We start from the raw sequence: 72,089 nt of genomic DNA, 5'->3' as shown, positions 1-72,089 counted from the left end.
TGAGGTCTGCTGGAGATGCTGGCTTCCCCTTGTAACGCCTTTCTTGTTCTGCAAGCAAAGTTTAAGTTGGTCCAGGACATTTCTGTATAAGTGAAATGAAAATGACTTTCCTTTAAAACATTCAAAGCAGTTGCTAAATTTTCAACTCCAAGTAACAAAGGCTGGGGGCTGGGGAGGCAGGTCAGTGGTAAAGCATTTGCTTGGCAAATAAATAAATAGGTCCAAATAACGCCCAATAGCCAACTAATAAAATGGGCTTTTCCTTGCTAGAGCATTTCTGACACATACTGGGCATAATGCACATTTGCAGGGTGGGTGAGACACTCCTTGACTGCCCACCTGACAGAAGCCAGCAAGGACAGATGGATGGATGGACACCAGACAGATCCAACTTTGCAGGAGCCTGTACCAGGAGGTCCAGGCCTGATTATGTATGGCAGTTACAATACAGACTTCCTCCCGCTGCCTCAGCAGATGCAGCAAGAACTTCATCATTCTCCTCAGTCACGTGAATAGATGGGGGAAAAAAATCTGGAACATAAACAACCGCATTCAAAGGCCAAGCTCAGGGAGAGTTTGAGAGGGGTAAACCCAAGTTGACAACCAGGCTAAGAGGTGAGGAGGGGCAGGGGAGGGGGCCCTTCGGCAGCCAGGAGCCAGGGGGTTGCCCAGCTTTTTGTTCTGCAGTTGGTAAATATCAGGCCTTTATTTACATACAAGGCTAGTTTTGTGGTGGTCACTCTACATGGAAGGATATACACACATGTAAAAGTTAAAACAGATTTAACCCTAATTAAATCTGTGCTGCCCAGAGAATCTCAGGCCCCAGGTTCCTAGGGGACAGAAGCACTTGTTTAGCAGGTAAAAGCAATAAACATAAATGCTTTCTCTCTGAAATCTGAATTACTCCAAGCTGGCATTCATCCTTAACCCTGGGCTCAGAGAAATCCCATGGCTAAGAGTGGGTGGATTAAGAACTTAGAACTCTGTTTCAAAAAGGCATCTCTTCCCTTGGAACAGGCAAGCACCCTCAGCCCAACCTGGCAGGCCCACTCACATAGCCAGACTTCCAAAGTTCCAGTTTTCAAGCTCATAGTAGAGAAAATATCTCTGGTAATGAGTTCCCTGCCAGTGACAGAGTTCTGCATCTAATTTTCCTCCCTCCCTGCCCTGCCCAGTGAAATGGTTTACAAGTCTTGAGAGTCTGGGGGGAGGGGGATCTAAAGGAATTCTCTGGAGAAGGAATGAAGTGCTATCATTGAAATCTTTATTTATGTGAAGAGAACTAGCTAAAACATTACCTCAGAATGCAAGATTACAACATCAGTGGGATGTAAAGTAAATCTATTCTTAGTGGTGACACACCAGAAACCCATAATCCCTCCTCAAAGCCCTTTTGTTATTTTAATGTCCAACAAATTATCTTTTTTTTTTTTAAAGGAGAAAACCACTTAGATTTGAGAGGTTCCTTTGGCTCTGGTAAAAGTAGTTTTCAGCTAACATACATTAAGAGACTTCGGTAGTTCCTAGCTCCAGTAGAACTGGGCACAAAGTAACCACCAGGATTGGCCTCAGGTTACTATGGAAGCTATAGTCCTAAAAAGTGCTTAAGTTAAGCAGGGTATTTGGGGTGACCAATTTGAAACTCTGGCCATTCTGGTAGTTTTCAGGTGGATGTACATGGATGAGTAAGTGCAGGACAAGCTGTAGTCCTGCCTTTTTATGTCAGTCCTATCTGGACTAATTACCCCACAAATGACTTCAGTAAGTATCCACTACGAATCTAGGAACTGCCCAAGAGATTGGGTTATCTATCTACCTATCTGTCTGTCTGTCTATCTATCTGTCTCTGTCTGTTTATATATATGCATATATGTGTGTATACATGTGTATACATGTATATACATACATGTATGTGTATACATACATATATACATATATATCATCTATCATCTATCTGTATTTATATATATAACCCATCATCTATCTATCATCTATCTACAAAGTTAACATTGTTTTTCTTCCTTTTGTATGTGTGTGGTGTGTTTGCATGTATGTATACATGTTCACATGGTGGGGCACATATATGCAGATATACATGTATGTGTGTATGCGGCTGGAGGTTTGTGGCAGGTGTCTTCCTGAGGCAGTGCTTCTCACTTGAATTGACTTGTCCAGCTAGCCAGCTTGCTCCAAACTGCTTGCTCCTCTATCTAGCTCCCAAGCACTGAGACTATAAATGGGCTATTAAGTGGGTCCTAGGAACAGTTCTAGTGGCTGAACCTCCAGAATTCACTGGCACAGCAAGCACTTCGCCCACTACCCAGACCCCCAGTTCCTAAGCCTGCTTTCCCGTAGAAGCTCCTTTTGTGAGACACTGTCTTGGGATCTGCAGGAATAGCCTCAGCTAGGCAGGCCTCTAGGTGCCAATCCTGGCATGTCACAGAGACCTAAGGATGACTGAGTTCGGGTCCTGGGAATGGAAGTCTGTGCAAACAGACACAAGTGACAGATGACAAGACTGGAAGTACCATGAAGCAGTCTAGTTTCAAGGACAGTGACTACAACTTGACTTGTCTGTGCTTCAGGACAGGGTGGCCACGGCAGGCCTTCTTGAGAGTTAGAGTCATTTGAGCAGAGGTTAGAAGCTGGTGAGCAGTTACAGGAAGGACACAGAAGAGTAAGTGCAAAACCTTCATTATGAAATCTAGTTCCCATTAGCATATGCTCAAAACCATGGAGCCTCAGCACCTGTAAAGCTTTTAGGCTCTGGTGCAAATTTTGTGCTGCTCCAACATGGCTCCTGATGTCCCTTGCACACATCCTAGACTCACGGTTGTCACCTTCATCAAGGCACTTTTGCTCTGACCCAGAAACATTTGCTCCCTCCCTGTTGGGTTTGGTTGCGAGTGGAACTGATGCTCTGTGGGAGAGCACGCAGCTGTAAAGCACTTTCTCTGTCCTTTACACATGAAGTCCTTTGTGCTGGAGGCCACGTGGTTTTTGTAGTTGGACTTCTTCATGTCCGGTTAGCACCTCACATGACACTGTGGGCGAGTGAATGTCCCATCAAGGCATGAGGCAGCCTGGAGAGTTTTGCTGGGTTGACTCAAGTGGCTCCCAAGCACTCTCCTCACGGTTCTTACCGCTCACAGATGCCAGAGACGTAAGTGCAAGAGTGGAAACAAGCTTGCATATCCGGCTGGACCTTCTCACCGGAGCACTCTCAGATCCGTTATCTCACTTGCCTTATAAAGGTGATCCCCTAAGCATCACAGAAAACACACTCACCCCCATTTACAGAGACATTGGCAGGTCAAAATAAGTCAAAACACACCATCTTGAGGAAAAGCAAACCCCAGTAGATCTAGGGGTCCTGAGTCTTAGCTCAGCATCCATCACACATGGCAAGGGTTCCGTTCACTGTGGACAATACCAGCTCGGACAGCCGAGGCTTGGAGCTATCACAGAAATCTGCTGGCCATGGGAAAGACCCAGTGGTAGGCCGTATTTGAGAGGTAAGTTCCAAGAACCTGCCAAGTAATTGGAAGATGTGCCTGGAAATGGAGATGGGCCGTGATGCTTGGGAGCCCGGGGCCCTGGGTGCCCACCTTCATATGGAGGGGCGACCACCACGTTCTTGAGCACAGCTTCTCTCTCTGAGCTTCTGTTTCCTCCATAGTAATACACTGACTCTCTCAGAGTATAGGAAGCAGGCAAAACTGAGAAGCTAAAAACACAAAACAGCAGAGAGGAACTCCCCAGTCGGTTCTCCCTCCTGTGTGCTCCACTTGAGGTGCCTGGGGCTCCGAGGCTTGAATGGGCAGCAGCGCTCAGCAGAAAGGTAGTAGCACTGCTTCTGAGGAATTTATTTTGTATTTGTAGTAAATATTTGCTATTTGTAGTAAATGTTTTTTTCATATCAAGACTCCTTTGAAGATAAATAGACTAAAGTAAGTACAGTCGATGGTTGAAAAGGAAAAGTTAACATTATGTAGGTGACCCAGGAGGAACACTTGGGAAACACTGGGTCAGAAGACCTCAAGGGGCTTTAGTGTTCTGAACAGTATTGTTCTGGATGTGAGCTCAGGTCTACAGCCCTGGACACACACTTACACATACGGATGAACTCAGAGAGGCTGGCCTCTCAGCGCATCAGACTTATACACGCTTATCAAGAGGATGCTGAGGGTTGCTCTGAGGATAAACCTAGCTCTGTTCAGTTCTGCGTGACCTGTATCTGACCTTCAAGGACTCCTCGGTCAGAACATGGTCAGAGGGTTTGAGAATCAAGAGAGGAGCGGTTCCCATGGCTACGAGCATTCACTTATCAGAGCACCCTTGCCGAGAGACACTGCTTCCTGTCTCTGAACACAGCCCCAGAGTTCCCTCCTCTCTCCCTCTTTTCTCCTCTCACTGGAAAGTGAGTGGATGGGGGGATGGGGTGGGGGTGGAGGAGCCAGGCCATCTGGCCCATTCCCTATCCACACAGAATTGGAAAAAGGTGCCCAGGTGTCACCTGTCCTCTCATCGTTTATCTAAGGCCCTGAAGAAGTCAGCTGTGAGCCACATGTTCAGTCATCTCCTGAGCCAAAAAAGCAAAGAAAAAAAAGGGGGGGCTGGGAAGCCAGAGCAGCAAAAATGGCAGCTTGCCCACTACCCACTCTCTCCCAGGCTCCTCTACTCCCACGCCCACATCCTGCTCCGTGTCACACTTTATATTTCTCTGTCACAAACCCGGTGCTTCTTCCCTTGAAGGCTGGCATGCTGCCTCTTCTGAGTCAACCAAGGTCCCAGAAAGAGGTGGGTTGAGCCTGCAGGTAGCCACACGTAGACCCTCAACCATGTCCAGCCCAGCTCTACCTCAGGGGCCACAGAAGTAAGCACAACTCAGAAAGAAATCCAGCTGTTTTTTTTCTGGTGCCACGTTAGTTCCTCCTGACCCAAACACATGGGCAGAGGCCTTCTAAGCAGGCTGTATTTCCACCTCCAATCTCCTACCCAGCACTCAGCAAACAAAAGTAGTGAAACAGTCCCGCCTGTCTGCTGCACTCCCTAGTGGCAGAGCACAAGAACCTGCCAATAGACTGGTTTGTTCAAAAGGAATGGCGAATCGCCTTCTTTTCCAGGAAGTGGATGGTCAGAAGCCATCTCGAGGGTGTTCCTGGCATCAGTGGGAAAGCCGTTCTCTGAAGAAGAGCGCTCGCTACACGCTCCATGCACATTGTGATCTCTAGCACAGCAAGCCACCCCAGACTCTGGAACACACTATTCTTAGCAGCAAACAAACCATCTCTACTGCGCTGCGCCGCCACCTTTTTATCTTTGCTATTTCCTTTCTTACTCCCACAAACAACTGCACAGCAGCCACAGAAGCAGAACGTATTATGACTTAAAGGCAGAACAATATCGTCCTGACAAGTACACCTTCTAAAGATGGACTGACTGAAGCTCAGGGATGGGTCTCCGCCCACAGACTGAACGACAATCGATTAGCCTCTTGTTATCTCATCCATAGAGTCGGGACCATGGTGCCCACATCACAGAGTGGTTGGAAAGCTTGAATGGATGGATACATTGTGAGTACTTTCAGTAGTACCTATAAGATTAGCAAAGACAGGGGGGGAAATGCTAGCAACTGTTGTTTGCTGGAAAATGTCCTCCATTAGACAAGTTTCTCTCATATGTGTCAAAGAGCCAGCTTCCAGAAAGGCCACAAGTGAGTCTTATTCCCTGTCACAGCATCTTCCATTTGACCAATAGGACACTGAGGGATTAATGGAGTGTGACATCTGGGAACAACTAGAAGAAAAAAAAAACTCTACTAAAACTGCAGAAGAGGAAAACAAGATCCTGAGGCTTCGTCCTTGCCCGGGAAAGTGCGTGCTTTTGCAGCCAGCCTGTGAGTTAGGCAGAACTGCAAGCTGCCACGTGCACGACTGTGCACCACCCATCCCTCCATCACACTGAGCACGTGGCCACAAAGCACTCCTTAGGTGCTCTGCCCTGGATTCGGGGCTGTGTACCAGCACAGCCAGGGGAATGGTGTAGGCCGGCCCTTCTGGAGTTTGAGGTCTACCAAGGGAGACAGACATAAAGGAAGGAATTAATTACCAGGAAGTGGGTAAGGTTTTTGGATCAGGTATGACATTATGTGGCTGCATGGGAGAGGGACACCCAGGCAGGTTGTAGGAACAGGGAGGGCATCTGGAGGAGGGAGAGGCATCTACTTAGAGGATGTCTGAGATTTAGATGCACAGATGCACAGCACTGTGACTACCTGGATAAGAGGAGAGCAAAGTAAGGGTGTCCAGTAGGCAATTGGATAATGGCCTGAGCAGGGGAAGTGAGGTCTGGGATAATAACAGTGATCCAGGCATTAAAACCCAGAGTGGGGGGATTAGGGAGAGCTCCCTAGGCAGGAATTTCCCAGGGGAGATTTCATCCTTGGCTTCTCAACCTGCATAGACTTAAGCCTGGGTCTGGAAGCCAGGATTCCTCTCTCAGGGGTCCATAGGCAGGATCATGATTCAGAAGGCTAACTGGTATACCTCTATTGTCTACACACTCTGACCCAGGCTGTGAGTGTTAATATTGAGCACAAGCTTGTTTTATTTGGAATCAACTAAGACACATGCCTCTGGGCAAGTCCTTTAAAGAAGGGTTAATTGGAAGCAGAAGATCCTCTCCTAGAGTGTTTGACACCTTCTGGTAGCAGCACAGATATAAGAACATCCAAGGGTAAAAAGCTGTACTTCGTGGCACGCCTACCTTCATTTCTTGTTGATGAGTGTGTGTCTGTCTGCCCAGTTGCTGCCGCCAACTTTAGCTGATGTCAGAGTGTAGATTTTGCTGTCCCAATGTGGGCTGAAGATCAGTGGCCCTCCAGGAGTCCTGCAGGCTGGCACCATATCGAGACTACAGAGGATCTAGTCTCACAAACCGAGCAGTTATGGGGTTCTCAGCTTTTCCCCTGTGCAGATGGCTATTGCTGGGATACCCACTTGTGGTGGTTTGAATAGGTATGGCCCCGTAGACTCCCTGGTGCATGCTTGTTTGAATGTTTGATGCACATGGAGTGGCACTATTAGGAGGTGTGGCCTTGTTGGAGGAAGTGTGTCACTGTGAAGGTGAGCTTTGAGGTCTCATATATCCGCAGCGGGATAGTCTCTCTCCTTGCTGCCTGCAAGTCAAGATGTAGAACTCTCAGCTCCTTCTTCAGCACTATGTCTGCCTGCATGGTGCCATGCTCTCTGCCATGACAATAATGAACTAAACCTCTGAGCCTGTAAGCCAGCCCCAATCAGATGTTTTCGTTTGTAAGTGGTCATGGCGTCTCTTCATAGCAATGAAGCCCTAAGACAGCATTCCTTCTCTAATAAACCCCTTTTCACACCCTAACGCAAATCTATTCATTCTACCAGTCCTGTTCTTCTAGAGAATCCTAATACAACAGGGGTGTGGCTGGGCGCCCTGCACCCATCCCACCAGCAACCCTGGGTGGTCAAGAGCTGTGTGGTTAGTGGGCGGAGCCATTCTTAGAGGCTCACATAGCAAGAGAGCAACCCTGGAGACTCCAGATACTCAGGGAGTGCTAGTGAGGATGAGGACAGGCAGCTGACACTCGGTGTTGATTTTGCAAGGACCCACTGCAATGCTGAGACCCAAACAGTTATGAGCCCAAGAGGCCTTGGTGGAGAAAGCCTGTTCCCTCGCAGGCACAGAGCCAAGCCAGATCTGATCAGCTTTCAGGGGCCTACCCACTCTTGAAAGACTCTTTTCTTGCTTCTTGGCCAGAAACTTCCTTTTAGAGAGCTCGTGCCTCGGAGCTGGGCAGTAGAGCCCTGTGGCTGTGCAGACAGCTTAGCTAGAAAGGAACACTGTCAGCCACACTTGAGTGAAAATGGGCACAGCCACTCCCACCTGCTCCTTGGGGTGAGTCCAGTCTCAGGAGAGCAGAACCGAGGTGAGAGCAGATGGGAAAATCTGGCGCGGCATGAAAAGAGTAGATGTGCTTTGTTGAACTAATTCTAGAAAATGTACATCCATTGGATGTAAATCCAATGGGAAAAATCAGCCCATGATCAAAATAGAAGCACCCTTAATAGAATGAATTTTCCACAAGCAGTGTTGTGGCTCTGCCCTTAGACCACACTCTGGCAATTCTACTTTTAAGTTAGGCTTTGGGCCGAGGGGAGATGCTCAGTCAGTAAAGTGCTTCATTTGCACACGTAGAGGTCTGAGCTTGATCTCCAAAATACAGACGCTGCCTCAACAAGGCGGAAGATGAGAACTGACTCCCATAAGCTGCCCTCAAGGACCAGAACAGAGCTCTATCTTCCTGTTTTACCCATTTAACATGAGACTCAACCATATTGTCACAAGACGGTCATAGCAATTTCTACATTGGTCCAAACACTCAAGAGAAGACATATGAAGGGCAGAAGCCTTCTTTCTAGGAGCACTTCCCTTCTCAGCATTATATTTGGGGGAATACTTTAAACATGTACTAAAATCAAAATTGTTTGGAAGGGAATAGGAGTATTCCTGACACCTAGATTCTGCAATTACCATTTTCCTATACATGTTATATCAGTCTGTCCATCCATTTTGCTAGCTGTCAACCTTATCCTTTTTTTTGTTTTGTTTTTTTGTTTGTTTGTTTGGTTGGTTGGTTTGGTTTGGTTTTTTGAGACAAGGTTTCTCTGTGTAACCTTGATTGTTCTGGACTCACTTTGTAGACTAGGCTGGCCTCCAACTCACAACGATCCACCTGCCTCTGCCTCCCTGACTGCTGGGATTAAAGGCATGCGCCACCATGACCAGCTGCCAATCCATTTTGTTGACTTCAAAAGCATTTCGAAATAAACTGCAAACATCCCAATATTCCAACACTCTGGTGAATTTTGTCCTGCCCAGCATTTTATATCTCACTGGACAGAAATGTATCCAAAAGTCATAAAAGTCATTAGCTGGGAGATTATATTTTTTAAGTTGTCTTTGCATTCTGAATAAAATCAGATCTGCGGAAGAAAGAAAGAAATGGTGACATATCGTCCTAACATTTTGTCAGCATGACATTGGACTGGTCACACACGAGGAACAATTTTTACAAGTCCAGCTCTTACTGGTAGCTGTATTGCTAAAGACCTGAAAATGTGCCCAGAGCTTATTCTCTGACACTTTCAGTATCTGGCTACAAGAGGAGTGCAGACAGACAGGGAGCCGTTCATTTCTCCCTTTGCCAACTCTATTATACTTTTCAATGTCACTGTCCCAAGAACATCATCATTAGACGAGACCCACCAATGCAGATATGTGCATAGCAAAACATTTGAGCATGCCTCCCAAAACCCAGATACCCAAAAGGTAGATATACACCAAGTTAAATTCTGTATCCTCACTCCAGACAGGAACCTGTGAGGGGAGGTGAAGAGAGGTGCTGGTCTCCCTGGTCAAAGGCTTCCTTCTGCGTCTTCTCTGTGTCTGGCACATAACCTACAGAACTAACAAATAGCTCTTTTGAAGCATTTCTTCAGTGTGCCCACAACTGCATGAAAAATGACATGACCCCCGACCTTGAAGAATTATGTGTGCCTGTGTGGTTGAACATAATTGTCTTTACTCTGCTGACCGTGACACCATTGTTCATGAAAAAGGCAGGATCTGGGTACCTTGCAGCAGGAACTCACAGCCTAAGGGAGAACTGAAACAAAGTCCTGTTGAAACAAAGTGCAGCTGTGTGGGGGCCGTAGAGAGAAAGAAGAGGCAACTCCCTGTATCAGCCAATGATTACAGTAAAGACCTACAAATCATTGTAGTGATTATCCTGACACAACAAAAGATTCAAATTATATCCATTTCACTCTGACTAAGAAGGCACAAGGCATTAATAACCTCACTCTAGAACCACGTCTATACCAATGGCTTAACTTACTTTAAATGCTATTGCACTTAACTTCTCTAAACTGTTCAGTGTTCCATGTCATGTCTCAGAGGCACAGGCTAAAACGCATTCGTGTGTGTGTGTGTGTGTGTGTGTGTGTGTGTGTGTGTGTGTGTGTGTGCCATGCCCAGAATCAGGAATGTACCATATGTTGATTTGGAAGTAGAAAGAGGGCCACCTCCCTGCAAAGTACCAAGACTACCACAGACACAAAGGAAACACGGAAATAAAGAGTGACACGTGGATAAACTGAAGTACAAGCAAGAAGTGACCTTTCGTCCATACCAGTCACGGTCGCCGGGCACGTGACGTACAACAAACGCCTTTCTGGAATAACAAGACGGGCCAACTGTAGAGGGCAGTCAGAGGAGAGCAAGGTTTGTATAGGTAAGTACAGGAGGTGGGTATTATAAGTGGTGTAGAAAAATGTACATGTCCCTGACAGTAAGGAATTTTGACATTACAGGCTATGAAACACCGCTGAAGGGGCAGGAATCTCAGAGGTTTATCTTTGGAAGGATGAGTTGAAAGTGACATGGAAGTTGTGTTGGTGCAGGAATAAACCAGAGACACCCAGGTTTAGGAAAAGGCTATGGAAATCATTTGGTTGAAAAGTAATGAATGGGTTTCTGTTCTATGGATGCTCATAACAGCTTGTTGTGATCTAATCTTTTATGCCCTCAAAGGCCAAGTGCTAAAGGCTTCAGCACCATAGAACAGAGCTCTCAGGACGAGGCAGGAACTTCCTGACATGAAGTCTACGTCATGCAGGAAGTGGGTGACAGGAAGCACGTGATTACAGGCACATCCCTGAAGGACATGTTAGGGTCTTCTATTTACCCTTCTGGTATGACCATCTGTGCTCTGCCTCATCAGAGATCGAAAGGACCCATACGGGCATCAACCAAATGTTCTGAAACTAAGTCCAAATAAATCTTGCTTCCTTTTTCCCCCCTCAGGTATCGTCACTGAACAGAAAACGACTAACACAGTGTTAGCCATGACAGTATAAAACTGCAAACACCATTCTTCCAAAGGACAATGCATAAGCAATGTGGTACAGAACACAACACATACTAGGGACACTTAAGAGGCATGATGAAGCAGGTGCATTGGCGCACACCTTCAATCCCAGCACTCAGGGAGGCAGAGGCAGGTGAATCTCTGTGAGTTCGAGGCCAGCCTGCTCTACAAATCGAGTCCAAGACAACAAAGGCTACACAGAGAAACCCTGTGTCAAAACAAACAAACCATCAAACAACAACAACAAAAACCAAACAAGGTGGGGGTGGGTGGGTGATGGTGATGAAATAAACCATCAGTACATCTAACAAAATAGATTAAGCTCAAAGTTAGGCTGAGTGGAAAAAGCAAGAAACACCTCCCTCCGCTCCCCATCCTGTTGCAGAATCAGGCATTGGCTCCTGTAAGACCCCAGCTGATTTCAGCCCCCCTTCCCAGCATCCTTTGGTTGCTTCCTGTGATTTCCCAACTGGGTCTCCCTCTATAACTTTATATATGGACCTTCCATTCCTTCATCCCAGTTTTCCTGGTTCTACCAAGCTTGACTTCCTCTACTGGGCCTTATCCTCAGGGAGCCCTGTGGATTGTTTTGTGAGTTCTTAGGGGCCTGACAGCCTGTTTGGTCTTTGAGTGGTCTAACTTTGCTTTCCTGAGCTAATAGTGGATTCTTGGAGGCTTCCTCTGGTCTCAGATGCCTGACTGCTTTCCCCAGTACAGATGTTGACAATGTTCATGAATTAAAATTGGTGACGTTTTCACCAACTGCTACATGATTTGGCTGTCAAGAGGCTTCACCCATCTTCTTGTTTTTAATGTGACTTGTTAAAACCTGAAGACTGCACTGTCATCACCTCCAGCTTGTGGTTTTCATTGTTTAATGGGTAACACTGAGAGCAAGTAGTGTAGGCAAATAGCAGATACAGATAGAAATTGCAGGATAAACATAATAAACAAATCTGCTGATTCTCCAAGAGTATGGCAGCAATGGAAAACGGTAGCTCCCTAAAAACTTGTGTGTTCATTTGAGAACTTTGATGGACACCTGGGTGTTTGATTTTGATTTTAAATTATTCCTTTTATTTTTTGGGATTATAATTACATCCTTTTCCCCCATTCCCTTTCCTCTCTCCAAACTTCACATATACTCTTTGCTCTCTTTCAAATTCATGACTTCTTAAAATTGAAAACCTGGTCTTTGAAAAACCGAGGCTCCATGACTACTCTGCCAGTCCCTATCCCACCCTCATCTTCCCTTTGTGTCACGTGCCTATTCCCTTTAGAGTGGTGTTTCTCAACCTAGCTAATGCTGGGACACTTTAATACAGTGCTTCATGTTGTGGTGACCCCCAGCCATAAAATTATTTCATTGCTACTTCATAACTGTAGTTTTACCGTTATGAGTCATAACATAAATATCTGATATATAACCCCCAACGGGATCTCGGTCCACCAGTTGAGAATCTCTGCTTTAAAGAGTATGGGAACACCATCCCCCAATCCAGAGTGACATCCACCATGCACATTTTACATAAAGCTCAAGAACTACGAATGAGACAAAAAATGCTGAGCTGTTTTAGCTCACTGTCATTTTAAATTCATCAATTAACTTTACCAAACAGAGGAACATAGACCAGGAGATCGTACATCATCTGTCCTCTTAAATGATAGTTATAAATATATATAAATGAAGATAATCATAGAGGTAATTATCTATTCAGCTACCTCCACGACTCCCAAAGGATACCTAAAGGGCACTGAAGGTGCAGGAATCCCTTTTTACAAAACGCTGGTAAGTATGCACTCTGAGAAGGAAATGGGGCATCTTTGGGCCCAGCATCCTGCCTGCTGTTCCTTGAGCCCAATTTCCCATCCTGCTTCAGCTCTTTCCAGATGCCATTGTCCCAACAGATAGAAAAGCTCCAAGTGAAAATTCCTCAACAACAGAAGGAAACGAAGACTGTGACTCATCCACAAATGTACAGAGAGGCAGCAGGCAATGCCACTAGCGGTGTCTCCGGAGGCTGATGACACGGCAAAGCTGACCATCACCAAGAGCAGACACGTGGATCTAGATGTTAGACCATTTCTGAGAGAAATCTTGGGACCTCTGAGCCTCAGTGCCGTGGAGCCTTTAGAGACGTAACACAGAAGGCCTGGGGTTGGTACACAGCACAGCCACCCGCTCCTCTCACCACAAGTCCTTTCCTCGGCACGGATTCCTCTTCTTCATGCTCACTTCTCTCCACTTTCTTTGTTTTTTTTGTTGTTTTTGTTTTTGTTTTTGCTTTTTTGAGACATGGTTTCTCTGTGTAGACCTGGCTGTCCTGGAACTCATTCTGTAGACCAGGCCTCGAGCTCACAGAGATCCACCTGCCTCTGCCTCCCTGAGTGCACCACCACTGCCTTGCTTCCTCAGCGCTTTCTAGTCAAATTCCAGTCTCATCTCCCCAGTGAAGCCACAGGCCCTTGCCCATCAGGAAGCATCTCTGTTGTAACCCTTTCCGGAAGCACCAACGCCTTTATAACATTTATCGCAGGTATATTTTCTAGTCTCTGTGGGTGATGAGTGATCCTTTGGTGACCTTCTGCACTGTAAGCTATGAAAGGAAAATGACTGCCAGAAGACTGCACTCCATCCTGTAACAGATTGGTGCTTAGAAAACTGGTAGGTAGGACTAACTAAGGATGCACCGAATGAAGAGATCATTAAACATTTCTCCAATTTTGCTCAATCAAGACACCCAAATCCTTTGCTTCTGATTGTTCTGCTTCTCTGGACCACTCCACACCAACCAACACTCGGCCCCAGCCTCCAGCCGCCTACAGGGTTTCAAATGCACATCTCCTACAGATGTCTCTACAGAGGTCACACTGCGAACTGGTGAGCTAGTAACCTGAGCTGGTCGCATGGGAAGGATGGAAATCTAATCACATACGACTCTGGTGCCATTCATCACTGCTTCACTGGGTGGGATCGTCCAGTCTTATGCCTCATTGGCACACTGGGAGACGACAAGACCCTTAACCTTAATGCAGATATGTGACTCATATAGGACCTTTTCCTCATTCCCAGATGGCCTAGTTGGCCAAGGCTGGGGTACGACAGTAATGCAGCCCTGCTGTGCCACTTACATGAGTTGAGTTTTGAAAAGTTCTACAACTTCCCTTCCAGGGAAGTTTCTTTATGTGTAAAATGAGGATTACTGTAGCTACCCCACTATTCACAGACTTTTAAGATTAAGGAAGATAATGCATATGAAGAATTAACACTGTGTCGACCACTTTAAAAAGAGAAAGAGGAAAGAAGAAGAAACAATGGCAGTGGCGGCGGTGACAGCGGGGGCGGTGGTGGTGGTGGTGGTTGTGATGGTGATGGTAGCGGTGGCAGTGGCAGTGGTGGCAGTGGCGATGGCGGTGGCGGCGGTGGCAGCTGTCTCAGCACATGGGTGAGCCTGGTCCACAATGCTGTCACCTGTTCTGACAGGGCCTTGGACCTTTGTAGGCACTAACACACTGACCCACCACTGTCTGAAGGACACAAATTACTCCACAGGACAGGGTCCCCTTCTGTTAAAGAGCACTTCAAGAATGGCACATACCCCAATCTCCCTATTCAGATGGCATTTTAGGATGAGATACCGGAAATGGCAACAGAATGCTAATCAGACATGGAAACAGCAACAACCAGCCCAGCCGGTAATTACATGATTATTAATAGTGATCACCATCTATGTCTATTGCTATATTCTCAGTACAGCCCCGACAAAGTAGTCATTATTCTCACATATAGATAAAGAACAAAAACAAAAACAAAAAATCCTTGCCCAAGGTCAAAGGAGTAGGAAAACCAGACTCAGAACCCAGTTGTTCACACACCCTTCTCAGCTCTCACACATAATCATTTGGTGTGTGTTGTAACAGCCAAGGAGCTAACTTCAAGTGTGTAGCAAGTAATGTGTTAGCATCCATGGACCTTCCAAAAAAAAAGGTCCCATAGGCAAAACATCGGCTATGAGAAAGGTACATGACAAACCTGCAGAAAATCTTTCCTAATTCTGATTGTATATACATTTTTGCTGGGCACAACAGTTACCCTTTATATAGGTGGCTAATATCTTTCTAAAACCTTGGAATGTAAATAGGTTCCTAAATAACAATGCTTCTTTTTCTAACTGGTATTTTTCCTCTTTGTGTAACTGAAAACTTTCCTTATACAGACAGGTGTTATTTCCACATTCTTCTCAGACCTATGGATGTTGTGGTTTCAGGTGTCTGCGGAGCCGAGGGCTACCTACTGTTAACCCCACTGTACTGAAGGAAGCACTGCTTGGGACAAGCTGTAGTGAGGAGCAAAGCATAGCAGAGGACAGAGATTATTCAACTGCATCTCGGCTGAGTTTTACAATATCAGAGACTACAATTATTTCTCGTGTGTGTGTGTGTGTGTGTGTGTGTGTGTGTGTGTGTGTGTGTCATGACGTATGAGAACAGGTGATAAAATGCCTTAAGATTTCAACCAACTGTCACTATCATCACCAACTATCCCCACCAAGAGTGATCTAACCTTTACAAAATCTTCACATTTTCATTGTTAGTATCACTGGTAATCACGCCACATTACCTTTCCTGCTTTAAAGTAAATTAAAACAATCTAAGAAGGCAGATAATGTTTAATGGGAAAGGGCAGCAATGGGCTAATGGTTGCTTAGCAACCATTAGACACTGTTTGCCGGTTCCCTCCACAGAAGACACAATGGTGGCTGCAATCCTTGTGCAGCCCCCTGGACAATTCCCTCTGGCCCAAATACTTGAGAGAACTCACTGCTTAACTCCTGACTTTATTTATTTATTTATTTCCTTTTAAGGCAGGGTTTCTCTGGGTAGCCATGGCCGTCCTGGACTTGTCCTGTAGACTAGGCTGGCCTCGAATTCACAGAGAGCCACCTGCCTCTGCCTCCTGGGGTGCTGGAATCAAAGGCCTGAGCCACCAAGCTGGGCAATTCCTGAATATTGCAATGCTTGTGTGTTTCCAGAACTCTAGCTGAACTTCAGATCTTCCTCTGGTGACATTACTTAAGGGTTTGCGCTCTTCTTCCCTCCCCGTTGGCTTCCCCTTCCTGCAGACCAGTCCTGGCTCAGTACTTTGGAGGTCAAGCGAGGTACTTGATATGGTCCTTTGCCTTCTCTTCCTTCCTGCTCCCAGGAAAGGTCTTGAATACTCAGTTCCTTAAGGGTAAATGAAAATCATAATTCTCTTGATAGCTGCCTTTTCTCACAACCAGAGAATGAAGAAAAGGAAAAAAAAATGGAAAGAAATAACACCCTGAGAATGATGCGGACTGTAAACACAGACAGTAAGGAATGAAACACATTTCTTGTAACATTTACATTAGTTTGTCCTGATGATCATAAGGAGCCTCAAAATACCCCAACTACGGTTACCTTTGTTGTCCTTAGGTTCCAGTGTGACTGGATGTGGGTCTTAAGTAGCCTCAACTAGAACACAGTTGCAAATGTGACTGTCCATGATGCCTTGCTGAGCAAAAGCAAGTAAGTACATAGGAGCCAGCTACAGTCTGGCTAGATAACCCCGGAGAAGAGTGTTTCCACGGATGTGAGAAACTCAGATGGTATGTGTGGACTAACACTGTACAAAGTAGTGTTAACTTGTGCTTGGTTTCAGGAATCCCAGTCCCTACCTGCTGCTGGGTGTGACTGCCATGTCCTGCCTTCTACAGTCCAGGCCAGGAGCAGGACCTTCCCTTCACTATATAATCCAGACATTTTGGTTCCCACTCTGTCCTCTGCTCGCCTCTCTCTGTATGTCTCCTCGTCTCCCTCTTTTACTTCTTCTCTCCTTTCTCTGTGCATGTCCCTCCTCCCTCCCTCCCTCCTCTCTCCTTCCCCTCCTTTTGCATGGTGGCCAAGAGCTGCTCCGATAAACCCGCATTTACAGATTATAACTTTCTCTTTGCAATTAGCTCATTCTGTTGTTTCAATCATCCGGTGACCAGGACTCCGGGAAAGTTGAGCCCCACCCAGCCTGGCGGGCCCCAAGACGAATATGTGGGCCACTCCCTTTACTTCAACTTTCTCCACCTGGAAACTCACAAGGGTTGAGTACCCACTGCCATCTTTATTGAGGGCTACCAGGTACATTCAGTACCTTACTGACCGCCAAATGGGACTTCTGTCTTTAAAGCTTTGGCTGTGTGGATACACTGGGACATGCAGAAAACTTCAATGGTTTTAGTGATGCAATGTGGTAGGGCAGGGTCTCATGCATCCCAGGCAGCTAGTTTTGAGCTCATTACACAGCAAAGGATAAACTTGAATTTAAAGTCCTCTTGTCTCCACCTCATGAATGCTAGGATTCTATCCACAGCCCACCATGTCTAGTGGTGCCAAGGATCGAACCCGGGGTTCCATACGTGCATTGCAAGCACTCTACCAATTGAGCTACATTCCCAACCTCTTTCAATGTCAATTTTATTCATGAGTTCTACTTTTGGCTCATCTGGGAATTCTTAGGAAATAGAAAAGCTACACCCACTATTGTTTCTTCCAGAAAATCTGCAGTGTGGAGTAAAAACTAATTATGCTACCAAACACTTGAACACAGTTTTGTCAGGAAGCAGGGTCTTGAATCTGATCCCACTTTTGAGTTAGCAAGTCAGTCTGTTCTCAGGTGTCAATAAGACACTAGACTCTTGGTTTAAAAAGAAACAACAAAAAAGTTTATGACAGCAGTGCTACTGATAGTGTTGGCAGTTCTGATTGCTAGTGTGACTCTAACAGAGTGGGACGGGGTGTGTAGTGTGTGGTTTCCCTCAAGGACAGCCACTTTTGAGTTTAGGGAATGGAATGGCTGGCTGTTCATTGAGTGACTGTCTCCCAGGTCGCCTACCCTTGTAGACACAGAACAAAGGGGTATAATGAATAAGCTTCCCACTAGCATGTGGCTGCTCTGAAGTGCTTCTGTATTGGTTTTCATCCTCAGCAGCACCTCCTTTGGGTGCTACTCCCACCCATCCCCCTCATCTTTTTCAGAAGAAACCAACACGAGAAGGATTGCTGATGTGTAGGTTACACATCCGTAAGTGGCAGAGCTGGGGAATCTAGTTGCATTGCTTCAGTATCACCAGCAACATGGCCCTTTTTGTCTATAGGTCACTGGCTTATTGTGATCTTTGCATGTGCATCAGAACCCCAACAAGTGTTGTTTGAGTGGTGTGTGATTTAGATCCCACATTAGGTATTGCTGGCCAGGGCTGCTTGGCACCACTGTGGTCTTGCAGAGCTTCTCTCTTTTCCTTACTAGAAGAGAAGCTTTATGAAGTCTGTGGTTGTTTTGTTCAGCACGGTTTCCATTACATATCTACTGAATAAAGAACACTGGGTAAGGGTGTTCTTCCAGAGCCTGTTATTTGACCTTAACCTTGAAATATCCTTTGTACCCTCAATGTTAAAACCCTCGGGTGGTCCACTCTGACTCAAGGTAAAGGGACTGGACAAGGATCGTGCAGGTGACAGCAGGCACATTGCTTCTAATGGACCCAAATAATTTACCAGGCTTCTGTCGCAAGAATGGTTGCTGCCACTTCTGGTAATCTATTCATTTCATATAAATGCCTTCCAAGGTGCAGACACATCTGAGGACTTTAAGCTGTTCACCATTGGGAACAGAATTCTTATGCATGTGTACTTTGGATTTTTCTTTTCCTGTTTCCTTTGGGAGCACTGCTGGCAAGGAAGCAAGTGTCAAGAGAGGATTCCGGTTGAGTCCTTGACATGGATGGAGCCTTTCTTTGCTTTCTTTTCTCTGCTTTAGTAGACTTCCTATTTGCATTATATAGTACACTTCTTTCCAAGTGTTTTTGGTAATATGTTCAAGTTTGGCTGGTTTGTCTTTATTTCCTATTCCAGTTTCTCCATGTAGGAAAAGGAGCCTGTCTTCGTTAGGATACACTAGCCACACTTAGTATATTCACATGTGCACCTGTGTGGAGGCCGGAGGACTTGAGGTGCTGCTCTTTGTGCCATCCGCCTTTTGTGTTTTGAAACAGGCCTGGGGGGTGTCAATTACTCTACCCCAAAAAGAGGCACTGACATTTACATTTTAACATGTGATTCTCTAACAGGCAAGTGGCGAAGACACCAAGGACCAACTCTCACCACCTCAACTAACCCTAATTAACTACCACAGGCTCTTTCTCCAAACGCCAGACACAAACTTAATCAGGGGACACACAGAACTGGGAAGAGGCCAGAGGGCTGGCCTAGGCTCTACCCACAGTTCCATCCTGTTAGTCATATTGTCTTAGAGCTCTTAATCCTCTTAACACCTCAACTTCCTCATCTACAGAACAAGATGCTTCCTTAGAAGGGTGGTACAAAGGCTCTGTATGCAGGGTTGCTAACCTGCTGCTTCTACAGTATTTGTAGAGCTTCTTTAAGCTAAAAATGCCAAGGCAATAAACTGATTTGGTGGGCCTGTCTAGACTGGGATCAAAGGATGTGAGCACCATGCTAAATGCCAAGCAAAATCTAGAGGACTCAGGGTACTTCAGATAAGAGGCAGTTTCATGTACTCTCAGTCAAGTCACAATTTAGTTTCAGAACCAGCAGGCTTCCATCGAGCCCAGTGTCTAGTCCTCTTAATCCTAGCCACCAGGTGGACCACACATTATCTACAGCCTTTTGATTTCAAGTTCACCACTGCACATTGCTTTGTCTACACAGATCTCCCGTGGCAGATGCTGACCCACAACCCACGTCCGGAATGCTTGTCCAAATGCTTGCTGCACACATGAGCATTTCCCTCTTAGGGTAGCTATCCTCAGCACACACCAGATAGCGACCTCAGTGGGTGCATCTCCTGGTGCTGTCCTGCTTGCTAAGCTCACCAGCGCCTAGCCTAAAGGACGGGTCTTCCACTGAGGAAGAGCTCTAGACCAGAAGCTGCCTTTCCCTCGGCACTGATGATCTATCTGGCTTTAATGTGCAGTGACACATGCAGGATTTGTGTTGAGCTCTGCCTCTGGGTACCAGTGTTGCTCTGTTCAGCCTCTTCCAACTTGTCAGCTCTGCATCCTTTTCTTGAGACTTTTTAAGTACATACCTGAATATATCACTTTCAGAAGTGATTTGAAGCGACACTCTGAGGAAACCGACCTAAGGTACCATGCACTTCCACCTCAGCCTGAGGTTTCTTGTGACCACAACTCCCTCCATCTGGTTTAAACAACAGCCACCTCTTTCCTGTCTTCTTGCTGGAAAGCTCAGTGGCATCTGTTGATGACAATGCCATCTCCTCAACTTGTCTTCTGCAGCAGCGTTTTTTGACTGCCGTATCTCTGTACCTATCCACTTGACATTTCTAGCATGTTCCTTAGGAAACTGACATTCCTTTGACATTACTTAGAATCCGAAGCCTGCTGTCCTTCTTTGTCACACATCAAGATCCTTAGAAAAACCTGACTCCAACTGGTAATGAATCCAAACTCCCTGCATCACCTACACAGCAGGGGGCTGGTTCTGGCCAACTCTGCAGCTTCCCGGCCCCCTGCTCATCTTCCTGTGCTAAGTCTCTCATTGTTCCTCAGGTGCGTCTCCTCCTCCTGCCTGGAACCCAGGCTCTTTCATGAGATTTGACCATCAAACTGCCTGCCTCTGCCTCACACACTGAGCATATGGTTGTCCCTTCAGCATCTGTTCTACCCTGCCACCACACTCTGCATTGTCACAAGTGGCTACTTAACTCAGCTTTGACAACACAGCCAAGTGAACATGACTGCATCAAATGACAATGTGCAGTCTGTTTCATATAAGAAGGCGTACTTTTACCACAGCATGGCCGTGTGTGAGTGGGGCAGTGCCGCAGTGCTGCTGGCTCCTTCTGCGTGGCACATCGTGAAGCTGTACCCAGGGGAGAGTGAGCAGGTCTTTAAGTTCCAAATAATTACACTGGTGACACTTAGGTTTCCTAAGCAAAGGTGGAGAGTTGCTGGTGGCCTGGATCTTTCAATGATTGCCTGGAGCACAGGCTCCTGGTTGCAGATCAGTCTTTGTCTCTCAGGTGAAGAAACCAACTGCTACTGCTGCTGAGTCACTGTACTTTGGATGGCACATTCACAGCAGTGCCTAACAGGGACAGGCACTGAGAGCCTTTCTAACACACGGGGCATGCTGATACCATCGAGAGGTGCATTTATTCCTCAGTCATATACCACCAACACTGACCATAAGAGAGAACATAGGACACTGGAAAAGTAAGGGTGTCAACACACCCGATCTTCATGAGCACTAAGTCCTTAAGCTAGAGAGCAGCTACAGCCACTTGCTGAGTGAGGAACAGGAACATGTGACAGACAACCAGTGACAACAATTGGTAGGCAGGTCTGGGTTACTTAAGTTACATGTGGGTTATTTCTCATTAGTAACTATGCAGATGCCACACTGTCTCAGACTTAGTCTACAGTATTTTTCTATTAGACTGCGTTTACTTATCTTTGCATGCACCAGAGCCACTTCAGAGCCAATAGAGAGGAGGCGTTCAGAAAACACGTCTCGGGTGTTACTGGGTAGGAACTCAAAAGAACTCAAAGCCTTACTGCTTTCCTCTCCCTGTAACAGTCATAATTACTTCTACTATCATCCACTTTACAAATAAATACTTTTCTTTTCTGGGCAGTCATACTTGTATGGTACCCATCAAATAATGAGACCTCCCTCGAGAGCTGAGATATTTAGCCTGAAGATGAAGTGATACATTAACTTCTTGACCAAACGCCAGAGCTTACAGACAAAAATGAAACGGACACCAGTAAGTACAGCTTGTACTGTAGTTGGTTTCTAAAGCTCCAGGCTCAATGAACAAGTACTAACTGGACAGACACACCCTTCAGAAGTGCGGTGGGAAAGGGTTACCTCACTCGCCCTCATACCTGTAACTGAGCAAGCCCCTGACAGCAACTGAACAGACGGAGGCCCGCAGACTCAGGTGGTGGCAGGCAGCAATTGCTCAAGTGGTACAGACACAGGGAGAAACCTGCACAGAAGCATCTGGGAGTGGACGCACTGCCCCCCACCCCACCCCCTCACTGCTGTTCCCTTTTCATTCCTATATTTTATCACCCTAAGAAGTCTGATCTGAATGTACAAGACATATACTAAACACTTAAATTTGCCATTTCACTTGGAAAATTTTATTGCTTTTTCTTGAATTTAAAAAGGGATTACTAATACCAATAAAACGTGATTATGTCTCACTTAATTCTCAATTTTACAAGCAGATCTCAAAACAAGGTACTTTGTGGCATTTTCCAAACTGTCCCACCAGAGCCTGTAGCTGGGTTCCAGAGTTCAGATTCACCAAAGCCAGCAGTCAAGAAGCTACTCAGAGGGCACTGATACAGTTGAAGACACCCTAGAGACAACTGCCTGCAGAAAACTCACTAGTGAGCAGAAGAGAGATGGCAAAGAGGCACCATATCTCATTACAACCCCAGAGCAAAGAGCAGGGGCTCCTACGTTTCCTTATGGCCACTACACACTGCCACACTGTCTTGTTCTTCACTGAGGTCAATGATTTCTCCACAGTCAGCCTGTGGATTACAGCCACAACACCAACATGTATGTGAGGAATTGTTCCTTTCAAGGTGGGCAATACAGAGAGGAAATAAAACACTATGCACTAAGAATGCAACTCTGCACATCTACCAGAACCTATGGAATACCAGTCACCAAGATGAAAAATGGTGGTGTTTACTCTAGTGTCTTATAAAGCTCAGGAACATATACGCCCAAAGCACAATAAACCCTGTAGAAGAGGGAACTGAAACAGAGCGAGCCTGGGGATGGGGAGGAGTGCTGCACATGAACCCAGGAGGCCTGCGCAAGATCAGGACAGTCAACAGTCCAGCATGTATGGGAAGGAATGCATGTGGCCCCACCCCCAGCTGAAGAGCTATCTGCAGGTGAAGGCTACCGGATGAGGACATTTCTTTGGAGTAGTGATCATTTGTAGGCTACCAAAGCTCTGGTGGAAGGACTCATGCCCCTTTGTATGTAAGCAGCACTAAAACTCAGTAGGTTCATCACCAACCACCACTACCACCACCTCCGTCTCCACCACCACCACCTCCATCACCTCGTCCTCCTCCTCTTCTTCCACCACCTCCTCCTCCTCCATCACCTTGTCCTCCTCCTCCACCACCATCTCCACCACCACCTCCTCCTCCTCCATCACCTTGTCCTCCTCCTCCACCACCATCTCCACCACCACCTCCTCCTCCTCCATCACCTTGTCCTCCTCCTCCACCACCACCACCTCCTCCTCCTCCATCACCTTGTCCTCCTCCTCCTCCACCACCTCTACCACCACCTCCTCCACCACCTCCACCACCACCTCCTCCTCCACCACCTCCACCACCACCTCCTCCACCACCTCCACCTCCACCACAATCTTTAAGTACATCAAGGTGAGGGGGACATGTTGAGAATGGGAGGGACAGTTGGGGTAGATATGATCAAGATTAATTGTATATACATATGAAACTGTCAAAGAACAAAAATATTCTTTAAACCGCTAAATATTTTTTAAAGCACACATATGCATTAATAAAATGCCTCATGACATCACTGAAACTTAAGAGCACATTGTGCTTGGAAGGATAAAGTACATCAAGTGGCTTGAGGAAGTAGCTTAGTGCTGCAAGTCAGAGGCCTGGAGCTCAGATCCCCAGAATGCACGTAGAAGGCCTTCTGTAACCCTAGCAGTTAGGAGGTAAACACAGGATCCTCAGTCAAGTTGACCAGCTGAGCTGACATAAACACACACACAAACAAATGCACACTACACACATATACATAGTGTGTGGGGAAAAGCACATAAAATGTACTTGCTGCCTGGAGTTTGTAAAGGCCCCAGCTTTACAAAGCAGTTTCAGGTCTGTTGCCAGGTTAGAAGGCACTGATGCCACAAACACCATCTATATTTGCTTCTGGAAAAAGATTTTCGTGTGAACATTTTATCTAAATATTGCTATTTATTTCATCAGAGTCAAAGCTAAGACTTTAGTAGAGTGTAAATTTTAAGCCAATGAATGAACAGTTGGCTTTAAAAAAATATTAAATTGACATGCAAAGTGTTTTTACTCCTGCCAGAGACTAAAAATATAGGCAACTTCTGCCAACATAAAAATACTTGAATTGTACCAGTTGGTTCTGAATTTGATGACCATGTTTCAAAAAGGGACCTGACACAACATCAATTTACTGCCTTGTATATTTAGTTATTAAGATGTGCATTCCCCACAGCATAGCATTAATTTCCCCCTAACGAGGTGAATGTAGACGTTTTGAAAGTAATACATTCATGTTTTAGTAATTTTCCTCCTTGGCTGGAGAGACGACTCGGTGGGTGAACAGCACTTGCTGCACAAGCACAAGGACCTGAGCTTGATCCCCAGAACCTAGGCCTGTCGGCCGTGCTCCATAGTCCCAGCTGCATTCTAGGTTCAGGGAGAGCCCATCTCCAGTGAGGTGGAGAGCGCTGGAGAAGGCCCAGGAATGCAGCTGCACATATGAGCATGCACACACTGCACACACACAGCAAGGATCCAAAGTTCTCATCAGTTGTTGATAACCTAAGTTACTAAAGTACTTCAAAGAGAGTTTAGACAAAAGGTGTAAGCAGTATCAGGGTTTAAGTGTGAGGTTTGCAGATGTTGCCTAACATTCAAATGGCATTTTACTCCTGTCTGAGGCCTGCCCTCCTTCATCTGCCTGTCCCCCAAATAAGTGTTTACAGTGCAGTGCCTGAGATTTATGACCAGCGCAGAAGTCAGAACTTAACTGCTGATTTACAGTCTTGGCTGAGGTATTTAACTGTCATCAGAACTAATTATAGCAAGCTTGAGATTACATATTCAAAGTCTCCTTTTGGTGAAAGAAATAGAATGTTCTGCTGAAATCAGAAACACCCTGAGGGCTCCTAAACAAGAATGCACTACCAACTTCACTTCTCAAAACCAACGCAGTAAAGCTCAAAATTACTGCTCTTCAGTAAGCTGTTCTGGCCTCAAGTACTCAGACAATAAATCATGTTACATTAATGCCATACCAATGGCCTAAAACATACTAGTCTCACTCAACAGTGACTAACAATCACGTCACTAATGTAATTCAAGTGTTCCAGAGGTAGTAAATGCACCAGTTAAAGTTCGGGGACCAAAGTTATTATTGACCCACGAAGAACCCTGATTTCAATGTGGCTAGAGAAGGACAAACGACTGTGGGCAACACCGACGCTTGAGGAGTGACGCCACCATTTTATTGCTCCAGTAAATGAAGTATCCAAGTTTTATTAAAGCTCATCCCAAATAAAACCAATACCGAATAATAAGAGACCAGCAGACAGAAGCAGAAGTGCCGCACCCCTTCCTCACCCAATTCTCTCTTCCTTTCTTTCTGGCCACAGCAGTATATTTTAAGACTCTCTAAATCCATGTATACAAGAGTAGGGAGTTGGGAGATGAGGTTTCTCCTGCCAACCGAGTCCCCTCCGCTGGTTGACCACCCTCCATTCGTTAAAATGCCCCCACAGACATAAACGCTCAGAATCGGGGACTGGGGTGAAAAGTATGCTGTCAAAGGTCACTAGAGCCACGCAAGTGAATGCAAGGACACAGACATTTAAGGCAGAGGCACAAGGAGAATGCATGTTCCAAGGATTTACATACGAAAATATCTTTCTCAAAGATAATAAATAAAACATCCTGGTTTAGATAAAACCTGGGCATTGTATAGTGGGTAGGAAAAAATTCCTATACTGTTAACAAAACATACATGTTGAACAGCATGTTTAACATACCATTAAGCATTCAGTCACTAGGACTCCAGAGTAGGCTGCTGTAAGTAAACAGTACTCAGGGGCATCTATGAATGGATGCGCTTTCATGAAGACAAGTCAGGGATACCCAACCTCCTACATCCTGCTTTTTGTGCACTGGTTTCTCTAAACCAAATGAAGTTAAATTTGATAGTTCAGACTCTTAAAGGGCGACAAATTACCCACTTATTCTTCATATAGAGAAAATTTGCATATCACCCAAAGTTAATAATAATATTGTTACTATTTTAAGTATAAAAATAATATAATCATCACCATGACTCATTTTTTACAGTATCCACTAAAGGTCTCAGTAGTTATCAATTGACTTTTCAAAGCCTCTTTCCAGTAGGACTGTAAAACACATACCTAAGGACAATGATTTCCCAGGTATCGGTTCTCTCTTTAGTCTCATGAATTCCCTCCATCATTTAAGGAGCAGCTGGGAGAAGGGCAAATGCGAATGAGCTGTTGACAATCCAACCTTACATCATCTTGAATTACAACTGTTGTTGAGCAGAATTTGCTTTTCAAAGAACAATCAAAGCTAAACAACAACATGGTGGAGAGATATTCAGAAAGGTGTTTCCTAGGCAAAGCTGGGTTTAAATCGCTCTTTATACTACATTATGTCTACTTTTTACTATAGTTCTACTGACATTACACAAAAATAAATTAACTGCTTTTATTATATGACTTTGATGTATTAATTCTGTCTGTAAAAATAATCAATAATTATTTTTTATAGCACTAGTTAAGTCATTTGTAAAGTCAGTAACAATTGAGAATTTTTCTATTCATGACTAATCCATTATAAACAAAAGCCAATCATAAAAACCTAATTCTAGAAAAAGTGCAGTCATGCTAAGAACAGATAAGGAAGTCCAGGACCTCACAGGCTACGCTAGACGAAACAGATCAAACACAAAATTGATTTTTACTTATACAAGTAAATAAATAAAATCCTTTTTTCTTGTACATACGCTTAAAATTTCTTACACAAATACAAAAATGTTCATTTCCATTACAAGCTTCTTAGAAAAAAGACTGAAAAGAGTTGATAATCAGCTCCCAAGTTTTATGCTTATCTTTGTAACTTTTATCAATCCCCGGACATATTTAACCTAAGCAGGAAAATCTTTTCGTCCAATAAAGCATGATAGTCTATAAATAAATGTCTTGAAGAACTCTGCCAAGTTACATATATCCCATGTTGCTTTTGGTTTCCCATCTCTTCTTTGCTTCAAACCTAAAATAAAGAGCATACAAATCTCATTTATTTCTAAAATAAAATACTCTACTAAACTAACATGTTTAGTAAGTGACCAAAGTGCTGAAACTTCCACAAACACCACAGGCTGAGGAAATGGCTCCACATTTATAATCTTACAGCCATTTCACTGAGACATAAACCATGAGATTAAACGGCCTACACACTGGAGTCAATGCATGAGCAGACTTTCTACAGTTCCTACCAAGTCAACAGAACCATGATTCTTTTTTTTTCCAAATTTTTAAAAATTTTTATTATTTTATAATAGTGTCTGGCTATTTTGCCTGCATGTATGTCTGTTTACAATATGCATGCCTGGTCCCCAAAGAAACCAGAAGAGGGCATCGCATTCTCTGAAATTATACTATTGTGAGACACCACATGTGTGCTTGGAATTGAACCCCAGTCTTCTTAGGACCCCAGGAGAAAAGTCTTAAGTGAACTTACCCCCACGCCAGTTTCTTCTTCTTTCGAGCAGCCTGTGAGTTTTCAGCCTCCTTTTTGGCTTTAACAAACTTGTGGCAGGCAATTGCTTTGGCAATTTTTACACCGAGCTAAGAATTATGAAAGAAAAAAGGGAAAATATGTGAAAAGAAATATTCTAGCTAGTGCAAGAATTGTAACAGTACAAAAAATTGGGAGCACATGGTTCAGAAGCTCTATTGAAAAATAAGAAATCCTGCACTCAGGCCTCTCGACCGAAGCGTAACAAGTGTAGATATGGCCTGTATTTCCCTCCACTACCCACACATCCTCTATCCCACTTGCACCTTCTCCTGGGTAGAAATCCTTCCCGAACTCAGACCTTTGGATGGTCCACAAAGGTAGTAATGAGGCCCTTCAAGCTATCTCAGCCGTCTGCGGGCTGAACAGGACTCTGCCCTGATAAGACTGCAAGCAGACTGACAGAGACATCAACCTTCTTTGCTCCAGGCTAGAATTACAGCAACTCAGTATGGTCCACCAGTTATCTCATGCTGATCAGAAGCGCTGATTGGCAGTCACAGATGGGATTAATGAAACACGGGGAAGCTAATTACTACTTCATAAATGCACTCTGCATGATGGGCAACAGCTTTTAAGTCTCTGAGAGAGAAAAGAATGTAAGGGGACTCAGAACGTGAAGACAGGGACTCTGGGACCCGGCTGTTCCCGGGCAGCAGGGCCTGCTCATGCTTCCCTGCCCGGAACTGCTGCCCTCCAAGACTCACTTAACCTGAACCCCAACCCTAATGTCTTCCCTAGCTCAGCCTGTGAGCCCTGGCTTCTGCACTTCTCCAGCACTCGCCGTGTTTCCTGGAAAGTATCCCTCGAGCAGCAAACCTGGTACAGAAGTTAAAGCAAACTGTCCATCCATGTGTGTGACTCAGACCCACCAAGCACTGCAGTGAAGCCAGGTCAGAGGCTGGGAACATCTGGAACCCCAGAAAAGAGATGCTACAGTGAGGCAGCTGTGCTGCATAAAGAGCACCAGGCCACGCAGGGCTGCAGAGCTGGACTCCATCTCAAAACAAAGAAAGCTTTAAATCAACAAAGGCTTTCAATCTTCCTCATGTTTCCTAGCTTTTCTAGTCCTTCATTCAACTAAGCACACATTAGAAGACAGGCAGGCTCATGGAAGACAGGAAGCCCAGGCAGCCACTCAGATCAGCCTATCACAACATGAGTTGTAGAGATCTGCTTGGCAGCTTAGGAAGGCATGGTAGGAGCTGACGAGTGCAGTGTGTAACGCATCTCTCAGCTGACCTTGGCTGACACCTCCTCTAGAGCAAAACAGACAAGTGGTAATCAAGAACTGTCTGGAATTTATAAATCTGAGAAAAAACAGACCTGGTTTTGCAGTTCAGGAAAGGGCACGTGCACATGCATGTATACAGGTGTACACACGTACACATACACACACACACACACACACTCTCTCTCTCTCTCTCTCTCTCTCTCTCTCTCTCTCTCTCTCTCTCTCTCCAGCAGAAGAAAGGTAACACCCATACCAAACCAAGATGCTGACGTTGTTAAGAGCAGCAAAGCCACTGACAGGGCCAAGAAGAATCTGAAAATCTACTTGAGAAAGCAGAACAACCTCAGTATCTTCTCCAAATGCAAACCAACGCTGGCCGTACAACTCACAGGAATATTTGCAAAGATACTTGCTTCTGCCAGCCACTGGAGCAGCACTGAGCCATACAGGGCATCCTTTCATACAATGGGTGAGAGAAAACTATGGCTGCCTCCATGTTGGCTTTGTTGTGTCAACTCTCTTCTTTTCCAGTTCTTTATCACAGAAAAGTTCACCTAAAGTTAATCTCCCCTACTACCACCCAAAGAAACCACTAAGAATTAGGCGAGGAGATGGCGCCACATCTAAAACACTTGCCATACAAGTGTGACGACCTGAGTTCAAATCTCTGGACTCGATATAACTATGAACATGGCAGCAAATGCATCTGTAATTCCAGTGTTCCTATGGAGAACATGGGAGGCAGAGGCAGGAGAATCCCTACAAGTTTGCAGGGCAGGGAAAGTTAGGTGGCCATCACACAACAGGTCCTATTTCAAGTGAGATGGAAAGTGAGAACCAACATTCAAGGTTGTTCTCTCTTTACACCCAAAAATGTGTGTGTGCGTGTACACACACACACACACACACACACACACACACACACACACACACACACACACTTAAAAATGTTAAAGGCCACTCAAGAGGCCGGGCATCAGTGCACCTAGGAGAAAAGGAAGCTCAGAGAAGGTGCTATATGACGTCTCATGTTCAAAAGATGGAGCTCCCACGCACTTGTCATACATGAAAAACAGACTTAAGTCAGTACCTGCTGCTCCGGTTAGTGCAGTGTCAAATGAAGCCAAGTACCAATGGCTTAACTTTCACTTGTCTCACTAAAGCCTCTGAGGACAGGCAGAGCCAGTGTGAGGCAGAGCGAGGCTCCTACGTGATACAGATAATGTTTCTGATCAGAGTTAATCACAAAGCTGCAGGAAATTGCAAGGGGACTGGGAAGTATGGGAGTAACCTGGACACCTGGGGAGCACTAAGTGAGCCTAAGAAGTCGTCTTCTCACACACACACAAAAAACCAGCTTGTGACCTAGGCTTAAGATGCACAGCAAGATGCCAACAATCATGTGGATGACTTCATCTTTTCCCAGCCCCGTTCCCTAAATATCTGTATTTCTCTGTTAATTTCACTCCCGTGCACAACAAACCACACACGATGCTCCAGCGGCATAATCAGTTAACATTTGGTACTTAAACAAGAAACCAACTATATCAGTGATGTATGATACAATTTACCTCTCAGCCTTTGTGTTATAACTAAACTCAGCAACTTCTTAGGTGAGAAGCATATGACGCGAACCTTATTTGCTGTATACCACTACCACAAACTGTTGTAAAACCAAGCTACATCTCTGTATTATTAATTTACTGAAGTTCCTAGTCTGAGTCCCAGACATAAGACAAACAAGCCAAGGTGCTCCAATGGACTGACTCTCCATCTGACCACCGCCAAATGGAAATGTGTCAGTGTTCCTGCAAAGCTAAAAATAAAGCCAAGCCCAGAACCACCAGCACCATGGTAAAGTTAGGGACCACAGTCAAGGCACTTATACTTTATACTGCACAGTGGGCTCTATCAGTTGGTAAAGTATGTTAATAAACTGCCAAGGTCCTGAGAGCACTTTCAGACAATGCTCCTGTAAGGGTGTGCTTTCTACCTGCTTTAGACTACGGACTAGGCTGAACGGAATACTCTTCATTCAGCCAATAAACATTAAAACAAGGCTGCTCTATATATTGTGTGTTGGGTTTTTCTTTTTTTTAATAGAAACAAAAACCAAAAAACCTTTCGGGTTGTAATGATGGTGAAAATCCACAGCAGTTTTTGACCTTCACATGCTTAAATGAATGTGTTTCACTTATTTCTGTAGAGAAAGTAATGGAACAAAGATGTCTGGAAATACAACAGATAATAAGGCCTTCAAAGAAGAGACAGGAAGAAATGTAGTTTTTTTAGTCAAGATGACAAACCTGAATTTCAGAATACAAAAGAATAGTGTGCTGAACTTCTCTATGACAAACAAATAAAATAGGTGGACAAGAATCAACCTTTCACTTCTATAAAGGGGGAGAGAAAAAAAAAACCCCACATCTTCCTGGCCAATGTAAACATCCCAAAAGCTTGGCCAATGGGTCTTATATTAAATAAAAATAAATAGTTTGGGGTCATCAGATAACTATAGTAACACAATGTGAGAAGACTTTTTTAATGAATTAAAAAAATACAAAATTTCTTGTATGTGTAGCCAAAGTATCAGCATTTTCCATATAGAACATCCAATATTTTGCTGCATTTTAATTAAGGTGTCTAAACATTATCACAAAGAACTGCAAATTGGTCAGAGCATGCAGTAAGGAGAATTAAGCTCTAACGGCTTTTTATCACCGTATTTCAGGAACCAAGGGTGTAAAATGTTCTAATTTGGGATATATTAAAAGCCATAAAAGGTCTTTCAAAAAGATTAATGGTACTTTGCTTGGATTTAAGATAAGGGCTTTAGCTGGTTGGAAAAGCAGGGCCCTGGCTGGACCCTTGAGGCATTCATCTTTACAGCCACTTGGAAGATTTGTAAAAGCGTCTGCACAACCTCAAGCAAATGCACCGCGACTTTTTTTTTTTTAATTCCTTTCAATTTTACAGGTTCAGTGTGTGTAAATCATATTGGGTCATAAAATAGATATAATGACACATCCTTATAAACATAGTACAGATAAAAAAAACCTTCAAAATAAAGTTAGTACCTCTTGCAAATGTTGTCATAAAGTTTCCTGATAGTCATTTGAAGCATCTGATTCCGACAGCTTAATCTAAACTGCTTATCCATTTTATAAAATATTTTAGTCATCTCAAAATTACTAGCATGTAACAGAGTTGTGAAGTTTTCCTTCCTTTTGAACACTTTCAAGGCACTTAATTTAAAATGCCAATTATCATGCCTTAGCTTTTCATAGAATAATAATAATAGGTCTCCATGAAAAATATTTATGCCATTCTCTTTTGTTCTTTAATTAAATGAAAACAGATGTTTTCTGAAGTAAAGCGGAACCATTACTGGAGTACTTAAAGTGTTAAGGTCTTTAATTTTTATATCAGTTTGGTCGACAATTCCTGATTGTCTTTACTCAAGCTCAACATTAATGTCAAGCAAGTTACCTAGGAGACGAAAGAGATCAAAGAGACAAAAAAACCCTCCAATGTCTGATTAATCAAGCCTGCAAACAGCTTATTTCTTTTAGCCTGCATGCAAGTATGAAAATGAGATTCTGGGAGCCGAACATTGTGCAGATTTGTTCATTCTTATCAGAACAAAGCCAGCGGCAGCTTATTTCATGGATCATTGGCACTGTCATCAGCGCTGCACAGAGCGGGTGACAGCTCCTCATTCTGAAGCTTCAACAAAATTAGCAAAAAGTCGGCACAAATTAGCCTCTCATCTTTTTAGTAATATGACATTATTCATTTACTTTTTATCCAATTTTTAATTTTTTCCTTGTCAGCTATCCCTTTCTAGTGTCTCTCGCATGCCATCATAAAATGCCTTCTGAAAAACAAGCGAAGAAACAGTCAAAGTTAAAATAACACACAAAGTTCAAGAGCAAAGCCAAGAATTTCCAGTAGCCGGTTCTGCTGCATTTTAAAATTAAGTTTCAAAACTTTGCAATAATTGGTTTTTAAAAACAGCTCAGGATGCCAGTGTACTTCAAGAATGTAACAAGGCTAACAGGTTTCAAGTACTCCCCAGCTTAGGTGGTGTCTGCCACAGTAAACTCTAGATGCCTGTGTTCCACTGGCCTTTGTCTCCCGGGTCACACCTGAGATGCCGCGCTCTGACAAGAGCCCAAGCTACGGAGCAGCTCATCATCTGACCGACTTTTCAATCAAGTTCTTTTCTTTGGACTATTGCATCCTGCTTTACTGTCATCATGAAGTGTGTGTGCACACACTGGTTGACATGCTCACCTGTGTCTGTATATCACATTCGTGTCTAGATGTACAGCCAGATATACACTTACTTACTTTTATACCTATAATCTCCTGCCAGTTTATTTCAAAGCATAACCAACAGATCTCATTTTAAAACACATTAGGAAAAGAGTTGCACATATACATATACATATGATATGACCCATATACTTAATTTTTACTTATTAGTAAAATAGTTTGCATAATGCCTGTTCTAATAACTTCAAATTATATGTAGATTACAATATTCCAAACATAAGGGAAAGATGTTCCACTGTTGAAATTACTCCTGGATCTTGACATTTATATTCAAGCAACTCATTCCATTCATAAATGGGAAAAAGGCATTAAAAAATTAACCATAAGCTGTTAGATGCTTTACACAGCCCCCATAAGAAAGGCAGTTTTTTGAAAGAACTGTAGTACTGTTTTCAGCAATTTCTTTATCTCTGTTCTTCTAAGTAAGAAAGCCTATTAACAAGCTTTGAACTTAAAATCACATTTACAATAATGTGCCATCAACAGTTTTATAAGCTAATTAGAAAAAGATTAATTAATGACTGGCTGCTAATAAAATGGCAATCATGAAGAAAGAAACCAAGGGTGCTAAGCTTCAACTACCACCAATTAAGAGCTAATTACAAACAAATTATATATGTGTTTTGCTGTGGGCTTTAATTTACTAAAATGGTTTTAATTAAAAGAGAAAACATGCTGATTAATTGAACTGCAGAAAAAAATCTACAGTATAAACTGTGCTTTGTCTGTCTCTTTAATTAGACTTGTAACATCTGAAATCTTTTTTAAGGTTAGTTAAAGCCACAGATAAACATAATTAAGACGGCGCATAAGGAATGCCATGTGAGGTGAACACCACCCGACCCCAGAGGTTAAAAGAAAGCATCACAATGCACTGAGATGTGAGTGAGCCCACCTGGAAAACACGGAGATGCCCCTGCTAAGCGCCAGTCTCACTTGTCTGAGGCCAGCACGTTGTCTTCAAAGCTGCAAGGTTTTTATGGAAAGGAAACATCTTTAAACTAGATGTAAAGGAATTCACCCAGTCCTTCCCTCGCAGGGTCAGGCAACACTTACTCCATGCGCTGTGCTAAGCTCCTTTACCTGTAACCCTGACTTACTTGTTAGAGTTAAGGAAAATAAGGCTTTAAAAATTTAAAACTACCGCTTCAGAGCCCCAGGAGCGTGTGCGACCACATGACGACACCGAGGAGCAGAGTCAGGGTTAAAGCACACTGAGAGGTGACCGAAGTCAATGTCAGCAGATGCATGCCAACCCCAGAGACACAGCTCCCAGCTCCACGGGGGGCTGGCAGATGCCAGAAACCACAACATTTATAACTACAGACAAGATCTGTCCTTCTTCAGCAAGGCTGAATGCTCCAGCAATAAATTTTTATAATGGTTAATTGGAATGTACTGTTCAGCATTGTATCTGACAGTTTTAACTAGATATTTGGTTTCAAGATACTTCTTCCCAAAAGAGTACTCATGAAAACAGGAACAGGGCCTTGTTTTGCTCCTAAGTGAAGTTGGTTTTTATTTCCATGAGCTAACAGAAAGATGCACAGAGCAAAGTCCTTTTTACACAATGTAACACTCACCCCAAGTACTGCCGGCTAAATTAACTCCAGGCTTTAGCACTGGATGTCCAAGGACGTGTTTCTACAGGTCTCTGTAGTGTGCCTTATGATCAAGACAATGCGTCAGAAAAGCCAGCTGAGGACGAAGGGTGAAAGACGGTATTTTCACGGATCAGTCAGTGAGCAGACTGCCCTGCCAAGTCAGAGGTCGGTTCAGCCAGACATGGCCCAAACAACAGTTTAAAGGAAAAAATTTTAGTTTTCCCCAAGTTGGAACAGTTTCACTAGTGTAACACAAGGCCAAGTACATGTATCTATTCCTCCTTAGAAACTGTGAACTGTGGAATGGCAGATGGGCAGCAGGGGCTTTCTCAGAGCAGTCGGCAGCTGCACAGCAAACCCTGAACTGAGCTTAGCTTAGACACAGACTTTAAGTCACCCTCTCCCATCAAAGCCAACCACACGTAAACTCAGTCACCACAAACTTGAGGGAACGTTTCTGGGAAATTATGTGCTTGCTGCTGCATCACAAGAGCACACCAACAGCCTAGTTTTGACACACTCTCTTTGTGAGAGCACACCAACAGCCTGGTTTTGACACACTCTGTTTGCGAGAGCACACCAACAGCCTGGTTTTGACACATGCTCTGTGAGGGCAGTTTTCAAGGTCTATTCACAGACATGGTTCTACTTTTAACCTCATTTTTTTTTTTAAATTGATGCTGCCCCACTCTCTGCACAGGAAGAGCTTCGCCTATGGCTGGAAAGGGCTCTAAGGACTCTGGGGTCTGTGCCTCTGAGCAAAGGCTTTATCAGCAGGTCCCAGTCACTCCTTCTTGAGAAAAGTGAATGGTGCTGTTATTAAAAACCAAACTACCTGAATTTCAAAAGGATACCCATGATGCACACACACACTCTTTTCAAACCCACACTGATCTAAATTCCCATCTCATCATCACAGTGACTGGACTCGGGGTGAAGACGAGCATCTGAGGTTTGCACCATGCCCGCCATGCTCTTCTTGACTGGACATCACCTCACGGGTCCTCAAGGGTGGGCACGGCACTGGCGCCTTTCTGAATCTTCATCAGAATAGCAACCACCATAACTTACTGATTTTTCTCTTAATCAGAATCCATTACACTCACAATAAGTAACTTGAATTTACCAGAACACAGCTTTACATATGTATCAAAGTAAAAGGACAATTGAGAAAAATGTTATCTCCACATATGCTGAAAACAGTATTTCTAAAGCAATCTCATTTGTCACAGAGTATGATAGCAAAGAGCAAACCTTGAAATAAAATGCCTAGTCAGAATTAAAATTTTCCATCTTCAAAAATAGCAAGAAGAGAGAAGACACTAAACTACAATCCCAGTGTCCTCAAAGAAATCCTTATTTCTAAAACCCTAAAGGTACAGCTCTGAATGATTTTCCAGGCAGTTAACGCATACGTAGCAAGGCAGCTCCCCAGGGCCAGGGTGGAATCACCACACACAGCTGGCACAGAATATTATAGGCAACTCCTTCCCAACCCAGCATTTAGTTTCCATTTAGGAAACTGCCCAGGTTCATTAGATTTTATATAGATTCAGAAAAGAATCTATAATCTAATACCCCACTCTTAAGCTAAAGTTATAAAAGCACTGTCAAGTGGGGCAAGAGGGACGGCTCAGAGGCCCTGGTGCTCAGGTGAGGACTGGAATGCTGTTCCTAGCGCCCACGTCAGGCAGCTACTACAACGTGTAACTCCAGCTCTAGGAGATCTGGCACCTCTTCCGGCCTCCTTGGGCACCTACACTCACATGTGTGTCAGTGAATGAACATACACAAAACAATTAAAACCTAAATAAAAAGTAAAATCAAATGTTGTTTTAAAGATCTAAAGTCATTTGGCAATCACTGTAAAACTTAAAAGAAAAACACAAGAAAAGACCCAGCAATAGATGCTGAAATAGATGAAAGTATTAACAAGGGATTATGGGTAACCTCAAACTAGTTCTTCATAAGGTACTTATTCATTACAAAGGGGAAAATAGTAATAGTACAGAGGAGAAACTCGGAGGTATCACCCTCATCAAAGGAAAAAGAAAAAAAAAGGCACAAACAGATAGCATGTGCCTTTGGGGAGTCTGAGAAGGCCCATGGTCACTGCTGTGACTCCTCATGAGGAAATACTAAGACTAAATAAAACTGGCTTCTCCTCAAAAAACAAGGTCTTGAAAATTAGGGACAGAGCAGCTATTCTAGATTAAAGAAACACTACAACAGAGTACAACGTTAGGGAACAACGAAATGTTTAAATAAAGTGTATGGATTAAAGAAAAACCTTTTACAAATTTTGCAATTTTCTTTAAGGAATTTTAAATTTCTTTTTGAATGTATGTACACACACCTAGGTCAGTCCTCTGCTTCTACCATGTTGGTGCCAGGGAGCTAACTCAGGTCCTCAAATGAAGCAGGTCATGGGCACACTTTTTTTGGTTAGCTTTTTATGAGAGTGTATGGTGTGGGTGTGTGGTGTGGGTGTGTGGTGTGTGGTGTGGGTGTGTGGTGTGGGTGTGTGGGTGTGTGGTGTGGGTGTGTGGTGTGGGTGTGTGGGTGTGGTGTATGGTGTGTGGTGTGGGTGTGTGGTGTGGTTCTATGGTGTGGGTGTGTGGTGTGGGTGTGTGGTGTGGGTGTGTGGTGTGTGGTGTGGGTGTGTGGTGTGTGGTGTGGGTGTGTGGTGTGGTTCTATGGTGTGGGTGTGTGGTGTGGGTGTGTGGTGTGTGGTGTGGGTGTATGGTGTGGGTGTGTGGTGTGGGTGTGTGGTGTGGGTGTGTGGTGTGGGTGTGTGGTGTGGCTGTGTGGTGTGGATGTGTGGTGTGGCTGTGTGGTGTGTGGTGTGGGTGTGTGGTGTGTGGTGTGTGGTGTGGTGTGTGGTGTGGTGTGGTGTGTGGTGTGGTGTGGTGTGTAGTGTGTGGTGTGGTGTGGTGTGGTGTGGTGTGGTGTGTGGTGTGGCTGTGTGGTGTGGGTGTGTGGTGTGGTGTGTGGTGTGGTGTGGTGTGTGGTGTGGTGTGGTGTGTGGTGTGTGGTGTGGGTGTGTGGTGTGGGTGTGTGGTGTGGGTGTGTGGTGTGTGGTGTGGGTGTGTGGTGTATGGTGTGGTGTGTGGTGTGGTGTGTGGTGTGGTGTGTGGTGTGGTGTGGTGTGTGGTGTGGCTGTGTGGTGTGGTGTGTGGTGTGTGGTGTGGGTGTGTGGTGTGGGTGTGTGGTGTGGGTGTGTGGTGTGGCTGTGTGGTGTGGGTGTGTGGTGTGTGGTGTGGGTGTGTGGTGTATGGTGTGGTGTGTGGTGTGGGTGTGTGGTGTGGGTGTGTGGTGTGTGGTGTGGGTGTGTGGTGTGGGTGTGTGGTGTGTGGTGTGGGTGTGTGGTGTATGGTGTGGTGTGGTGTGGTGTGGTGTGGTGTGTGGTGTGGTGTGGTGTGTGGTGTGGTGTGGTGTGTGGTGTGCGCGTGTGGGCATCCACTGTGTGTGAAGGTAGAGGACAGCTCTGAGAGTTAGTTCTCTCCACCTCCTTTCCATGGTTCTGTGACTAAGCGCAGGCTGCTATGCCTGTGCAGTGAGCACCTTTAGCCACAGTTATCTCCATGGCCTCAAATTGCACAACTTCCTTAACATCAAATAAAATAATTAGCTCTGCTAAAAGGAACTCAGAACCTGCACCAAAACAGATGCCTCTCTGCAAATTTCCCAGAGAGTTCAGGGAGAGTGGCTAATAAACCATCCTCCACCCTTGCCTTTTCTTCCACCACCAAGCCAACAAGTCAGAGACAATTGACTGATGATGGAGGGGTCTGCTGTGGCAGCTTTGTAGTTGGAAGAGATCACACAGTATGTAACTCTTGGGTCTCCAAAAGAAGGATGGATGAAAAAAGCAAGAGAGCACCGGGTTGCATCCTGTAATCCTGAAAAGTGCAATGAAGACAGACACATAGTGTTTCTAAAAACCAGCAAGCAACCACACACGACAGTCCTGCTGGTTTTTCTTAGGTTGTGTCTTGGGCTTTACTAGAACTATCCAGCAAGCCCAGACCAGCATCCAAAACAACATTCAACAGTCCTGGAACCTTGAAAGCCATTCAAGAGGCATCTGTTCAACAAGCAGTACAGGGTGTGACACGTCCTCAGTAGAGATACAGTTAAGTACCAGCTTCCTCAAAGGTTTCATCCCAACCCACGCAAAGCTGCCAGCAGCTTCTGTCTAAATCCACAACTTGTCGGGTCGCAGCCCTTGGGGAAAAATTGAATCAGGCTTCACCTGAGAGAGGGAGTGGGGACTGAAAGTAGGATACAGAGACGGGAGAAATAACGAATCAAGTCAGGAAATTTCTGATCAAGATTCACTTTATTGCCGACTAGCAGGAACATATATAGGGCAAGGTCAATAGGATCTATTTTTATCTCACTCACCCTAGCCCCTGGGCAAGAATACAATAGTTTAAATCTCTCCCTGTAGAACTTCCTAGTTCTCTGAGTAGTTCCTAGTTGAGACTTCTCTACTTCTTTAAAAGGTAAATAGTCCAAGGATAGCCTAGAACACAAGACCTCGTGAGGTAAAGGTCAGCAACTCAAAGGTCACAGCATACAGCCTAAGCCCAGGATTTCTGACACACATCAAATACCTGGCATGCATTTTTCCCCCTAAATGAATTTTTCTGGGTACCCACACAAAGGAAGTTCAAATAGGAATTCACACAGATGCTAGCATACTCATGCTGACAGGAGCATGGTTCGCAATAGTCAAACAGTAAGCACCATCTCTACCAGCAACTAAAGACGACACAAACAGTGCAACAGATGCCCAGATGTGACAGAGTAACAATCAGCCTTGAGGTGAAAGAAAATTCTGACATACAGTACCACACGATGATCTCTAAAGGTGAAATACACCAGACCCGGAAGCATAAGACTTACATGAGACACCCACAGAAACAAAGCGGCATGTTGCCAAAGCAGGTGGACAGGAAACCCAGAGTGAGGGTGTCAGTTCTGTAAGATGAAGAGCTCTGGAGACAAGCAGTGGGAGAATCTGCACAACAGTGTGAGCATGTTCGATACTACCCAGTGACACACTCAAAGTGGCTACAAGCATAAACTATACTGTACTTTACCACAATAGAACAATTCACAAAATGTCAGTTTGCTTTGTTTAAAATAGGGTTTTACTCTGTAACCCAACAGAGTAATCTTCTTGCCTCAACTTCCCAAGGGCTGTGATTACAAGCATGAACCACCACATCTAGATTAAAATGTCAACTTATTTTGTTTTCAAAGCTACATGATTGTCATTCATACTATTTCTAGCCAATGCCTTTAACACTCATGGCTCTATAACTTCTTTTATACTAGCCACTAATAAACATGTATAAACCCTATATACAGAAATATTTTATGTGACCAATTATTTCTAAAAACTTAAAAAAGACAAATTTGAAATCCCTAAGTCTCTCAGATGATTTTGAAAACATCCTTCAGCGTTTCTTTTAAATTTGTTATTTCATACAATAAAAATCCATAAGAATTTTAAGGCCTGTAGCCAAAAATAGGCCAAAATTCACACACACACACACACAAAACACACAATGGCAATAAATGGTGGGTTTTAGACAACTGATGATGGGGAATGCAACAGTATTTCCAGAGAACGATCTACTAAAATAGAACTTTGTAATTTTAGATTGAAAAAAAGAAAAACAAACAAATGCCTCTAAGTGAGTTAGAAGACTGAGGACCAATAATTTTCATGAATGACCCTTGAAGTTTTTTATGTTGACTAAACACCAAGGAGTGCTACAAGCTAAGGAGACAGGGAATCAAGTACTACAAATAAAAACTAGGGTATGAATTTTTCATGTTTTTTAGTCTATAATGAAAAAGGAACAATAGAACAAGAAAATAAGTTAAGTATGAGTGATAGGTCTAAAGGACTCCCACCTCCAAGGATGCGAATCAGAAGCATCTTGTGACCTTCTGCAGTTGGAAATATATTAAATAAATGTACAGTAAGAGACTGAAAGCAAGGACTAAGAAAAGGCTGCAAGGTGTGACAACCACCCTCAATGAGGATAAACTGAGCTAGGCACAAAGGAAAAAATGAAGGCACCCTTTGAAGCACACCGAAAAACACCAACCTCAAAAACAAATAAAGCAAAAAGCCTGCTGTAGGCCAGGTAAAAATAGGGCCAAACATTAATTTGGCATAGTTTTCAGCCTGAGTTTTAAACCAGAATCAATTTAAAGCATTAAAGTCAACACAAAACCCAGAACTTCAAAATAAACAGCAGAATGAGAGAGAAGTAGGTGGGCAAAAGGAAAGCCCGCCGTCAGTCTGACTTACCTCTCGAGTGGCTAGCTGGTTGCTGAGCTCCTCAGCCTTCTCAACATCCCACTCATCCACTGCCTGGTCTATCCTCTTTTCAAGGCCTGACTAGAGAGAAAACAAAACAAAAAACAAATTATGGGCAGGAAAGAAAGTAAATCACTCGCTAGCCAAGATGATGTCATGGGACTGTAGCAAAGGCCACATCCACTCAACCCCTACACAGGTCACATCAATTCCTGTTTATGGATAAGACATTTAGGAAACATGCAGTGGCTACTCAACATCCCAGAACTTCTTAAGCTAACAGTAAAGAGGAGATGCAGCGGGTAGAACCAGAGACTGTTATTCCCCATTAACAGCAATGCTAATGACAGCAATGGTTCAAAACTATGGAGTGCTCACCACATGACAGAACTGGGGCTCACTCTACTAAAGCTGTCACTTGCATCCTCACAGCTCTGTGAAATGTTAGCTTGTTTACAAGATTGCTCAACTTAGCTGACATAAGTCTGTGAGTTGTAAAGCCATCCGACACCCAAGTTTGCACAAACTCTGAATTCTTAACCATGGCCCATTCCCACAGCTCAACACTATTACTCAACAGCCTTTCACCATCTTCAATTAGGGCTATTACGCTGACTACTACACAGAGAAGAAAGCGACAAATAACAATTACTTTACTTCTTACAGAAATGTTTTAATTTACTAAAATACTTCAATAAGACTTCCAGAGGTCATCTCTGTTGGGCTGGTGCCCAGTTATCAGTGAGTATATGCCATATGTGTCTTCCTGGGTCTGGGTTAACTCACTCAGGATGATCATTTCTAGTTCCATCCATTTGCCTGCAAATTTCAGGATTTCCTTGTTTTTAATATCTGAGTAGTATGCCATAGTGTAAATGTACCACAGTTTCTTTATCCATTCTTCAACTGAGGGACATCTAGGTTGTTTCCAGGTTCTGGCTATTATAAATAAGGTTGCTATGAACATGGTTGAGCATATTTCCTTGTTGTGTGGTGGAGCATCTCTTGGGTATATTCCAAGAAGTGGAATAGTCTTCCCTTAGCCAAAGATTAGGATAGATACTGGGACTTCCTATTGGGACTCTAGGTGAGAGAGGTAAGGAAGAATGGGGAAATAGAAGGATCCAGAGGGTCCTAGAAACCTACAAGAAGACCATTAAGGCTGGCAACTCTGGACCCAGGCAGGTCAGCTCAAACTACTGTACCAACCAAGGACAATGCATGCAGTAAACCTAGAACCCCTATCCAGATCTAGCCAATGGATACCACATTTTCCACAATTGTGTGGAGAGCAGGGACTAACTCGGACTTGAACTCTTGTGTCCCCTGATTGACCACTTCCCCTTGGTAGGGATCCTGGTGGTACTCTGAGGAAGAGTAAGCAGGCTACAAGGAAGAGATCTGATAGGCTGTGATCCTATAGTGGGAGACAAGGTCCCCTTCTGCCACAGACCTAGGGGAGGGGAATAGGATGAAAGAGGGAGAGAGGAACGGGAAGATACAAGTGAGGGGATAACAATTGAGATGTCATCTGAATAAATTACTTAAATAAAAATTTTAAAAATACTTCAAGAAATCAAAAATTTAAATGTCATGGAATTTAATAAACTAGGTAGGGCTTATCATACACGTATCAAAAGACACCTGGTATAAACAAGGTCTAGCCCTGAATGGTTACTCAGAGCATAAAGTTTTAAGTGGTGTAACACATGCTTGCTGGAAGTCACTCTTATTCTGATAACTGGCTCCTATCCTTTAATTTCAACACAGTGAGTCGTGGACCTCATATAAACTTCCTCTTCCTAATGTAACAGCAAAAGCACTAAGCAAATCTCTTTTGCCAGTACACTGCTTGACCATAGCAGTCAACAACGGGAGAATTTGTTCCTGTACTGTTGTTGGAATGAACATTTTAAAAACTGCAACATAACCTACCTAAAAAGACCGGAAGCAGAGGCCACTGAGCACCTCGTTTGACCCCTGGCATGAGAAGGCTCCTTTATCACAACCCTTCTAAGGACTGGGCTAGTCAACTAGTTTCCCACAACAGCTGGAGACCTTCCCTCAACTAACTGCCTTTCCTTATCTCTGACTCTAGGTCACATGGTTCTAACGTACTCTACTCTTGTAAAATTTCCAGGATTTTCCTTGTCTTGTACGTCTGCGGAGTTCTTAGGCTGCTGTAAATACCGTGGCGCCTCTGTCCCAATACCTCTCCTTTCCTGGAGGCCCTAACTCTGTCGACGCCATCCCTGTGCCACTCCAGCTCTCACCTGGCAACAGTGCAAATCTACAAACTGTTTATTTGGGTCCGTGCAAAGCTCAGCTAAGGATCTTGTATCAAAATGCAGATGAATTACCTGGGTAACAAGTTTACTTAGATACCTCTTTCTCAGCCTCATCTTTAGCAATATTATACTTACTTCCTCATCTCTGGCCACATGGGCCATCTTGGTAAAGTTCCCAGTGCCTCTGACATATTTCCCTTTAAAAAAAAATCTTTCCGGTCTTTTCAGGGTCCTATCAGATGTTACACACCTACACACCCACACACACACACACACACCTGCTACTATACCCATCAACCTTGGCATCTCTCCTAATGTCCTACACCAAGATTGCTCTCCTATCTGCATCAATACAATTTTTATCTCTCCTTTAGCACATGGTCTTCTAACACATTTTCCCCTTTCTTGGGTTTTACGCTCAATAAAGGAAAATTCTGTATACAGTAACTAAGTGGCTCAGAGTGCCCAGTTCCTTCCCCACAGGAGCGCCCGCTCAGCCTCCTCTTCTGCACTGGAAGCTGCAGTCAGTAATCCATGTATTGGAAGGAACCACCTATACTGGCAGCCCCCGAAAAGAATTCCACAATAACAACATTGAGGTAATGATGCTCTTTCAGTCAAAAAGGACCACACACTGTCATGTTCATTGTACAAATTTATCTGCAACAAATAAAGAATGTGTTTCTTGAGGCTGGACCCATGGCTCAGCAGTTAAGAAACACTTGCTACACTTCCAATGGACCCAAGTTCAGATCCCAGCACCAGTGTCAGGTGGCTCACAGCCACCTGGAACCTGAGCTGCAGAGGGTCTGACACTTCTTCTGGCCTCTGTACTCTTCAGGGCTCAGGGGTATCTTTATCTTGGGCTCTCAGAGTGTAGTACAAGTAGAAGTTTGCAGAGTCTCCATTTAGAACTTCATATTTAATCTATAATGGAATGAAGTTATTTATTTACAAAATGCTAATACAACAGCATTTACTCCCTTTGAAGAACAGAGATTTCCTCAAATGCCTCTGAGACAGATGAAGTAAACATTAGTATCAAATTCAATTTTCTTGTATCACAAAGTCTGAGGTAGCCGGATACCTCAATTCAGTGTTTACTCAGGCAACTGCCCAGACTAGCTCCACTCTTTCACCTTCATAACCTGTCCACTAATCCTCTCCCAAGGCTGCCACACATGCTATGCACAGCAGCTGCGCTCCCTTCCAATTACCTAGGCCAGAGAGACCCACAGATCCCGGGACCTGGGTAAGTCCACATGTTGGACCATTCTACTGAATCAACTTGTCGACGTCCCTCTGGTACACAGAGCTATAGCTCAGCACTGAATGTCACAAACAGAGGGGACATCTCTGTCCCGCAACCTCCTATGAATTGCTGAGCTTAAATAAAGGTGAAGTTTCACACTGAACTGAAATCAGGCTGGGGAACGTCTCTTAGCAGTATCACCTAAAATACCTGAGCCCTGGGTTTGATCCCTAGCACTGCGTTTAGTCTAGGCTGGTGGTGGCACACACTTGTAATCCCAGCATCTGGGAGGTGGATAGAGGAGGATCAGAAATTCAAGGCCCTTGAAGGGCATAGTGGTTCATGCCTAACCCAGCAAAGGGAGGCAGAGACAGGCAAATCTCTGTGAGTTCAAGGCCAGCCTGGTCTACACAGCGAGCTCCTGGACAGCCAAAGGGCTAGTAGTGAGATCTTGCCTAGAACAAGCACACAAAAGGTTCCTATAAAACAACAGCGGCCTCTCATCAGTAAAGCTGTCTTACAGACGTCAGGGCGGCACGACAACAGACAGGCACCGGGCTTCACAGGCACTAGGCTTAACGACAGAGACTCAGCCCACACGTGCACACAGGCAGAGTCTTTTAATATGTGACTAAAGCTCTTTAAGTCCAGATGCATCACAATGTGTCTCTACACCAATCTCACGCTAAATGTTTATTTGGACAATATATTCAATCCTTAAAAATAAATTATCTGTTGAAATTTTCTTAATTATGACTGAATTTAAATATCTAGGAGCAAAATGAGACAATTTCTCCACAAAGAAGAGAAAGGAGCAACATTTAAATACAAATATAAGTTATATATTAATAAATTATATATATATATAAATCATATAAAATTTAAGTTAGCTAAAAGCTAAACTTCCTTATTACTTTAGAAAATTCAGACTGGCGACCAAATAAATGACTTGAGTTTCAAGTCTTACATCTTATCTGCTGTTTGTTTTTTAAGGCAAGTCATCCTAAGTACTACTTCATGTAGTCTGTGAGGTTAACACTGGCCCTCACCACAGAGATCATGGTGGGGAGTACAGGAAAACACCGTGACCGGTCTCAGGAGGCCTTCGTGGCACCACACGAAGCTCCCCCCTAGCCTGCGCCTCCCTCTAGTGCACTCAGGCAGTCAGGATTTGATCTGCTCTATGTACTAGAGTTCCACAGACAGGTCTAAGTGGAAAAAGTACTCTGAAACACAAAAGGAAAAATCTGAAAAAAAAAAACTAATCTATACAACAGCAGTCTCCTCTCATGGACAACTTTAAACAAAGATCAAAGACAGTAATTCTTAAAAAATAAAGCACCTGTAGTTTTCATGGCAAGTGCCCATCTGACATACCCAGGTCTAGTTCAGTGAGACGGCAACTAATAAAACTGAGTCAGCTATGGAATACTTGATATATATATATATATATATATATATATATATATATCGAAATTAATGAGTAAAATTTATTCTACAGAAATTCCCGCACAGATTTAAAAGAATTACGTTTTGATTACAAAATTATTGATATTTATTACAGCTGCACGTAATATAAAGAACAGTTTAACACAGCGATGGATATTAGGAAGACTATATTTTAAAAGCACGCAAGGCTCTCTGTATTGTCTGGCAAGCAGGTGACAGCAGTGTCACAGTACACATTCTGGGCTGGGCAACAGCTCTGCTTGGCTGGACTCTGAGGGGGTGTGTATGACAGACATGAAATTAAGAAGTTTTGTTTTGCTTTACTGTTCTTGACTTTCTGGTAACAGATCAGCCTCTGCTCAGAGCATAAGACACTAGACTGGAAACCCTATTTGTTTACACTGCACCACGTGTCTGTCGTCCTCACCAGATCCCTAACTATCTGCTGGGCTGACGATGTGGACATTCTGCTTTTACATTTTGTTTGTTCATTTACTTTGCTGAACTCACAGGGCAGCAAAAGCAGCATCATGTAGAGGCCATGATCCCCACTGAAGAGGGAGTGCAGATGCTGGCACGCCATGCACTGCACGCCCAAGAAAAGCTGAAGTAACTCCGCCGCCCCGCAGCCTTCCTGTGCCTCACGCTTGTGTTTCCTTGTGGAGGAGTCAGCGCTGGCAAACACACGCCTGGCTAACAAGGCTCCCTCCTTACAAGGCCTGTAACTTTCCTCACCATCACTTAAGCAGAGGGACATCTGTAGAAAAAGAGCCCAAGCTTACAAAATGGGTGCACTGCAGACTCCACAAGTTCTCTTAGACTTTACGCTTTTAACCGCTGTTCTGACTTCTCTGGAATACATGTAAGGCATGTGAGACAAAGTGTTAGGGGTTAAGATGGAGTTCTTCAAACGATATTACGAAGAATCCTTGTAACTCCATGTAAACTCTAGATTCTACATGAATAAAAGCTAGCTATAGCTAGCCAGTACTGAGATTGTATAATTTCAAATGTAGGGTAACAACTGACTTCAACAGGTTGTGAAAACTTATTCTCTAATTTCTGCTTTCAAAGCTCATTTTATGCCTCTTATCAACTAGACACTCTGAAATCAATACTGTTATAATAAATACTGCAAATAACTGAAAATCAAAGTTCATTTAACTCACATGTCTAAAAAGGTTGTTACCCATTCACACTCTGAAGGATCAAGGAGCACAGCGCTCTCAGGCGCCCTAACACTGTGACCGTGTAATACAGCCCCTCATGTTGTGCTGACCCCAACCACATCATCATTTTTATTGCTACTTCATAACTGTAATTTTGCTACTGTTATGAATTGTAACATAAATTTTTACATTTTCTGATGGTCTCAGGTGAAGCCTGTGAAAGGGTCGTTTGACCCTAAAGGAGGTTTCAACCCACGGGCTGAGAACCACCAATCCAGTCAGTGGCTGGGACTCCCATGGCCCAAGGCAGCCAACAAGATCTCCCTCTTGCTTCAGGACAGGTTTGGCAGCCAGGAGCAGCCTCAGTCAAAGTCATATGACCTTCTCTCAGCACACATGAATTACAAGGATCAAGATCATGACAAAACATGTTCAGCAGTGCACTACCCTTCCACAGAGAGCTCAGGGAACTTCAGCATGGTGTCTTAGGACTCAAGATTTTACTTGCAACTCTATCACTGATCTTTGTATAAAATCGATTATTTCTATATCTGCCTAAAGGTTATTGCTCAGTAATAGGAGTTTCAGAAAATGAACTTAGTTAGTGCCAAGTACTTAGTGTTATGACTATAGGGGCTATTTTGGAATTAAGAATCATCTGCAAAACCAGAGGAAAAAGCCACTGAAGTATGTTGTTACTATAATCCCCAACTACTCCTAGGCTGAATCAAGAAGGTCACCTGATTAAGATCAGATGTTCTGTACTAGCCTGGGCAATACAACAAGACCTCATCTCAAACAGAATAAAACTCCAAATATATCACTAACAAAGTTCTGTTGTGATAGGTCCTTTTCTGTCAAGAAACTCTGCTGCTAAGGTCGCAGCCTGCCATTTAGCAGAAAGTCCTGAGCTTGGTGCAAAGTGGAGGGCTCCATCTGCCAGCGAGGCTTCCTCTTCTCTGCCTGGGGGATCCCAGGCCCCACCCCCTCTCCCCGACCTTAGGGAAATTACAGGCCCCACTCCCTTCCTCCAGACAGAACCTGGTCCACAAGCACCTGGGATTACTGGAATGAGGTATCTAGACCCCTGGCCCTTCAGCCAATGACATTTGCCCTCCCTGGGCGTTCCCCAGCCCCCTCCCCGAAGGTCTACATAACCCTCCTCGCTCGCCTGAACAAAACTGATCTGCCTCCCCACAGCTGGTCCCAGGAGGTCATTTCCATTCCCACTCACAGACCACCAAACGCCCAGTTTATCGCTTCTTCTCCCTCGTTCCGAGGGACTAGTGGCCAGTGACCCCAGGAAGTAGAGAGAACAACACTTTTCTAATTTCTAGAGATCAAAAGCCACAAGTACACACCTAAAGTTCAGACAGCGCTCTGAGCCCGACCCCAGTACAGTATTCACTCTGTTCTTGTTTTCTGGTGAACACTGCTGCATCCAAGTGGATTCTGAGTGGGTTCTAGTCTAACTACCTTCAGTTCTGCTGTCACATTAGCCCCAGAGCACCCACACTGCCCTCCACCTTCAACAGCACTGCCGAGCTCTACCTGGTGCTTGCTCATTTGCACTCACTAGTCACCATCTGCCTACTCTCCACACAACAGCCCGGCACCTCTACAACACGGCTTAGATCATGCTGCTCTCTTAAAGGCCCAGTGCCCTGTAAATTCAGCCCACTTATGATCTAGACTACCTAGAGCCGTGAGCTGCTGACTCCACTCCAGCCTATCCAACCTTCTCACCAACCCCAGAAGGTCTCGCACTAACCCTTCCTTTAGAGTCTTCACTGTGCCTCGGGAGCCTCCCAGAGACCAAGTCTCAGTGAGATGGCCTCTTAGAAGAATAGCCTTCTTTTACCACCCAAGGCAAAAAGAGTGAGACTCTCACTATAGTATTTTCACAACTTCTTCTTCTGAATAGTTTAGAGCTACATACCTACTTGTTTATTTAGCATCTTTTGGTACACAACAGGACATCTTAAGTTTCTAATTATATGAATTAATGAACTAGTATCTTAGGTAAGGCTAATCAAAATATATCATGTTAGCTAAGATGGAATGATATAACAAATATTATGAGAAAGCTCTTACCTTCTCAACTTTTTTCTGTTTAACTGGGGGTTCAAATCTATCATTGGCTCCAAAATACTGAGTAAGCTCCTTCCACTGGCCTTCACTCGAAGACTGCTCACTGCAAGAAGAGCAATTAAGTCTGTGCACACAAATTACACCTCTTTTTACTCTGACTGCTTTTAAATGGTTGCAATAATTACACTTCAGTGACTACTTCTCATGTCTGATCATTACAAAAGTAGTGCAGCAATCTAGAAAGTTCCTTAACACTACTAAATAGTAACTATTTTAAGTCCTACCTACCTGTGACATTCCTTTTCATCCTTCGATTTTCCTGAAAGGAATTTAGAGTGTGAATACTTAATTATGCAGCCATTATTTCAAAATCATGTTTTAAAAAATTAATTAATCAACTTAAGAGTTAGCACAATAACCTAAATTTAAAAATAAACACCTTTTTTGGAGCGTTTTCTTTTTTTCTGTCTGAATCTTGATGTTGAATTTTTCTGTTCTGAATTTTTTTTATGCAATTCTTGAAATTTCTATGTAAAAAGAAAAAAAGTGTGCGTGTGTGCTGAAGGTAATCATACATTTTAAAAACAAACAAACATGTTAAATAAAATCCTTATGTTCTGCCATTTCTGAAGACACCAATAATGGGACTCGGCTCCTGAGATACTCCAGCCTCACACTCTCAGCTGAACTGGGATAGTCAAGCTGCTTGGTAACAGCGAATGACGCTCACTGACTCATCATGTTAGGTAATGTAGGTAACCCTATGAAGGGCTGACTTCTACTTACGTAAAATTAACCTAGAACCAAAGTAGCCAAGTGGCTCAGAGAGGAGAGGAAGTACTCTGAAGCCCCTCTGCTGTCTGCTGCCCCTGCACAGGAGGTCACAGCACACTGTCCTAACAACAAGGGAAACCTACGTTCCACATGTCTAAAGGGATCCCAGAAGGACACTTTTCATATGCATTTGTGTCAGTCTCTGTTTCCGCCTTCGGCTCGCCTGCGGGGCAGCCTGGCGTCCCTGGCTTCCCACTGCCGTCCGCCTGTCCATCTTCCTGGAAGGGGAGTTCCGAACGTTCTGGGTTCTCTAGCGTGGCTTCCTCTTCAGAATGTGACTCCACATCGCTTTCACTCAGCCCAGGAGGTAACAGCCCACTCCACATCTTTTCTAGAAGGAGAAAGGGAAAGATGAATTCAAACTCAAGTAGTAGCCATGGAAACTATTTTAATACCAGTAACAGGTAACACAGGAGACCAGTATGTCTACCAATGACCTAGAAATAGCCAATTTCAATTTTAAAACCTAAAATGGGATGAACCCTTCATATAAAACAGCTAAAAATCAGTTGTGTTAAGCTGAAAAAAACCAAGTTTAAAAGTAGTTAAGTATGTTGTAATCTATACCTACAGATAAACAGAACCTGGATTCTCTGAACCATGGATTATTCTGCCTAAAAGAGAATCAGTAAAGCAGCACCCACAGCTCAAGCACGTCGCTTTTCTTTTGTTTTGCTCTCTACTGAGGCAGGGCCTCGCTATGGCGTGCAGGCTGCCCTGGGTGCTGAAGGCCTCCGGCTCCAGCCTCCTCAGTCTGCGCTCACGCATCACTGCCAGGGTAGACTCAGAACACCATGCTGCACACCGCACCCAGGAAAGAACAAAACAGAGGTGGCTGTGCTGTCTGCACTGAAGCACAAGTAACATCCAAAGGGCTGATGTCTAAGAAGCAGGAAAACAGTTAAAGAAAACAACTTAAAGTTGTGAATGTATTTTTTAAAGAGTGTAGTAGTATGCGCCAGCAAGATGGCTCCGCAAGTAAAGGCCCCTGCCACCCCGCCTGTGACCTGCGCTCCAGACACATTTGGTAGATAAAAGGCAATTCCTCTGACCTGTGTGCTATGGCATGCACACCCATACACATATAATAATATAAAATATTAATAACAAATAAAAGGTGTGGTGGTAGAAAATAACACTAGTTTTAAATTTTACAATTTACTAAAGTAAACCAAGTGAAATAGAAATCTAAATCTAACAAGCACACAGCTTTCTTGACTAACAAGAAGCGGCATAGTGTTTGGCATTATCTCAACAATGGTGCAGCCATTAAGTTTCATGAAAGTGACTAATTTTCAGAATTAGTGTAATCATGTGCAAAGATTATGAAAGCTTCATTTGATCTCCAAGTACAGCCTATTTTTCCATAAAACGTGAGTTAGACCCTCATGACTCATCGTGAGCCAGAAGGGACAGAAGTGCTAACAGAAAGCAATCTTGCTGAGTGCCGCAACCTCTTCAGGCCACAGGCATCAGGGATGCTGCATTTCTCTGAATTATAGAGCTCTACTTTCTTGTAAGAGCCTCCTCTCAGATTTAAAGAAGCAGTGCTTATTTTTGTGTTTTAAGAACGGTTTACCAGTCTCTTGGCTTTTTAAGAGGATCCAACTAGACCCCTGACTGCAGTTCCACCACAAGCAGAAGGAAGTCACTTACTGTATCTTTCGGACTATAAGATCCACTCCCTCCCCTGCCCCCCCCCCCCCCCCCGGCCAAATGTGTGTGTGGGTTGTGCCTTATGATCTGATTGCTATTTTTACTGTTTTTCTTCTTTTACTGCTCTAAAAACAGAGTGCGTCTTATAGTTCCAAAATTTTGGTAATAACCTTCCCCTGGGTTCATCTGTAGCACCGGATAATTACACTGCTTAACTGAGAATTAAATAAGATACAACAATCATTCAGGAGGTTACAGGGGCTCAATTAATGTTTGGGGTTGAAAAGCCTCTTTTTTTAAAAAATAAATTTGAACTGTGCATCAAAGAAAATGTTCAGTGGGTCTTGCTATTATTTCTATAGCCATGAAATGCATTTTTATCACCCCTAATAATAAATAGAAGGATCTGTAAGATACCTTTGAAGTTTCTAGTATTTGTGGTGTTTCATTTATCAACTGATACAAATCATGTTCCTCCCTGATCTCCACAGTCTGATATAAAGCTTCTATAAATAAACCTTGTACTTGGCCTAAAGCAATAAAACAAAAGGCAGATTACCAAATGATTAATAGAACTCAAAAGTAATGTTCTTTATTTATAAAGGTCTTCTCTAACAATGGAGTGTAATTTTCTATCCGGAATTTAAGTTCAATTCAAAGTAGAGACCCCAAATTATATGTTTGGCCTTATAAAACCTCGCATCTAACCCTAAACATTTGGTCTGTAGATTTCATGTTTTCGTTGTTGTTGTTGTTGTTATTTGTTTTTTGAGACAGGGTTTCTCTGTGTATCCCTGGCTGTCCTGGACTTATAGAGCAGGCTGGTTTCAAACTCACAGAACTCCATCTGCCTGTGCCTCAACACGTGCTGGGAATATAGGCATGTGCCACTGCACCCAGCTGGTCTGTAAATTTTAAAGGCTGGGATACTGTAGAATATGCCAGCAAGGACAGCAGAGTAGTAAGAGTGTCCAAAACATCTTTGGGCTCATTATCCACTTGAGGATATTAAAACTGTAACACATTTTAGACATGTTTAAAGCATGCTTGGGGCCTAGTATAAATAGTACTGCCGTGGATATTTTCACTGCATGCAAGACACTCTCTGAGAGCTTGAGGCCAGACGCACACAAACCAGGAGAGAGCCAGAGCCGCATGGGACCATGCTTACACCACGGCAAGGAACTGTCCCTCAGCCTGGCCCCCACAAGCAGACCTGCTGTGGAGCGTCAGGGCTCTACGGTCTGCACTCTGGACACTGGTATGTGCTTCCCCAGAGACAGCAGTCTGCACCACCCCGAGGGCTTTCCCTCATCAGTTCTCAGGCAGTTATCCAGTTTCCAATTTTTGAAGTTTCTTAAAATTACTTTTATCTACTAGTGATATGGCATCCAAAACTGTCCTTAATATGGTATTTCCCTGGCTTGATAGTTTCTTAAATGTACCTGAAGAAAGAAGAAAAGTTAAAAGAACCTCCAAGTCCATACTACAAAATTCAACTAAGGTATATATATTTTACCTCTGTTCCCTGTGGCATGGGGGCTGGGGGTGGCACAAAACAAAAAGAAAAAACAAAAACATACATAAGGGGATGAGTGTTTGTGCCCACTGACTGCTGGTGATGAGCCCGCAGAAAGGAGCTGTCCAGCTAAGCAGCAGCTCAGCTGTAAAGCAGCCAGTATGGAGCGGCTGCTCAGTGCCTTCTGCCCTGGACTCCTATTGGAAGATGCTGTCTTTCTACTCCTAGCACATACGGCCATGGCCATTCATGTCTTTCCCGACGGACACTACGCCGGGCTCCCTGCTCCTCCTGTTTGGGCTTCTCTGAGGGTGACTATTTCTTTGAAATGTCTCTTCCATTCCTTTCCAGGTATATGTCTTTATCTTAAGGCAGAAAATCCTAAACGAATCTCTGGGAAAGTTCATTTAGCCATTTTCAAAAGATGTGGAATACCAAACAAACAGAAACTCAATTCTTCTTCTATGTATTTTATAGCCAGGCCCATAGCACAGGCGATGAATTCATCTGGAAGATTTCCGTTTTTAGCCTATAACCTAAAAATACTTAATTAACCATGATATCCACAAGGAAAATCTGTAACTGAGGCATCACCCCCTTTTCTGTAAAGTCTCAAATGTCACCTCCTCCACTTCACACCTCCATCCCTGCTGCAGCTGCTGTTTATCCCATCAGCAAACTGTGCTGTATACAAACGGGACACATGGGCTAGTTCTGGGCAGACATCATTGCTATGAACTGAACGTATTTACTTATTCTTCTAAGTCTAAATAAAGAGGATTCCCCCCACCCTACCCCCCTGAACAACAACCACAGCCATTCCTGAGCAGAGAACAAATGCATTTAAAACAAAGTGGTTCAGCACCTGGGAATCTATGTTTTTTTCTTTTTTCTACAAGTTTTATGATAAAAGTCATGAAGCTAGTTACCAGTTTTTAAAATTGATTTATTTTATTACCCCCTGCCCCCCCCCCATGGCACAGTATAGTCTACCTTTAGGTGAGAAAACATAAGTCCAGTGAAGCACTAGTCCTCACCTGTTCCCAGAGCTGCTGACTATACATCGCATTAAAGAAAAAAAAAAATGGTTTAGTAAATACCATCTCTCAAAATACAGAAACCACACACAGAGATACCAACTCTGAATAATAAAACTTGTAGTTTGTATGAAGACCACTAGTCATACATACACAAATAGTCTTGAAACTCGGGTGACTTACAGCTGAGCAAGCTAGGTCTCCAGTCTTGCTAAGCGTTAGAATGAAGGTCTGATCACCCTCCACTGAGAAGCATCACCTTTAAAAGGTTAATGATCTTAGTACTGTCAGTATCCCACATGCCCAGAGCTGCCTGCTCCTCCCTTTGTAATAACCTATTTTCTCTCAATCAAGCAGTCTTTTTAAAAGCCAAGTAAATGCAGTTTCTTTCCTCTCCCTCACAAGATGACCAGTGTTTACAGGCTCTTCAGGCCACTGAAAAGGGGCAGAAAATCCAGTTACAAAAAAGACACAAAAGTAGCAGAAAAACAAACCAGGTCATGACACGCAACCAAGAGGCAGGAGTAGATCCTCATCACAACACTCACTTGAAATTAACATCAACTCTTTTTACACTTGCCTAAATCATTGTGATCTTAAATTATACGCTTTTAAAGGGCAAAGCTGGCGAAGAATTCTTGGAAACAAATATTAGGGAAAGGCGCCGAAACAAGTGATTACAGGACTGAAATTTTTTCTAATAATTTTCTGCACTTTTTGCATATGAAAAACCAGGCAAAGTATTATACTACGTAACATACTGAGAGTCACATTTAGAGATCTGAGAAATATGTTTCTAGACCACGCAACTGTCTACAACCAGTGCCCAAAGGATAAAATCAGCGCATCTCAACAGATAAGCTTTTCCTATCTCTACTACGCCAGAATTTAAACTGCATTTACATCAGTGACTGTCTTATGTCACATATTTTTGTATTCGATTTTAAATAATCACGGACATCTAATTTCAATCTTATCCAGAAAGTAATTATAACCGCCGTCCTCTAACCTATAAAAGCACAATAAAGTATTTAATTAGTGCCTGAACTTTGGGATTAACTAACGTACTTTTAGGCTTAGGAGACCAACGTTAAAGTAAATGTTTTATTTATTGTTAGGAAATGTGTTTCTTTTTCTCAAACGGCACAGAAAACACAAGGCCAGAGTTCGGATTTACTCTACACGAACTATTCATATAGCAAAATTTCTTTATTTGCAACGGTGGGTGAGTTTCAATTACGACATTGTTTACAGGCAAGATCTGGAAACCATTCCCCACCCACCCAGACCCCTCTCTACCTTGTATTGAACGATTTCCGAATTATGCGACCCACCCCAATGCGCAAATACTTACAAGGTGCGAGACTGCGAGAGGTTGGCTCTAAAAAGGTACACCTTGGCCACGACCACCTGGAACTCCGCGAGGCGAAGGCGCTCCCCCGGGTACAGCAGCCCACGCCTGCCGGTCCCCACCGCAGCCAGCCTGGGATGGGACAGCGGCCTCTCTGGCCGCGACGCCCCCTGGGAGCCGAACGCAGGGCTTTCCGGGCCCCACGGAGGGGCTGTGAGGACGGGCCGCCCAGCCTCCTCCGCTACCCTCACCGCCCTGGAACCCAAACCCGACCGGCCCGCCGCGAAACCCGCCGACAAGCCGAACCGCGAAAAGCCGAATTTACCGGCCAGGAAGCAGCGGCCCGGCGGCCATCTTAGAACCCCGCCAACATCGCGCCTTCTCATTGGCTCCAGCGGCTCAGCCAATAGGATGTGGCCATTATGGCTCTGCGGTCGCCAAGGCAACGGCCTGGGGGCGGGGACTCTTCGTTGGCTCAGTGTGGCTGGTTTTGTTGATGTTTTCCGGTCGGTCTCTCCCGTCCACAGGCACCACCACCACCCCTTTTCTCTTTCTCCTTTGACCCAGAGATTTTTTTTTTTTTTTAAATCTTCGTTCCTTCTTCATTCCTTGCCGGTGCTGGTGCGTCTGGCTGAGGAACGGGCTGACTTCGACGCTCACCTGAGTTCACGCAAAAGAGGATCCTAGATTCTTCTTTGGCTCCCTTCATCCCCCACCCCCACCCTCATTCTCTCTTTCTGTGTATATTTGAGTGTGCACTGTGTTCCAGGCCTCAAGCAATTCTGAATCTGATTCTGGTTCTCCAGGCACTTAAGCATCTGCTTGACAGAATCCACCTCAGTACCTTTAGTTAGAAGTTTGTTTACCAGGCTGGCACGGTGTGGAGATCCTGATGAGGGGCTGGGGGCGGGGGGCTGTAATGAAGGAAAAGGCCAGAAAACATCACGGAGTGAAGACAATAAGATGGGGCGGAGAACAAGACTAATTCAGAAGTGCCGCCATTTTCTGAAGTACTGTTTTATAATCAGATTAAGTATGTTCCTATTTTCTTGTGATGGCTATATAAGAAAATACAGGGATAAGGAGATAGCTCAGTCCTTGAAAAGTTTGCCGAGCAAAGGGACCTGAGTTCATTCCATCTCCAGAATCCATATTTTAAAAGCCATGGGTAACGCCATGTGTGTAATCCCAGCACTGAGGCAGAAGGCAGACTTGCCTACTTGGCAAGCTCAAGGCCAATGAGCACAAAAGACCGGTGGGCATCCACTAAGGAACTACACTTTGGGAGTCGTCTTCTGGACTCTGTACACGTGCAATAGATCACATATGGGGCAAGTGTTCCTCCAGAGAGCCAGCGATCTTTGCAGATTAAAAAAAAAAAAGGTGCAGGGGTTGGGGACGAGAAACTGATGTAATAGCGTTTTTAAAAAGGCCGGGGGGTGGGTAGAAACTGATATAATAGTGTGGTTGTTCATGTCTGGACAGTCACCTGATATAGACGTGGGCTGATCAGCTGTCACGCTGCCTGGCTAGAAGTCCATTACTATGATAGACTTAAGAATCAGCAGCATGTTATACGAATGCTAACATACCCCAAGTAAGGCTGCGCTTTCAAGCTATGCAGTTATCCAAAGCAAGAAGTTAGCTGTAAGACAATACACACGCTGCTCAATCTACAGCAGTTTTCATTTGTTAACACTATCGACTGGACCCTTTGGAAAGTACTCTAAAATACAAAAACTTTTGCTTTTATTCAATAACATGAATGGATTTAGCATTATTAGATGTTTATTCCCACTTAAACAGACATTGCACCCGTGCAACCTCCAATTCCATCTTGAAGATGGGCGAGCTTATGACGTAGTGTTCTAGAACCCTAATTTGTATGTTTGTCTGGCTGAGGTTCCCTTTCAAGCGTTCCCTGAATCTAGAGAAAAGCCGAATAATTCAGGGATTCGTAAGTTCTATGAAGCTCTGCAAAGAGACGCCTGTTCAGCCTTTAAATGGGATTTTCTTCTACTCAAATCCTTAAAATGTTAAGGAACTGTACGAAACTGGCTTTGGAATAGTCAGCACCGAGCAGCTTAATTGCCGTGTCAGTCCGCTGTAAGTTGCTGTAACAAAACACCACAAACTGGGTAGCATTTCTCCACCCCTGGACACTGTCAAGTCCGCTGGCATGGTCTGTTCTCCTGCTTCTGGGCAGCTACTCCTCCCTGTGAGCTTGGGTGACCTCTTTGGAACACAGTTCAGTAGAGCTCTCTGGAGTCTTCATGAGGAAAGTAAATGGTAGCTCACATCCATAGAGGGCCCGTCTCCAGATATATCTATGCTGTGAGTTAAGGCTTATGCATGAATTTGGGGAAAGCACACAGCCATCTATCCCATAGCAATTTCTGAAGGCAGAAGTGTGACCAGAGTCGTGAAAGGACAGGGAAGGACACAAAGCTGTAGCATGGGACACACAGAAATAATGTCAGCATTTTAGGGTCTGAGTTATTTCCACACACGTGTCCATTGTTTACCTCATGACTTACTGCATACCTCTGTGCATCGGATAGAAACAGATAAAAAGCACCAAAGATTTATAATCATTAGCACATATGCATCTATATATGTACATAATTACATGTATATTTTCCAAACATTAATATGAAAATTCTTATATGTTGGTTCATGACACTAATGAAGACTGATAATAAGCATAAGTCACATCTCAGAGTTTTGTTCTCGTTCAAGCTATGCGACTGCTAACTTCTGCATATTATGTTTTGCAAGTTTTCTAAGGAAAATGTCAGTTATTTGATTTATTTTAATCAATAAATTTATCTTCCCTCCAGAAAACTCCTACTCTGGAAACCTGCCAAGCCATGTGTTCTGTGAATGAAATACTTGTATTTTTGAGATTTCAGTGAAACATAGAATTGAATACTTTTTAGTAAATCATAGTGAAATATGCAGCTAGTGAGTTATGCTGGAATTGTATTGCATCTGGCACTAATTTCAAGCATGTAGGTTTCATTTAAATTTTTCATATCTTCAAAAACACAAAGCAGTGTTTCTTTGCCAATGAACATTAAGGCTTATGAGCAGTTTTTCCTCATATTTAAAATTTTTAGTATAGAGATTATAAGTCACACCCATGATATACAAGATTAATTGTAGAATTCATTTTGGTGGCTGCTAAATCTCTGATTGATGGACATGTTCTCCAAATATAATGAAGTCCCTCAGCTATTTCTCACTTGGATAAAGTGAGTACAATTTTGTTGAATACATAATAAATGTGCTTCTTATAGAAAATGAGAAAGAATAATTAATTTCCGTCTATACAAAGTACTTTTTCAAAATTTCAAAACTATGGTCTCGTGACTTACATAGTGAAATTGAAACCAGAGAGTTCTAAATTTCATAAATGTGTCGCTATCCATCATGATTTAGAAATGGCAATTTATCTGAATTTTTAAAATTTTTCAAAGTAAAACATCTATAAACAATGCTAAGCCTCCCAATAATATGTTTAACAACAATGTGATATGGGCAAGAATTAACATTTGAGGAAAGAAATTTTCTATAATACAGGATGTTGCTGAAGAGGAGTGCCTTTTCCTTGTTGTTCATGTCTAATACTCTAAAATTTGCCATATCTAGTGGGAAAGACAACAGGAGAGGAAAGTTTAAGGAATATTTGTATTTTGCCTCTAGTATCTTATGCAACCCTATGAGGTAGGTATGGGTGCATCCCTTTAATAGATAATAATTGAGGTAAATTGTCCAATGTCATACACCCAGTGACATGCAGAACCAGAACAAGGCATCAAAGTTAACAGACAACACAGTGGACTCACTGGACACCGACTTACTGGACTTAACTGCTTTCCCCAGCTGTTACACACTCCCTCATAAGAGGAGGTTTCTTAAAACTCCCAGCACAGAGCAGTCAAAGTGCAGACATCTGTATGACCAATGTAATGGCGTATCCAGTGGGATCTCATGAGGAGAGAGGTTTTAGAAGCCAAGTGACTTTCTCCTCCCCCCATCACCACATAGTGGTGAGTGATCACATCCTATCAGAAGCCTCTGGTCATTCCTGGTTTGATGCCTTGACATCTCTTAGTTTCTCCCTTTTATTTTTTAACACTTTCATTTTCAAAAATACCCCACCACCTACTTAATCTCCCTATATGAAGCAAAACATATCAAAGTTTAACATGGAGCCTGGTATATGAGAAGTTGCCAATAAGCAGTTTTCTGATGTATAAAAACCAAGGCGTTTATGAATGTTGATGCGTGATTGGATTACACTGTCAACACCATTCTGGTCTTTACTACATGTCCCATGTCATCTTCCTGTAAGGTTTGAGGATACAGAAGTACATGAGCAGGCTTGTTAAAAGCTTGGCAGGGGTTACAATGATAAAGTTAGATAAAGTGAACGGAGAAGTATGGCTTAGGAACGGCACACAAACAAGTAGTGAGTATCATGGTTAGCATGAGTTAGCAAAAACATAAGAAATCACCTTAGAACTAGGCATGGTGATGCACACCTGTAGCCTGGGGCCCTGGAAAGTGGAGGAAGAAGTATTGCAAGCCCAAGAGCATCTTGGGATGAATAGTTAAGAACCTATTGCAAAAAAATATCCTTGGGCTAGGCTTGGAGCATCTCCCAAGACAGATGCTCAAGCCCTGGTGGGTCCAGTGGAAGGATTTATAGGATTCTAGTCAAGAAAACAACATAATGATTCAGGTGTTCAAGGAAAGTGGATGTTAAATAGCCTCGTGCAGTTGAAAGGTAGACTTGGAGCTATGTGAAGCAACATGTATAGTTTAGAAGACCATTGTAGAAAAGTGACTAGCATCTAGGCAAGTTCATGAGAATAGAGGGCAAGAAGCAATTTTGGACATAATTTAAATGTCTTCCCTTTCATTTTTTATTGCCCTCCATTCTCCTTTGCATTTCATTGTAATTGTGCACCCCTTTCTTCTATTCATGCTGTTTCAGTTTTATGAATTCAGCCTGGCAACAGGAGCCTCCTTAACTGTAAACTCCTATAAAGCATCATTAACTAAATGTGACTTTCAAGCAACCTCCACCATCAGCAGTTCACTAGCTCTGAGCTGCTTCCCGTCTCTGTACCATATGGTGATCTGCACGGCGTGGTGTCTTGATCTGACTGGGGTAATGAGGGCATGAGGGGAAAGGACAGATATAGGGACACAGAAAAGCTGGAGTCAGGTGATCTGTGTGCACTATCGAATGGCCACTACAGCAGCAACCCCAACCTCGGCATATTTATTTTCTATAGCAAAGAGAAGAAGACTTTAAAAGTCTTGGTAGGGAGTCTTGTAGGCAACAATCCTAGGGTGTAAACACGCAGGAGGGGGAAATTGCAGATTTAGTTTTTGCACACATTGGTCTGTAAAGAGAAAATATCGTGTATTGTATGCATGCAACACCTGTTAATTTTTTTAAAAACCTATGGCCTATAGAAAAGTGTTAAATAGAATATAGGACATCTGGCATGTAGAAAGGATTCTAGGATAGAACCAGGCAGGGAGATTTGCCTGGGAAGATGTGAGGAGGACAGACACGTGGTAGCTGAGCAGAGGTAACCAGCCAGATGGCAGAACTAAGAGTAAAATGCATGAGATATAAGGTATGAGCTAATCAGAGCTTAGTTATATGGCCTACATATTTGCAAATATGTTTTGAGTCTCATGAGGGAAAACACACACCCTTTTACATTGGCCAGTCATAAACACTTGTACTTAGACACACTGGACAATCATTTATAAACACTTCTACTTGGACCCCAGTCCGCCAATTTCATATGGTCTGAGACTTTGGTTCTTGACATGGTGATGCCTGTGTCAGGATTTGCTCAGGACTTCATCCACTCTTTACACATTCATTTGTGGCTTCCACAGCTCCCCACAGTACCATGTTCCTGGTTGGTTCTAATCCGCAATAAAACTATCTCAGATGACTAATGGTTATGCTAGTAGTCCCCTGATAGGACTCTCTGGGACTGAGTCAATATATTTTCCTCTTGCTATATAAAAGAATCTATAAAGTCCTTTGAGTCTCCTTGCACTTTTATAGACCACAGTGATTGTCAGCTAATTGCTTCCTCAGAGGAAGAGATCAGCTAAGTACAGGCACACCATCTGGAAACCTGTCTACCAGGTGACTCTAGGGGAACTTGTTCACCATCATTTTTTTGTGATTCATAAAATACTATTACTGGGCATCCTAACTATGCTTGACAAGAATAGGAATGGGAAGACATATCTTTAAAAAAAAAAAAAGCTCTGTGTGACCAGAAGACCCCTTCAGAACCTTTTCCAAAGTCTCCACTATTGAAAGTAGCAGAGGAAGGGAAATCGTGCCTTATTTAGGGCTGTTAATTGTCTTGGTTGTCTTGTGATGTGGCATTGTATTCTAAGGCCTGAGAATCTGGTCACCCAGAACACTCTCTACTAAAGAAACGTAGTTGCTAAATTGAGGGTCCCCTGAGTGATCTGCTTCATACGACCTCACTCTTGCTGTGCTCTGTCTTAGAAAGTTCTTCAAATTATTTTATGTCTTAGCTTCTTGTCATAAGAAAATATCCGAAAACCAACAACAAAAACAAGCAAATAAATAAACCTGATATAATTTATAAAGAATTTGGGGGAAGTAGGTTAAATATTTTTCCTTAGGTCATAGTTTCAGGAGTACCAGGCAAAGTGTCGATCCTATTGCCCTGTGCCTATGGCAGGGCAGTGTGTTGTGGCATTAGCATATGGAAGAACAGAGTTGCCCATTTCAGCACCACCTACGGAACAAAAGAAAAGGGAGTGGTCACGGTCTAATAATGTCTTACTAGGCATACTTCCAGACTTCCTTCCAGGTTCCTCCATCACTCAGGTGCTATCTTTAAGTTCTGAGTAAGCATAACTATTTAAGAGACTATGGAGCCGTTTGCTAAGTGGCCATTCCACTGTGCATTTCCATCAGCAATCAGCAGTCTACAAGGGCAGAAACGGTTTAACCTGTTTATATGTAGATGTATCTAAGTAAGATATAATTTTAACATCACTAGAACTTCATGACGTCTATGACTTGAGATTTTTATTTTCTTCACATTGAGTTTCAAAGAGTGACTTTTAAAGAATGAATTTCAATTTGCTTATACTCTTTTGGAGAGGGGAGGAGGGAGGGAGGGAGGGAGGGGGAGGTTTGCCTTATTCAAGCTCACAAAGATATTTTTTTCTGTTTTATTTACAGAATTTTTTATACTGTTAGGTTTTATATGGTGTCAAGTAGAAGCCAAGGTTCATTTTCTGGCACCACATGTCCAGCTGTCCCAGCCAGATTTATATTCAAGTCTCTTTGTACCTTTATTGAGAATCAAGTTGATAATATAAATTTAAATATATATTCTAGACCCTGAATTCTCTTTATTGATCTTTCTGTCTTTCAATGTCACAGTGGCATTATCATACATTTAAACAAGATAGTGTGACCCTTACAACCGTTTGTTGTTTAAAAATAGTTTCAATTATCTTAGTTTGTTTGCTTTCTTTTTCTTTTCTTTTGTTTTTGCTTACAAATTTGAGACTTTTTAATTTCTATAACACTACTGTGGAGATTTTGGTTGAATATACATTAAGTCTATAGATTAATTTGGAAAGAATTGATACCAATGTCGTTGAGACTGTACTTTCTATTTAGTTCTTTTGTGTTCTTTATCTCTCATCTGAGGTTTCTCGTCATTCCATTGTTTTATTTTCCTTTCCTCCCTAAAACATAATTACTTTAAAACTCTCATTTTTATTCAAACATTGGGATAATCTCAGAATTATTATTCATTGCTTTTTTATATTGGAAATGGTTTGTTCCAGCAAGATGGCTCAGCAGGTAAAGATACTTGCTGTCAAGCCTGACAACCCAAATTTATTCCCTGAGACCCACACGCAAGAGAAATAGGATTCTTACAAGTTGTTCTCTGATTTCCACATGTGTACCATAGTGTACACACACACACACACACACACATAAATTTTAAAGAGAAAAAATGGCTCATTAATGTTCTCCTATGTTGCTGTACAGTATGTATACTAGTTTTTCTGCCAATACAATATAGATAGCGCTTAAGAGTAGGAAATTTTGTGTTGATTATAATGTCATAGGCTTCCTTCTATCATGGTGAGAAGTGGCTGGAGGCTTTTATCATGGCAGCCAGGAAACAGACACAGCTAAAACTCCAGCGCTAACGGGTTTCCTCCCTGTTCCTCCTCCATTCTATCTGCAGGCCAATGATGAGAGGACACCGCCTGCACGCAGGATGGGTGTGCTAGTTCCCTTTTATGTTGCTGCAGTAAAAATGCCCTGACCAGAAGCAACTTATGGAAGGAAGTTTATTTTGATTTATGGTTCCAGAGATGTCTGCAATGATGGATGAGGTATGGCATGCCAGCAGAGGCAGGAAGATGGCTGGCTGCATTTTCATCTATACATAGGATGAGAGAGAAATACAGAGACAGAGATGAGACAGAGACACAGAGAGACAGACAGAGGTAGATAAGACAGACAGAGACTGAGACAGAGACAGAACAGGAAGTGTAGAATGAGCTATACACCCTCACAGCCTGCCCTTCAGTGATGTACTTCCTCAAGCATGCTGCGTCACTTAAAGATTCCATAACTTCCGAGCCACCAGCTGGAAAACAAGTATTCAACTGCATGCATCTCCAGGGGCACTTCTCCCTCAGAGCTCCACAGCACTCACCACTGTCCTTCAGTTAACTGATCCTTTGGGGAAACACCCTCACAGGTGCACCCATGGGCGTGCTTTAACAACCTCCAAAGTGCCTTCCTATGCCATCTATTACCACAAACAATTTTTAATTCCATCCTGGAAATCGTGAGTGATGTGCCGTAGAAACTCTGGGTTACAGTATGTTCCTCTAAAGACCGTTGATTAGCTATTTTTGGCTGAACCAAATGTACCAGCTCTATCTCCTCAGAAACAGGAGGCAGAGAAGATTTGAATTCTGCTGGCTTTGCCTGGCTGGATTCTGTACCTTTTCTTTACTACTTTGTGGTTTCTTCTTTTTCTCATCCTTTATCAGCCCCCAAGCCTGGTTTCACCTCCTATCACTAGCTAGAAAAGGATAGGGAGAGAGAGAGAGAGAGAGAGAGAGAGAGAGAGAGAGAGAGAGAGAGAGAGACAGACAGACAGACAGACAGACAGACAGACAGACAGACAGACACAGACAGACAGACAGACAGAAAGACAGAAAGACCCTTAAATCTAATTTCTTTCTTCTTGTTTCTTCTTTTGCTTGCCTGGTCTTTCCGACTTTGTGGGTGGTTCTTTTTCCCACCCTTTATCTTCCAAGTTTCACTCCCTATCAGTAAATAGGAGAGAAAAAATAATAAAGGGAGAGAGAGACAGAGGGAGGGAGGGAGGGAGAGAGACAGAGAGAGAAAGACAGAGAGAGAGAGATCCTTAAATCTAATTTCTTCTTGTTTTTTTCTTTGAGCACTAACAAACCACAACCAACTTCCCTTAACAACCAACAACCACACACCCCACCCATAGGGCTCTAGCGTTTATAAACTCTATGAAAAATCCCCAGGATTCCAAATGTCACACAATCACAGAAAGTATCTGAAGCTGGCAAAACCACACCTCTGCTAGAGCACGAGACAAATCATAGTCAGGCCATATCCACACTCCTGGGATTAAAGCAAAAAATGCATTCTTATAATATTTCTGTGTTTTTAAAGAAACCAAAAACTCCAGAATTCTCATTACAAGATTCCTAGAGAGTCCGCTCTTTGTTTGCATGTTATATGGTTGGTCTAGATATTAGACCATGGCTACAATAACATTCTCTTCTTTCCAAAAGACTCCTGTGCTTTCTAGAAATAGTAATTGGGCCAAGCTCTTTCCCAAGTAAAACTAGAATTCTATTCACTTTCTAAGTCCCCTACATCAGCTTCAGTTTGCCTTCAGAATAAAACCCAGAGGCAATAATGAACGCATACCTGCCTGTCCTCTCCACCAAGTGTCCAGCATCCCCAGTGTCCACCTTCATACCTGCCTGTCCTCTCCACCAAGTGTCCAGCATCTCCAGTGTCCACCTTCTTCCATTTTGTCCCCCAACACTGATGTTACCACATAGTTATTTGCTTCTTCCAGAGTGTACGGATGTTCTCTGTGCAGATGTTGGTCAGAAACAACTTATTTGGCTACGACTGAAGAATGCATTCGGACGCACATATTTCAGTGTTCTCATGGAATTGTGTGTGTGCGCATGTTCTGCGTGTGCACCAGTGAGCATGAGTAGGTTTCAGAGGTCAACACTATGAATCTATCATTGAGCCTGGAGTGGACCAATTCAGCTGGACTGGCTGTTCCGTAAGGGCCAGGAATCCTCCTGTCTCTGATTACCCAGCACTGGGGTTATAAGAATGTGCCCATTTTTATATGGGTACTCAGGATCCAAACTCATGTCCTCATGCTTGGCTGACAAACATTCTACTGACTGAGCCTTCTTCCCAGCCTCCTCTCATGGACTCTTTTTTTTTTAAATTTGTTTTTATTTTTGTTTGAGTGTTTTGCCTGCATATATATTTTACACAATATATATATAATATTTACCAATAATTATTGTATAATATTACCTCTATTACTAATAAAATATTTAATACTATAATATATTACTAAAATAATCTACTAAGATACATATGATAAATTACTAAGATGCACTGTATACATACATATATATTAACAGTTTTATATATGTGATTTCCGTTATGCTCTTTCTTTCCAGTCCCTCTTCCACTGAAATGTTTCTTCACAAGAAAACTTTCTTTCTTTTTTTCACAAGAAAACTTTCATATCTTGTGTGTGTGTCCTTGGTTAGGTTTCATTGCATGAGCAGATGTGGGAAGTTTTGGGCAACTTTTCAGTGAGTATGCCATTGACAAAAATGGCACCCTCCCCCCTAGACACCGTTAACTGTCAATTGCATACCTCAGGGAGTCGGGAAGCCTATGTGCCCTCTCTTCATGACAAAACACTGAGGGGCACTATCTTATTCAGGTCTTATGTAAGTGACCGAAGCTGCAGAGAGTTCATGAGTGCGAAGGCCGTCCTACCACAACGCCTCCCTCAAGGAATGAGGAGAAAGTTCAAAGTGAAGAAGACTGCAAAATGGACTGAGCTTCTCTGAAATGTCAGTGCTGTTCCAAGTGCCTTTATACCTAACCGTGATTTAATCCTCATAGCGACCGTAGGAGAGAGCCTTCTGATTACCCCCGTTATGAGTAGACCAGGCCAAACAAGCTGTAACAATGGACCAAGGAAACAGCCCAGACTTCCACGTGTCGTTCCCCAGCTCTGCTTGAGCTAAGTCATGTCATTTGATAGTCATTATGAACATTTTTCCTGGCTCACAAACATTGGCTCTAGGATTTAATTCCTGTCAAAATAAAAATATTGCTGGGAGTGACAGCACACTAAGATTTATTAGCCAAAAGTATGACGATGTGTTTGAATGAACAACTTGTTTCAGGAAAGTGGTTTTCATAAAGTAATAAAGAACAAACAGGGCACTCAAGAGGAGGCAGGGTTGACTGGGAAGAGAGACAAGAAGGGGCCAGACCTGATGATGTACAGGAAGCCTACCTTGCCTACTTTACATTCTTCTGAGCTTAGTTTTGTGAGGGAGACTCAAACGCGTGGGAATCGCGTAGAAATGAAACGAGACAGACACACTGTGTTCCAGAGAAGATGCTATAGTGAAGTACAGCTAATCCTTCCCTAAAAGCACATCATACTTTGAGGGAGATTATGTGCTGAGTTGCCCATCTCGCTCTGCCAAATATTAACTCAGGTTAATTGCAGCTGCTTTATCTATCATCTGCATGGTGGCTTCATAGTTGAAGATGGCGTATTAACAGTTTCTCTAGTTGGATGTTACTCCCAGGCTGTAATCTGTCATTATTGCTTCCATCTTAACTGTGTGGGTATGTGACACCATGAGTGACCACGAGGCATAAAAAGGAGACCCAGCAAGTCTGGGGCAGGTTCGCATGCTCCTCTCAGATGTGATCTTTCGTGAAGTTAATCTGGAAGGGGTCATTTTCTTAACCATGAACAGAAAATTTTTTTAAAAATCTCTTTCCCAAGAAGTTGTTTTGACTTCTAAGTAGAGGATGCTACAAAAGGCAGACTATTAAAAACTCTCTTGAAGTAAAATATTTGCTTTATGTAAATCACCTTCTCGAGCTAATAAATAATTAAAGGGCTTCTAAATAAAACAGTGTATGAAGCTTTGGATTGCTAACCACAAAGGTTTCCAAAGAGTTAGCTTGGGAAATGATCTTTCTTTAAGGAGACGCACACAAAGGGCCCTTCTACCCGCAGTACCAAAGTCTCAAGTGGCAATTAAGGGCAAGGATTAAAATAAAAAGTGTTCCCATCAGGAATCACAAAGATCCAGGCACCAACTCTTTTCTCTAGACACATTACATCATCCTCTTGATCCCAGAGCCTCTCATCCACAAAGCAAAAGTCTAAGGATCATAGAAAAAGCCACAGGATATGTGAAGTGCCGTCCATACCAACAGCCCCTCTGCCTGTACAAGACCTGATGGAGTCTGGAACAAAGGCCTTCCCATCAGATTGTACCTCGGGGTTGTTTGTGAAGGTGGTAGTCACAGAGAGTACACTGGGGCCAAAGTAACACGAAAACGGTCTTGAAAAGTTCTGTTGAGTAAAGAAGAGTGAAAGAAGCCAAGGGCTCAGCACAGTTGATTCAAAGAATCACCTGACTGTAGAGAAAGGTGCGGGTGCCATCCTGAGGGTAAGCAAAGTCATGGAGTAATGGGCAAATGGGACAGGCTTCCTGTGAGCCTCCCTTGGGATGAGTTGAAGGAGAATATGATAAAGTGAGTGATTTTGCATATATACTGTACAGTCTAAGTCGACTCGAAACTCACTGTGTGGCCCAGGCTGGCCTTGAACTCTCAGTGGTCCTCCTGCCTCGGCCTCTCAAGTGCTGGAATTACTGGTACAAATCAGAACGGCTGTCTCTTGTCACCTAAAGGAGGTTCTTAAGTAGAAAAGAAGTCTATTCAAAACAGACGCCAGGCGGCAGTTCCCATCACTGTGTGTGGCAACAAGTGTGGTCTTTAAACTCTACTTTATGTTAGTATATTCTAAGTCTTCCACGAGGAGAGTGCATGACTTCCACAATAAGATGTTATTCATAAAATAAAAAAAAAATACAGAGCTTAAATGTCATCTTATATGTTAAAGGCCCCCAGATTCATTTTCCAATGACAAAGCACAAATTTTTGTAGGTAACTTCTTTAAGGAGGTAAATGTGCTTCTCACTCATATGCAATTACTCAAGACAACTAGTCCTTCAACTCTTTTTTTTTTTTTCAGTCATCAACACAGGGCCTGTCATGCTCAGAACAGGATTGGCTGGGTGAAGGGGTGTGGCACCAGTAACCCTCAGGAATACAGGCCACAGAGCTAATGAAGAGCCCCAAGGAAAGAAAGACCTACCCATGGGCTCTGAGTCCTCTCCCCGCCATGCCACAGACCCGAGGGCACGTGACCTAGGAATGTGCATCTGAAGATAATCCTACCTTCAGAGAACTCTACTTATAGGTAAGTAACTCTCCTTTATAGGAGGTATCTTTGTGTGGCAGACTGTTTATGGGAGCAATTTGAATTGAACTTTAAATGAAAAAGGCATATCTCTGTAAGTGGTAATAATTTTAGTCATCTCGCTGTGGCTAGGGGTTGTGGAATTCATTAGCACAGATTAACATATAAAGTGGGTGAGATATCTAATAGCAAACGGAGAGGTTTAGGGGCCTTAATTCATCACTGAATGAACAGCGTGTACAGTATTAGGGACTATGAAATTTTTAATTTACACAAAGTGTCCAAGAATATAGGGAATAAATTTAAACCCAAAACAGATAATGGAGCTATGCCCTGCCTGGCTGGCAAGTTGAATTGTTTTTACACTGAGTGAAGAAAGCTAATTATCCCAAGCACAAGGAGACTGCTAAAAATAATAAGATTATAAGGAATAATTTGCTGATATAATTACAACAAAATTGGGTACACACAATCGTCAGATACATGTATTGCTTGACCTGGGTGAGAAAGTGAAATAAATCCTCCTTCTATAGCCTTCGTAAATTTGTTTTTATCATCTCCAAGTGGTGTTTGCACAGGCAGCACAATTTGCATGTGTAATGTGGCTGTACAAATTGACAACAAGTAAATTATTCAAGGAAATAGGCTGGTCTCGGGTCTGAACTATCTCGCAAAGCCTATTCATTTTGAAGAATCACTGAGACGTGAAGCTCATACATCAACCGTTTCCTGACAATCCTCAGACTTATTGTCTCCTAAAATGTCATTATGGCTATTATTTATGAAGCTAATTCATTTATTAATATATATTTAACTCTGACTTGTCATGCACCTTAGCAGACATTCTGTGCACTGCATATTTTTGAATAGATGAAAGACTTTTGCATGCTTTTGTGATTGCTGTAAGCTGCTATAGATTTACAGAATTCAGCTTTGTTATCACCTTGCATTATATTTTTTTTCTAACCTTACATTTTTTTTTCTTGCTTAAGGCCATCAACCATAAATGGCAAGTGACATAGTCAAAAGATTGTGTGGAATAAGATTTTCTGAGTGTTTGTTGAATTTTAGAACAAAATGCATTATCTGTCAGTTAAGGTCTAATTCACCTAAAAAGATAGGTATATACCAATTATGTTGAATTTTTCTGCAAAATATAGTCTGCAGTTTTTCAAGGAAAAAAAGAGAAGACTCGTGACTCTTTAAGCTCTTTTCTTGTAAGAAGACAGGCCAGCCTTTCATGTGCTGGAGTTGGGAGACACTTCCCAAGGCAGCTACAATAAAGCTCTGAGCTTTTCCTTAGGCCTTGAACTAGGCCCTTACATTGTCATTAATCAATAAACATTTCTTGAATGAATCGGTGAATGGATAAATGGTCCCCAGCTTTTCAAGTGATGCCAGGAGTAAAAGCAGTGGAATTAAGCATTTACCTATAAAACACTAATCTATAGACCTTGCTTTCCATGCTAAGAGAATGTCTTATGACTCTCACTGTTTTGTAGAAATAAATCCTACATACATGGAATAGAAACACAGAGTATGTTTACTGTACACATTAACACATGCTTGTACTGAACATGTACCACTTATGCACAATGCAGACTCACTGTGTGATAACAATACAGCTCTTTCTCTCTGTGTGTGTCAGACACACACACACACACACACACACACACACACGAGAGAGAGAGAGAGAGAGAGAGAGAGAGAGAGAGAGAGAGACAGAGAGAGAGAGAGAGACAGAGAGAGAGAGAGAGACAGAGAGAAAGACAGAGAGAGACAGAGACAGAGACACAGAGACAGAGACACAGAGACAGAGACAAAGAGACAGAAAGAGGAGAGACAGAGAGACAGAGAGAGACAGAAAAACAGAGAGGAAGAGAGGGGGGAAATAGGAATTAAAAAGGAGGAATGATCCTGCTGCTTGAGATGCTATGCTTTGAGGCTTTGGATGTGGTTTATATTAAACATTCAAACACTTGGTGTCTTTCTAATGTAACAGTCCAGCTGCATCAGTGTGAGTAGGAAAGTGCAGGCAGAGGGACTGCACAGACAATAACAGCACTCCTGCAAGTTGACCAATGGACTTCAAGTGTTTCCAACCAACCAGGTGCTTCATTTTTAAAGGTAAAAATCCTGACAAGATTTTAAAAGCACTATAACCTGACTGTGGTATGAATGCACTCACTCTAACAAGGCCATGAATCACCAAAACTTTAAGACAATTAAAATTTGCATTAAAATGGCATGCATGCTGGCACAAGCCTGCAATCCAAGCACTTAGCAGAACAAAGCAAGAAAGACTGTGAGTTCCTAGGCAGCCTAAACTATACAGTAAGACCTTATCTTATTACACCAAAAAAACAAGTAAATAAGATTTTTAAACATCATTTAAATATAGGGCAGAAAGTGGGCTAATGAGGTCCAGGGAGTGGCTGCTAATAAACATAGGATTTCTCTTCAGGTGATGGGAACCCTCAAATTAGGTTGTAGGGTGATTGCACTGATCTGTACTCTAAATGGGTAAGCTACATTATGGCAACAAGGCTGTTTAAAGTCTATTGACTTCTTTGATCAAAGGTAAATATTTTACTATATATCGAAAT

The 72,089-nt window shown here is 43.2% G+C and overlaps 1 protein-coding gene across 2 annotated transcripts; it reads right to left on the bottom strand.

The window, feature by feature from the left end:
- Positions 1–25,310: 25,310 nt before the first annotated feature.
- FAM204A (family with sequence similarity 204 member A) lies at positions 25,311–56,226 on the bottom strand. 2 transcript variants are annotated; one of them, XM_084774042.1, is made up of 8 exons: positions 56,111–56,226; positions 50,325–50,572; positions 49,847–49,934; positions 49,696–49,726; positions 49,411–49,510; positions 41,150–41,239; positions 27,583–27,689; positions 25,311–27,111 (listed from the first exon to the last, which is right to left on the bottom strand). In XM_084774042.1, exons 2-8 carry the CDS (start codon positions 50,565–50,567, stop codon positions 27,060–27,062), a joined length of 711 nt encoding a protein of 236 aa, XP_084630168.1. In that variant the 5' UTR covers positions 50,568–50,572; positions 56,111–56,226; the 3' UTR covers positions 25,311–27,059. The 2 variants fall into 2 exon arrangements, with proteins under 2 accessions (XP_084630168.1, XP_084630167.1); XM_084774041.1 differs by lacking the exon at positions 56,111–56,226 and adding an exon at positions 55,808–55,947.
- Positions 56,227–72,089: the final 15,863 nt, after the last annotated feature.

This window comes from Acomys minous (assembly GCF_964271855.1).
Source record: "Acomys minous genome assembly, chromosome: 2".
Classification (NCBI taxonomy): domain Eukaryota; kingdom Metazoa; phylum Chordata; class Mammalia; order Rodentia; family Muridae; genus Acomys; species Acomys minous.
The sequence above is the reverse complement of the archived record's forward strand: the minus strand, read 5'-3'. Positions and strand labels throughout refer to the sequence as shown.

Coding starts and splice junctions, on each gene's coding strand:
- FAM204A (XM_084774042.1), bottom strand. CDS start 50,567: ATGTGGAGTGGGCTGTTACCTCCTGGGCTGAGTGAAAGCGATGTGGAG. Junction 49,727..49,846: donor AAGAAAACGCTCCAAAAAAG/GTGTTTATTTTT, acceptor AATTCCTTTCAG/GAAAATCGAAGGATGAAAAG. Junction 27,690..41,149: donor ACCAGCTAGCCACTCGAGAG/GTAAGTCAGACT, acceptor CATAATTCTTAG/CTCGGTGTAAAAATTGCCAA.